The sequence below is a fragment of the Pyrus communis genome, chromosome 10, assembly GCF_963583255.1.
Source record: "Pyrus communis chromosome 10, drPyrComm1.1, whole genome shotgun sequence".
NCBI classification, from domain to species: Eukaryota; Viridiplantae; Streptophyta; class Magnoliopsida; order Rosales; family Rosaceae; genus Pyrus; species Pyrus communis.
This window is the reverse complement of record NC_084812.1, coordinates 12612083-12673030: the sequence shown is the minus strand read 5'-3', so window position 1 is coordinate 12673030 and position 60948 is coordinate 12612083. Positions and strand designations below refer to the sequence as shown.

The following is a 60948-nucleotide window of genomic DNA, read 5'->3' as shown; positions in this document are numbered from 1 at the left end:
AACATCCCCAAACGGAGAACTCCGTGGGATTGCAATCGAAATTTCAAACTTAGGTGAGATTTCAAAGAAAATCTCGGCCACAAACTCCATCGACGATGACTGCAGGTCATCGGAGTTAGTCTGGGCTACACCAAATTGGTGGCCGAGGCGGTGGTTCACGGGTCCGAATCGAAGGACAGGGACAACGCCATGTGGCGTCGCGTTTCTGGGTTCAACGGAGGGCTGCAGGCCCTCTTGACTCACGGCTCACGGCTCGGCATAGGGGAGCCCAGCGGCTTGGTGCCGCGGGTCGGTGAATTTCCACCCAAACCCTAGCATATATTTTTTTCAATTCTAGTAAATTTATGCATATTTACTACAATTCATAGCAATATCAATTCACATAATTCAATGGGATTATGATTATAATGCATATACAATTCATGTAGAATCTAAAATTTGAAAAACGTAAAGTTGGATCATGCATTATGGTGTGATCATAATGATCAACTGGTTTGATGCAGAAAATTATTTCTTCAATTTTGGCTTTCCATCTTCAAAGCTTGTATCATGTTCAACATAAAACAAAAAAATTTAATCAATAAAAGTATATGAATTCAAGAAAACCAAAATTTAATCAATTAAAAATAATTGAAACGTAATACTCCATGATTGAAGACGAATAAATGCTCTTTAAATTCTCTTTAAATTCTTCTTAGCATAGCATGAAGAGTGTGCTGATAACGTGTTGTGGCCTATATTTAGTAGAGAGATCTGGCAAAGGGAAGAGAGAGAGATTGGTGAATAGACTTGAGGAATTGTGTGTTAATTCTCCAGTCATTGTGCTTTTATTTATAGTAATAAGGATGAGAGAAACTTGTTCTCCAAGTGATACAAAGTATATTAGGAAAGATCTTCTAGATCCCTAAGCATTCCTATTTTATCTCTACTTAGGATTTATACAATTACATATTGATAAGAATATATGTCACAACACTTCAAAGATTCTTTAGCGTAGCTAATTGAAGTGCGAATAACAGTTTCATATGTCATGTCCGATGAGGCCTTCGTAAACAAATACCATATCTCAAATTCATTGATCAAAATCCGAATAGGTCTGAAACTACAAGTAATTAACCCATCGGACCCTAAGAATTAGACTTGATGGTCATACGGACATATATAAGGGAAAAGATAACCAAGTGGACGGCACCCTTCTTGGTGTCCAACCTCATAAGGACTCAAACAACTAATGCAGTAAGCACCACTATAGAACAAATTTCCAAAATTTCCAAACCGATGAGGCCTTGTTCCATAATCGAATTCTACTCGGTTACGGTCATATGTTGTGACCGGATTCTTATTCGTACCCATCGGCACAGCCCTCTTTACCTCCACGAATTTATCATTCAATTCATGATATTTGTTCTGCAAGGCATCATCCGCGGCGTCCTCTGATTCAAAAGTGATGAAGCCAAAGCCCCTGGACTTGCCACTTTCCTTGCAACATACTATAACTGCATCCGTAACTGTGTCGAACTTCTCAAAGTAGTTCTTGAATTCCCCTTGCGTTAGATTGTGTGGTAAACCTCCAACAAAAATCCTTCTGGCGTTATAAGATGGTTCGGATTGAGCATGTTGGTCCTCTTGGTTTTGGTTTTTCACAGTAATCTTTGGTAAAGCTGTCTTCACATCTACCTACATCATATAATTTGGAAAAGGAAAGACAAGAAAGACAAGAGGTCACTATCTAATACACCAAAAGTTAAACTGTAAAAATAACACACAGATTCACAAAATTCGAACAAAAGTTAGATATGCTAGAAAATAAATGGCAGCAAGATGCACTAGACATGGGCTTTCGAACTATATATTGTGCTTGAACTACATGCAAGAGGGGCAGTGGAGGTTATAAATTCAACTGAGGCTTGCATGTTTAGGTGGCACAGGATGCCTGATTGATGATGCTTCCCTGGTTTTTGTTGTGTGGCAGCGGCGTGATGGTAACAAAGTGGCACATGAGTTAGCATAGTTTGCTCTTCGAACGGAAGGTTTTTCGTTTGCTCTTTGAACGGAAGGTTTTCCTTCATGGATTGAGGATGCAGCGCCATGGTTGAACGTAAATCATAACACCTGTGTTGGTACAAATTTAGAAAACATAGATAGAAACATACCTTTCTACCGAGGATGATGTGCCCTTCTCCCATGACTTGTTCAGCCACCGATGGGTGAGTGAAGGAAATAAAGCCGAATCCTCTAGGTTTACGAGTAACTTTGTCTACAATAATCACACAGTCCTTTACTTCACCATACTTGCTGAAGTATTCTTTCATGGTAGTTTCAGTAAACTCGTTCGGTAAGTTAGCCACGTACAACCTTCCGGGCTGAGGTTCCATGGCAACCAAAACCTAGAAAACACACTTGCAGGTTCTCAAAAAATATTACAAGTGATCCGAACGAGGAACAGGAGAGTTTACCTTAAGTACCTAGAGAGTACTCCTTCTCCTTCAGGTATTAGAAATCATAATGTAAATAAATTAACTAACAAACAGAGTTTTGATAGGATTAGGTTTCTTACCCGTCCGTACACACACAAGATTCACCGTTCAAAATATCGGACGGCTCCAGATCCCTAATGAGGCAATTTTTTATTTTTGTTTCCCTTTCTGCTCGACTCCACCAATCTTCCTGCCCTTTTCTTCCATCTTTGCGCTCACCATTTGATCTTTTTTCTCTCGTATTAAAGATTAATTTTGTTTATAAGCAAAAAAGATTAATTTTATTTTGTTATTGGTAGTTAGTATTAGAGTCTAAAGGTAATTTTCTACATTTATAAGTAAATAATCTTAAGCTCGATTATCTTCAAATACCCATTCGAACTAAATTATTATGAATATTGAATAGACTATTGTGTAAAAAAATAAAAAAATAAACCAATAAATGGGGTACTTTGATCAAAGTCCAAAAGTTTGAGTTGTTGTACAAATTTTAAAATCACTTCTAGACATGTGTCCCGGGAGTGGTTTTATGTTTTCTCGAATGGGCTTCTAGTCATGTTTAACTTTCTTCGTAGAAACACATAAAAGCACTTCCGAACATTAGAAGCACTTTCTATGTGCGCGCTTGTGTGTTTTTCATAAGATTTTTAAATAAACTCCTACGTGTTGAGAATTATTCTCTATTTAAGCAGTTCCATACAAACCTTAAATGTTCAATCTTATTGCCAACATACATACAGTGATACACCATTAAACCTCATAATTCACTACCCCATTCATAGTAATTTTTTTTTCCCCATAAAGTATATATTAAGTGTCTCAAAATATATTTATTTTTGGCTAATAAATATAAATTTAACAAAGCCAAATAAATAGATGAACAAGAAATCATATCAAAATGCATAAAAAAGAAGAAAAATGTGACCCGTTTTTAATTTTGTATGTACGAAGATCAAGGTGAAAAATTGCTTTTGTGAAGGGGGGAAAAGTAGCGTGCTGCTTGACACGAATGTTTTGGCAAGACAATGTAGCACATGGCCACTTTTTATTGAACTAAGCAAATACGGGCCTTACATACTACAACGAACTCCATTCTGTATGGCAATCTATATACTACAGCCAGATAAATGCAATCTATCAGCATACATTTTAATTTTAACTATACAAACGTTAAGACAGACACAGTCGAACAGGCGGAGTGTCCGATGGTCTGATTACTCTGCTACATGAAATATGAATGTCTCTGCATTTCGTATGGAGACTCCACTGGATCTATGAGACGGGAACTTTGCGGCAAACATCGAAGATATCATCTAAAGGGGCATGATCACCAGTCCCTTCGTCTTTCCGACCATACAACAATTGCTTACCTTTGAAGACAAACATCCCTCCCTGATTTATATTGAAAATAAGAAAAGTAAAACATCTGTTAAAAAAAATTAAGGGTGGGTTGAATCAACGACCACGTCGACCAGGTTATCTGCTTAATATAACTCCTAATAAGATATTATAGAGAATTGATCAAAAGCTTAAACCTGTTGTAACACACTACTTCTGTCCTCTGGAGTGGCTTCAATGGTATAATTCTTCAAAGCTTTCTGAAAAGCCTCAAATCTTGAAAATACCTTTGCCTGCCGTATCATAGTTTTCCAAAAATACACAAATATCATAAAAATTACTAGCCGGATTGAAGATAACAAGCAGAAAGCAGGAAACGAACATACACTAGCTGGATTGAAGAAGGTTCGTCCAAGTCCATAGTATAATCCCAAAACATCGTATGCCTATAACCAAAGTGTTGAGTCAGAGACATTCACCAGAATAAGAGATTCACCAGTTAAACATACATAATTTATCACATTATAAAATGAATTACCTTGCGATCAGGACAAAGTACATATAGAATTTGTTACCTTGAGAAGACAAAAAAAATTACAAAATTTATTACCTTGCGATCAGGATCAGCATAAAGGCTATCCATTGGAAATGGTAACTGAAGATAGGACATCATGGGGGAAAGAATCAGCCCAGAGATCAAGATATAAAGTCCATGGCATCAGCATGCACATATTAAATTAAGAAATCGCAATAATTGGTTTAAACATTTAAGGAGAATACAGGATTTATGTTGTGTAAACTTATTCAAATGCTATGATGCCTTGAACATAATTTGAGAAGAGATGATTACACGTTCCTCTATAATCTGAGTCCAAGTCTCTCTAAACATGTGATGTAGAAAACGTCAGACCTACTACTTATGCCAAAGTCCAGTATCCTGCTATGGCAGACCTATTACTGATGCCAAAGTCCGGCATCCTCGACACGAACCTAAGCAAACTAAGTAATGACATTAAGGTCAAAGTAGGTGTAAATAGCTTTCTCCAAATGGAAAGCATATAAACAAGTATGATCAACCACTATCATGTCACGTGACATGCTTATTTAAACAAACTAGGTTCCGTTCTATGATAGCATGATTGAATGAGACTTCACCGAATGATGTTTGTTTCATTTTGTCAAAAGGTTCCTAAAATTTTGGAACATTTTGAGCATATGAAGAAATCAAGTGGTCAAATTAATCAATCATGTCAATGTTTCATCAACTGAACTGTTTCTTAAATAAACATGACAGATGACATGATAGTAGCTAGCCATATGTGATTGCATGCTTCTGATCAAGAAAGTCAAGGAAACAGGTACAAGAAGGGTCTCAATTCTACACATCTTAATACAGCTTACGAGTCATTGAAGGCTCATAGGCTTTCTTACTTTTTCTACTTTTCTGAACCGGTTAATATAATAAAAGGGCCCTATTCAGAAGCCATAAAACCACATACTTTTAAACACACCTTCAACCTCCAGATGAGGAACTTTAGATCCTTCCACATTTAAGAGTTGAAGATGCATATCACACACATTGTACACACACAAGCCAACATTAACTACACTGTACGAATTATGTTTGTGTACGCACCAACATTAACTGCACAGTGTACAAATAATGTTTCCTGTCATCACCCTACATATAAAACTCCGTCTCCCTTATTCTTATTTCCCTCCAACCATTATCTCACTAACTTCTCTCTTCACCCTTCACCCACTTATTCAAAATCACATAACAAAAGGGACTAGTTTGAGTTTCTTAAGGGCAATAAGTGTCAAAGGACTGTTGCAATGGGTGAATAAACGCTCAACAAAGACATCTGCTTGATAAACAGATAAACTAGTTCTTCTGATGAGTACTACGAAGAGATGTTACAGGAACCTCGCACAGGTAAATACTGTTCCCAGAAAATATTATGTACCCTTCAACTGTTAGATAAATGGTAATGTCCAATACACTTAAAACTGTTAGATACACATGACGGTTACAAATGTTAAAAAATAAGTGCCTGTATCTGTGACCCATGAACAAGACCCCGAACAGATATTCATGTCAAGTGGCTTTCTTTTGATGATCAGAAAACTAACATGCTTAACGTAACATTAGGTTCACCACTCATATAGATGTTATGTATCAGATATAAGGATCGCAACCATTTGCTAAAAAACTTAGCATCTCATTCCTTGATCCAGCATGTATATGGGATGTATGTGGATCCATACCTGACACATATCAAATAAAACCATATTGCTGTTTCACGCATACCCATTCTTGTCATGCCATATCCGATTGTGATACTCATTAAATGCAGATATAACCGTAAAAAATTACAGCATCAAACACAGCTTTAAAAAAAGCAGCTGAAGAAACGCTGTGGTGACACAAGGAGGAAATTAAAGATACCCGTTCAGCAAGGATACGAGCTTTATCGGGAGTACCAACACCGACTGCAATTAGTTTCACACCAGCTGAGTCGAATCTAGCTTTATTTTCTTTCAAAGATGCAGCAAGTTCCCAACTTCAAAAAAACAAGCACATATAAAGGTAACAAATCTAGAGAACATCCAGCAACTTAAAAAAAAAAAAGCCCCAAATTACAAATATGGTTAAGAAGACTAATTACCAGCAAACGCATCCGAAGTGCCTCAATAGTGCAACAACAGCCACCCCCTGAAACAAAATAAATAAGCAACAATTTCAAAAATAATAAACCAGATCAAATCAAGAAAAAATCCAAAATTTTCATAATTTCTGCACATTATTATAGCAAGTATCTTTATAATTTCATTGCTAAACGCATGTAAAAACATTTTCCAATCAAATTAACAGAAAAAGGATACTCCAGAAGAAATTAAAATCACAAAAACAAATCCAATCAATAATTTAAGAAAAATTAGAGAGATTTGAGAGGGTAAAAGTAGAAAAGTGACCTCGTTCGGAACCAAGAGGTCTTTGAACTGGACGGAATCACCAGCGGCGGTGAAAATGCTAACGTCGCCGAGGATCTCACCGATACTGGGGTTGAAATCCACGGCGGTGCTCTCGTTTGAGGAGGCTCTAGGAACGACAAGTCGTCTAGCGCTAAACTGTGTCGTTGATTTCGGGGAGTAGAAGAGGGAGAGAGAGTGAGGATTGCTAGGTGGTGATTGGGAAATAGCGAAGTGAGATGGATGAGAAGGATGAGAGAGGGTTGGAGAAGTGGATCTTAGGGTTAGGGTTTGCGAGGAGGAGATTAGGGCCATGTCTGGCTCTGAGAAACCCTAGGGAGCTGAGCGGAGAAGCAGTTGAGTAGGGATTTGGAGAGAAATGGTGGTGGTTAGGATGGGAGGCAAACGACTTTTCCTTTTCTTTTTCTGTGGCGGGAAATGTCATTGGATAGAACCACCTAATCATGATTTGGTCCAGCCCATTCATGATCAGCCCGGCCCAAAATTTCAGTTTTTCCTTGTAAACGCTAGTATATGATATGTTTAGTACTAGTTTGGTATTGATGTACTTTTATTAAAAATGGGTATTAAAAAAGGCTAAGCTCAAAAAGATGTTTGGTAAATACTTAAAAACAGTTTATTTTCATAGTTTTGGGCCAAAAAAATTGAAAACGTGTAGCAACAAAAATAAGCTTATTCTCACAGCACAGTAGAAGTAGTTTTTTTTTTTTCAAAGCACAGCAATACCAAACCAGAATGTATAAAATTTTGGCTTTTTTACCAAAATGGTTCCTAATATTGGCATAACTCTTCACTTTGGTCCTTAATTTAAAATTGATGGAAGTGGTCCCGAGTTTGTCTATCATCAATCATTTTGGTATATCCATGAAAACTCCTTAAAATAAGGAGAAAATGACAAAATTACCATCAATTGATTGTCAAATCATTTATTAAATTGATGTTATAAACTTCTTATTTAAGTGTCATTGAGTAAATCTTATATTAGAATTGATTCTAATTATTCTTTCCTATTGGGACTTGTATTTCTTGGAGGAAAAAGATTTTTTTTCCCTCCCTTATTACTATAAATAAAGGCACTGCGTAGGAAGAATAACACATTCTCTACACAACCTTACAAATATATCTCTCTCATTTTCTCTCTGTGTCGTTGGCCCTCTTTCTTCCTGTTAGATAAAATAGATCACAACAAGTTATCAATTCTTTCCTACCACTGTGCTTAGGAATCTAACGTGGAAGTTTTTCTGCATCAAACCAGTTCATCAATATCATCACGTAATTAGGTTCTTTCAAAACAACGTTTTTATCTCGATATTTTTGCAGCCCTAATAGAATGAACATTCACTATAATGCATGATCCAACTTTACCTTTTTTAGAATTTTAGATTCTACATAGATTGTGTATGCATTATATTCATAATTATTGAATTATGTGAATTGATATTGCTATGAATTGCATCATATATCTGCTCATGCATTGAATTAAATGTTAAATATGCACATTAACTTTATAATCTGGAATTGAAAAAAATTACAAAGTATTTTTTTAGGGTTTCGTTGAAACCCAACCATGTCACATAGGTCATATTTCTTTTCCCAAGCTGAGAAACTCGAACCTGGAGCCACTGCTCTAGGCCCAAACCTTAAACACGACCCCTAAATGGCGTATTCTCCCTTGAACCTTCGAGTAGCATGGCTTACAGCCATGCCTAGCCACCACAATTACCTCCTCGACGACCTGAAGTCATCACCGACAAGTCCTTGCTTGAAATTCGATGTTTTTCTTTGAAATTCAAATAAAAAATTTCTGAAGTTATACAACTTCGAGAATTTTTCACTCTCTGTTCAAACTTATGGGTTGTTGTCGAACCCACAACCTTCGCCTTGATTTTTGCACCACGACACGATCGCTTGAAGCGGTGGCACCGATCTTCTTTTCTGGTGAGTTCACCCAGCTCGCGATAGGGTGTTTAGATCAAAAACCCAAGCCTACTTGGGCTTGGCTTGTCTCTCGGCAAAGCTCTAGCCCTTTGGGCTATGGCGCTCATCTCGGCCCAACACCAACCTGTTGGCCACGGTGTTCCCACCGCACTGGATCTCAGCTACTGCTGTTGCTGGTAAATTCGTGTATATGTTGCACAAGATTGGCGCCCTCATTATGGGCCATGCCATCTGGGCCTATAACTGTAACCCACTTTTGTGCATATGGGTTTTTTGCTCAAAACCCGGCCCGTGAATAACACCAGCCTAATTGGGCTTTGGTGTTTCCCCATGTCCGCATTGCACAGGATCCCAGCCTGTTTTGGGCTTGAACTCGCAGCCCACTTATTTGTGACGCTTAGGCTTGCTTTCATGCAAGGTCTGTGTCTACCCCAACCTAGTTTTTGGAACAGGACCACGGCACCCATGTTTTTAGCCCGCCCATGGGCTTTGGTCCATTATTTTTGGCCCTGAGTTGAAATGCCTATTTTCTAGGCCTTATGGGTTTTATAATTTTTTTCACCCACACTTTGAATTTGCCCCGAAGTCCAAATAATTAATTCAATTATAATTCTAGACCAGAAGTTCTATTTGCATATTCTCTTGTTGCATAATACTGTGTATATATATGTGTTTGTTTGCATGAACATATGAATCTGAAGTTCATAATTATTTTTCGAAACCTGAAGTTTCTAGAAACATGCCTTATTTGAAAACTTGAAGTTTTCCTTAAAAACATCATCCATGAAAACCCTAAGTTTTTTTCATGTAAATTTAAACCAATACATGTCTATTGGAACATGAATGTTCTACTCTTATGTGAATGGATTGATTTTTTTTTATTGTACTAACTGTAAACACCAAAAATTCCTGCAACAAGAAACAAGAATACCGTGTACAAAATATATTTTGTATTAATGATTTTGGGGTTACAATCTCTTTGTAATTTGATCCTCTGATTCTATCTTCGTAGGGTGTAGGTTTGTGGACGAGCTGTTGATCCAAAAGGCCGTCGGGGCTTGATCTAAGGATGAACAGTTGATGAATGGATCTTCAAGGGGCGTTGGGCTTGATCTTGAAGAATGGGTGTATGAGTTTGTTGAGGTTGTTGATCCAAAGGGCCGTTGGGGCTTGATCTTAGGATGAACGATGAACACTTTCTTCAAGGGCCGTTGGGGCTTGATCTTGAATAATGGTTGTGTGGATTTCTTCAAGGGCTTTTGGGCTTGATCTTGAATGAACGGATGATGAACGGATCTTCAAGGCTTTTGGGCTTAATCTTGAAGAACGATTGGATGTGTGAATTTGTTGAGGTTGTTGATCCAAAGGGCCGTTGGGGCTTGATCTTAGGATGAACGGTTGATGAACGGATCTTCAAGGGGCGTTGGGCTTGATCTTGAAGACTGATGGATGAGCGGATCTTCAAGGGCTTTTGGGCTTAATCTTGAAGAACGATTGGATGTGTGGATTTGTTGAGGTTGTTGATCCAAAGGGTCGTTGGGGCTTGATCTTAGGATGAACGGATGATGAATGATGAACACTTCTCTTCAGATTTGACGAAGAACGAAGATAGCTTTCTTGGTCCTTCGAGATTTGCTTGAGAGCTTTAGAGTTTCAAAGCTTCAAAGTTTTGGTGTAATGTAAATTTCCTTCTTTCTTTCTTCCCTTCTTTTTCTTCTTTCAAAATGAATGCCTTGGCTTCCTATTTATAGAATTCCAAAACTTGATTTTTGGATTTAAATAATCAGATGAAATAAATCATTTCTGCCAGGTACTGACACGTGTCCTATTTGATGACTTTTCCAATTTATTTTGATTCTTCGTTGAGTCACACGCTACATGTAAAATTTATGTGACATGTGAGCGTTGAAATTTTAATTATTGGTCAACATTCATTTCACCGAAATTTTGATGTCTACAAATGCCCCCACTTCAAGGCGCGTCGTAGACATGTGCTTGTCACGTGTAGAAGATGCGTTTTGAAGTCCCTTAATGTAGATGTCAACCCAAGGACCGTCGAGGCTTGATCTTGAATTGGGCTGGAAATTTCTTCAAGGGTCATCGAGGCTTGATCTTGAGTTCGACTGGAAGATTTTCTGGTTTCCTCCAATCATTGATTTTCCACAAGCTTAATCTTGAACTGGGCTGGAAGATTCTTTTGGTCTTCTCCGAAGGTCTGAACTTACTCCTTTTATCTGGAGTTGAATTTGATTCAAGGGTGGTGAACACTTGATTTTGAATCGGACTTGTGATTTCTTCAAGGGCCATTGAGGCTTGATCTTGAGTTCGACTGGAAGATTTTCTAGTTTCCTCCAATCGTTGATTTTCCTTTGTGCTACTCTTGAACTGGACTGGAGGATTCTTTTGGTTTCCTCCAATCGTTGATTTTCCTTTGTGCTACTCTTGAACTGGGCAGCAGGATTCTTTTGGTCTCCCCCGAAGGTCTGAGCTTACTCATTTTATCTGTTTCTTTGTTCAATCTCTCCAATTCGTATTGAAGAGGGTTAGAGGATAGCTCAGCATATGCAGTTGTTGCTTGTCTCCACATGCTTCAACGTATCATTTTCACTTGCCTTACTTGCTCCCCTTTGCAGAAGTGGTCCCTTCTCTGGAAGTGTATCAACCGTTGAAGATGACTACTCGAGAGCAACGCTAGGTAAGCAACCAGGGAATAGCTTCCAGGCAGTCGGCTCCAGATCGAAAGACTGACTCCAAGTGCTGGCTGATTGCTTCTTTCACTTTGCCATGCGAGTAAGAACAAGGACAAAGAAAAGGACAGGGAAAGAGCATGATATGAGATACTTTTGCTTTTGACCTTGATGATATGAGATACCTTTGCTTTTGAAGAAGCGGTGAATGAATCAGCACATGCTTCAATCTATCGTTTCCTCCTGGGTCATCTATACTCCAGGCATCTAGTATCATCTTTGGGGAAGAAGAAAAAATTGAGTATTTCGAAAGGCTTTGCTGGGAGTACGCCATCAGAGGTGAGGAAAAGTTGGGCATTTTCTTCAGGTCTGCCTTGCCATAAGAGATGAAGGTCGACGTATATAGGGATTTCTTAATATCAAGTGATGGTACTGTTCTTTTACCCTTGTCGACAAACGTCTCTTCGATATCTGAACGACGCCTCTTTAATTTCTGAACGACGCCTCTTCGATTTCTGAACGAGCGCCACTTTTGACAAAGTTGCACGCGTTTTCTGAAAAGCATAGAAAGCGTCGCCGAACTTTGCGCCTGTCGGCTAAAGACGTGTAGTTGCGATGATGGCCTCCACGTGTTTTCGACTTTGTCAGATATCTTTTGACAAAGTTGAACGCGTTTTCTGAAAAGCCGCGAACGCGTCGCCGAACTTCACGCAGGAAAATCCAGATTTTTGAATCGGTGGTCGTGTCGCTTGGCTTTTTATAGAGGTATCGATCACCTCCAACATGCACACTTTGAAGACTGCCCATTTGTGAAAATCGTTTCTGGCCCTTTGAAATTTAACTCCATCCACCCCTTCTCTTTGAACACTTTTGAAAAATGGCAAACTCATCGAACCTTAGCTTAGAATTGAGTCTCAGCAGTGATACGGGCGCGCCGCGTCAAGGTAACGTATGGCGCCCTTCTTTCTTATCTTCTAACGGTCCTCTTACAGGTGAAGATTCCGTGATGCAGGACGCCACAACAGCTACAATAGTAGCTAGGAACCTCCTCACTCCAAAATATAGTAGGCTGCTGTCAGGACGGTCCGATGAGTTGGCCGTTCAAGAGTCCCTCGCTCTTAGTGTTCAGTGTGCGAGCTCTGTGTCCAACATGGGCCAACGCCTGCTTGCTCGGTCCCGTCAAGTGGAATCATTGATGGCAGAGGTGGAAAATCTTAAGCAGGAGATCAAACAGCTTAAGTACGAGAATAGAAGTTTGCACGTGCTTGCAAATAACTATTCGTCTGGCATGAAGAGGAAGCTTGATGAGCTGCAAGAATCTGAAGGTCGAATTCAAAGTGACCGTCAAAAGCTTGCGGCTTATCTCCAGAGGCACCTTTTTCCTGGGTCATCTAGCGTTCCACCCAGTATTGAGGCCTGGAATGATCTAGCTTCAATGCCTCCCGCTCCGATGCCTTCTGCTCCGATGCCTTCCGCTTCTAGAGTTCTGCCAAGTAATGGGGCTTCACGTGAACATCCTTTGTGAAAGCTCCATCTTTTTTTCTTTTTTTTTTTTTTTTTTTGTACGCACTTGTAATTTCTTGGAAATTAATGGACATGCTTTATTTTATTCAGTATATTGTGCTAAATACAGATAAAACATATACATCACCGTCCATCATCATTCCTTTTTATTTTATTTTATTATTTATTTATTTATTTTTTTTTAGTTTTCTTTGCTTTCGGTGGCATTGATCCACCATTCATTTATATATATATATATATATATATATATATATATATATTTCAGATGGTGCCAGAAGCACCACCATTGTTTTTTTCTTTATTATATATATTTTTTTTCTTTTTGCACATGGTTCCAGAAGCACCATCATTGTTTTTATTATATATATATATATATATATATATTTTTTTTTTTTTTTTTTTTTTGTGCATGGTGCTGTCCACCCAGATTCCATCATTTTTTTTTTCTTTTATATGGTGATCTGCAAGGCTAAGTTTGTGGGTGAAAACCCAGGCCGAGTCCGAGAGAAGACGGAGGAGATCTTTGGATGTGAGTTGACAAACTTTGATTTTGTCAATCACATTCAAAGGCAGCAGCAGAGGCAAGCAGACGGATGAGATTTTTGGGTGTGAGTTGACAAACTTTGATTTTGTTGATCACATTCAAAGGCAGCAGCCATGGCGGAGGTGCAGAAGCAGCCAGAGCTTGAGGTAGTTAGTGGATGTTGTTGCTGGCATGTGCATTGAAGCCACCGAGAGCTCCAGTCATTGCGGACCCAGTAAGGTTCTTGAGCATGTTAAGTTCACAGAGGGACGCCACGTTGGTTTTCAACACCTTCTGCACCACATCGCCCTTGATCATAGCCTCGCAGACCACTGACTTGCCGCAGCCTTCTATCCAGCTCACTGCAGCGGGCTTCTTGTCTGAGCAGTAGTTGCTCGAAATTCCAATCACATCCATGTCAGGGAAGTCGTTCTGGAGGATATCCAACACGTTTTGCACACCTTTGGAGACCATGTTCATTCCCGTAACATCACCAGTGCTGCAGGTGAATCTCATGTACAAGTTCTTCCCAGCAATGGCACACTTAATTGTCTGAAACCTCCTACAGGTCTCAGTGAACATCTGCCAAGGAACATCGCCAACAAGCATCCAGTCATCATCCTTGTCCTCGAAAGTCAGAACAAATTCAGAACCATTGAGAAGATCCATCAATCGACTCGCACTCAGACCATCTCGCTCGGGAAGTCCATTAGAACTGCACTGCCCAATGGTGAAGCAGCTAAACATCTTCTCCAGAGCCATGGAAAGTTTAGTGTAGTTGTTGTAAGTTTTAAGGTCAACTTTTCGCAGGTATGGAGCGCCGTCCATGCTAACCTTCACATAAAGGCACCCGGACCCTTGTTTACCCGCAGCGTCATCGTTGTTTTTCGCCAGACTAGAGGCCATGGAATTCTTCCGAAATGATCGACTTGGGGGCCATCCTACCACCTGTGCCTTGCAAGAAGGAGAAGCAGCAGCATGCTCAGAGGCCAGAGTGTTCTTCTTCTCCAACTGAGCTGCTGGCTTTGGCGACAGAGGAACGGAAGAAACCTCCTTCTTGGCTAATGGAGAACCCAAGACTCCTGCTTTACCCACATCAACCTCAGATCCATTACTCATGGTAAAAACCTATTTCTCAGAACACCCATCAATGGCGTCAGAGAATCCCCTTTTTGCCCCTGACACAGGGTTCTTTGGAGGGTTTGGAGAAAACGCAGTTGGCTTGTTATTCTCCTCCGAATCTTTCCCAAAAAATGAGACCCCAAGTCCAAGCCCTGATGGTTTTTTTCTGTCAGGAGAGTGGGACCCAGGCAGGCCAAGCCTGAGCTCAGTCTCCTTGAGGTTGATGGCGGAGAAGAGGAGGAGGGGGAAGACGAGCTGGAGTGCGAGAGGAGAAGGTGACTTGAGAAGCGAAAGGTGACGGGGATTTAGACGGAGACGATGAGAACGACGACGGCGACGACGGAAAAATGGACGGCGGTGATGAAGGCATCGTCGGATCACACGGCTCGCGTAGCTTTCTCTTGTTCATTCCTCCACCGCTCTCTTCCACTCCGATATCCCTCGCCGTCGTCATGTAATCCTTCAGCCTCTTGACGTCAGCTAACTTCACTGGTTTAACTATGAAGTCCTCCGCACCTTCTTCCAAACACCGGTCTATGCGCGCCAAAACGTTCTCGGATGACATAATCACGACGGGAGTTGCTTTGAATGTGGAAGATTATTTTATTTTCTTGAGCAATTCGTAGCCGGTCATCCCAGGCATACAGTAATCCGTGATGATCAGGTCCACCTTCAAGCCGTCGAATCCGGCGGTGGAGCTCTTCTCCTCATCCAGGCCGAGGAACTGCAGAGCTCTTCTTCCGCTGTCAACAGTCGTCACTTTGCAGGAGGAAATTTTGAGCAATCGCTCGATGACCTTGCGATCGACGAGGCTGTCGTCGACGGCGAGAACGTGAGCTTCCTCCGAAACCAACGGCGGCGAGAGATCCAATTTCTCCGACTTCCTCCGCCACGAAGCGACACCGTTCCTCGCCATCTTCCGGATTGAAATCGGAGAAGTTAAAAAAACAAGGGTTGCTCTGCTTTCTGTGGCTAAAGTTTTATACAGTGGACAAATAGTGGAGAGAAATGGCGAGGTGAAAGTTGTCTGTCTGCGTCCGCAGCTCTCGGAAAGGCGCCATTGGTGGTGGCCATGGAATTGGGTGGATCGAGACGATCGAAAACTTGAGAATTTTGGGGATTTTTTTGAAGGGCTTTTGGTATGGGTCTTAAGTGTAGGCAAACCCACTTTAACATTTTTTTTTTTTTTTATTATTATTATTTTTTATTTTTTTTTTTTAAAACTGTAACAATTTTATAAAAAGTAATATCTTCCCCTGTAATAAAATTGACTTTTATTAGTCAAGCATTTAATGAAACCTTTAATTTTTATTTTGATATGACTGGACTCGAAAATTGAATGTTTGAGTTGCCTACGTACCCCTCCAAAGAAAAGATCAAGTCATAATGTAGTTCAAATACATATATATTTTTTTTTTTTTTTGTTGGTGCCGTACACAGTTTATGCTCTTGCGGGCTAGGAGCATTTTGTTGTCACCTTTTACGCTCGTGCGGACAGTGAGCTTTTGGTGCCATTTGCAGTTTCAACTCATGCAAGCAAGGAGCATCTTGGTGCCGTTTACATTTTCAGCTCATGCAGGCAAGGAGCGTTTGTTGTCGCCTTTTATGCTCGTGAGGACAAGGAGCTTTGGTTGTCACCTTTTAGGCTCGTGCGAACGATGAGCGTTTTGAATTTGTCAAACGATCTTAGAGAGGCATTCCTTGCAATCTTCATAGCAAGGAGTCTTGACTGAGTGATTGAAGAAGTCTTTGGGGAAGAAATCGCGCATCGTGATGGCAACGGACGATCTTTATGTCATAACTTCATCATCCTCGACACTTTCATGTAGCTTTGAAGGTTGACGGTAGCTGCTTTGCCCCCTTTCCGATTGGTGAACTTGTGGAGGAGACCTATGTTTCTTATGCATTTTCTTTGGAGTGACATAAGTCCATCCTTCAACTTCACTTGACTTGACTGACATGGTTTTAGAGCATGCCCCCAACGGTTGAGGTGAAGATTTTGAGTTCAAAGAGCCAGAAGTGACGGTGGTATAGTTTGACTTCACCACATCATTAAGATCTAGCTCGATGATCCCTTTTTGAGCCAACTTCATGATGAGATCTTTTAGCACAAAGCACTTTTCCGTCAGATGACTAATGAAGCGGTGGAATTTACAGTACCTTGGACTGTCAGTACGGTTCATATCTTCTGGCCGTTTGCACTCAGGTAGGTCGATCACCTTTTTGTCAAGCAAGTCTTTCAACATGGCAACCACGTCGGAGTCGGGGAATGGATAAGTCTTCTCCTCAAGCTCCTTCAAAGTGCGTTTACGTATCTCTTGATCACGAAAAGCTTCGGTTCGAATCGCCTTGCTTCGTGTATGGATTTTGATTGGAGTTGTGCTGACCGTCATTGTTTCCTTGGTGGGTTTCCACGTAGCCTTATCCACCTTTGGCCCCAAAACTTTGTCATTCTTGTAGTCGGCGATCTGTTCTTTCTTCCCATGACGGGTGATGCTTAACTCCATATCATGGGCGCGGGTGGCTAACTCCTCAAATGTTCGTGGTTTGATGCCTTGAAGGATGTAGTGTAGTCCCCACTGCATGCCTTGAACGCACATCTCAATGGCAGAGGTTTCAGAAAGCCGATCTTTGCAATCCAGACTTAAAGAACGCCATCTATTTATGTAGTCGACGACAGGTTCATCTCTCCACTGTTTCGTACTGGTCAGCTCTAGCATGCTTACAGTACGACGAGTGCTGTAGAAACGGTTGAGGAATTCCCTTTCTAGTTGATCCCAACTGTTCATAGACTCGGGTTCGAGGTCGGTGTACCAGTCAAAGGCGTTACCTTTCAGAGAGCGCACGAACTGTTTGACGAGGTAGTCTCCATCCGTCCCAGCATTGTTGCAAGTTTCAATGAAATGGGCGACATGTTGCTTTGGGTTGCCTTTTCGGTCGAACTGCATGAATTTTGGGGGCTGATAACCCCTTGGCATCTTCAAAGCATCAATCTTCTTGGAGTAAGGCTTTGAGTACAATACGGAGTCATGCGAGCTTCCTTCGTACTGTGTCTTGATAGTGTTTGCGATCATCTCCTGTAGCTGCTGGATAGAGAGAGATCCCATGAATGCCGTTGCTTGGTCTAGCTTCGGCTTCTCTTCAACTTTTTCCGCTGGTGGCTCCTCTTCTTCGTCGCCTTCTTTCTTTAATAGACCAATATTTGGGTCGACTTTCACGTCGGGCAGCGCATCTAGTTGGTTGACAAGTGCGGCAATCTGCAAGTCCTTCTCTTCCACAGTCCGTGTGAGCTTTGCGATTGCTTCATTCATCTGAGCTAACTGCTCCTCGATTGAAGTTGCTCCAGTGGTCATGACTTGCATGGTTGTACTGCCGCTCGAATCAGCGTCGGAGAGTAGGGACTCTGAGTATTTCCTCGGGCTTTCGTCTTCTTTACCTTCTTGAACCGTGATGTAGAAAACATCTTGGATCTCCTCTTCAGTGCCGTTCTCTTGAGTTTGTTGGCATGAAGATTTGCCAGTGTGGACGATGATGCGCCTCCTTACCTTCAGTGGTCCTTTTGTGTCGACCTCTAGGATTGCTTGGCGCTTCATTCTTGAAGGAATCAAGCTTCAAGCGTCGTCTTTTTCTCCTAACCCATCGAGCTTTTCTTCCTTTGGTGTTGTCTTCCTCTTTCCAAAAGGCTTACCATTATCTTCAAATCTTTCTGAAGCTGATCGTCGCAGAGGAGAGATAGCTGTGTTGCTTTGTTTCTTAGGCTTTAACAACCTTTCAAAAACAGAGCTTTGGGATGTCGGCGCGTTAAGCCTCTTGAAGACAGAGGTTCGGTCTTGACCACCAATGCGATTAAGCACTGAAGTTCTGGAGCTTGAATGGCTCATCCTATTGAAGACCGACGTCCGAGGGGAGGGTTTAGGCTCTTCTTGGTCTTGTTCAATGCTCACGCTGATGTGTTGAGCGCTAGCTTTCTTCGCTTTGCTTGAAATCTTCACGGGTGCATTTGGTGTGAAGCCAAGTCCAGCTTTGTTGTTGTCAACTCCATAATCATGCTCCTTCAACTTCTTTTGAGTCTCGATGAGGTCGCGATCTTTGTCGTTGACGGTGTTCGAAACCTTCTTTCCAAGATTTGAAGAGGAAGCAAAGTCATGCCTAGCCTTTGACATGAGTTCGTAGGCATTTGGGTTGAAGCCTTCTTCGGTTCTCTTAGTTGGAAGAGAGCTTGGTTTCACTATGACACCATGTTGCGCCTCCAGACGGTTGATGAGTTCGGCGGTTTGCAAGTTTTTCTCCTCTGCAGTCTTTATCAGCCTTGCAATTGTTTCCTTCATCTGAACCAGCTGTTTTTCAATGGAGGTAGTGCCGATAGTCATGACTTGTTCTTTGTTTGAAGCCATGGACTGTGCTTGAATATCTTGAACGGAGACAAAGATGAGAGGTAGAGATTGTCCCACTGGGCGTGCCAAGTTTGTAAACACAAAAAATTCCTGCAACAAGAAACAAGAATGCCGTGTACAAAATATATTTTGTATTAATGATTTTGGGGTTACAATCTCTTTGTAATTTGATCCTCTGATTCTATCTTCGTAGGGTGTAGGTTTGTGGACGAGCTGTAGATCCAAAAGGCCGTCGGGGCTTGATCTAAGGATGAACAGTTGATGAATGGATCTTCAAGGGGCGTTGGGCTTGATCTTGAAGAATGGGTGTATGAGTTTGTTGAGGTTGTTGATCCAAAGGGCCGTTGGGGCTTGATCTTAGGATGAACGATGAACACTTTCTTCAAGGGCCGTTGGGGCTTGATCTTGAATAATGGTTGTGTGGATTTCTTCAAGGGCTTTTGGGCTTGATCTTGAATGAACGGATGATGAACGGATCTTCAAGGCTTTTGGGCTTAATCTTGAAGAACGATTGGATGTGTGAATTTGTTGAGGTTGTTGATCCAAAGGGCCGTTGGGGCTTGATCTTAGGATGAACGGTTGATGAACGGATCTTCAAGGGGCGTTGGGCTTGATCTTGAAGACTGATGGATGAGCGGATCTTCAAGGGCTTTTGGGCTTAATCTTGAAGAACGATTGGATGTGTGGATTTGTTGAGGTTGTTGATCCAAAGGGTCGTTGGGGCTTGATCTTAGGATGAACGGATGATGAATGATGAACACTTCTCTTCAGATTTGACGAAGAACGAAGATAGCTTTCTTGGTCCTTCGAGATTTGCTTGAGAGCTTTAGAGTTTCAAAGCTTCAAAGTTTTGGTGTAATGTAAATTTCCTTCTTTCTTTCTTCCCTTCTTTTTCTTCTTTCAAAATGAATGCCTTGGCTTCCTATTTATAGAATTCCAAAACTTGATTTTTGGATTTAAATAATCAGATGAAATAAATCATTTCTGCCAGGTACTGACACGTGTCCTATTTGATGACTTTTCCAATTTATTTTGATTCTTCGTTGAGTCACACGCTACATGTAAAATTTATGTGACATGTGAGCGTTGAAATTTTAATTATTGGTCAACATTCATTTCACTGAAATTTTGATGTCTACACTAACCACATTCTTGTCCATTTATTTTTTGATAGGGACAGGTCGAGTTCGAACAAACTCGACTTCACCGCTTTAGAGGTCTTTGGAAGGAACTACCTCAAGTGGGTCCAAGATGTGAAGCTCCACCTAACTGCAAAGAATTTATGTCCCGCCATTGAAGATGAGACAGACAACCAGGTTAGCGAAGCTGAGAAAACCATTGCCATGATCTTCATCCGAAGACATATTCATGACGCACTGCAAACCGAGTACCTTGCTGAGGAATATTCACGAGCACTTTGGGTCGCTTTGGTTGATTGTTTTGATCACCAAAATGACATCTTCTTGCTTGAAGTAAGACATGACTGGCAGAATTTGCACGTCCAAGACTTTAAGTCTGTGAATAAATATAATTCTGAAGTTTGTCAAATCCGATCACTTTTCAAGTTTTGTAACGAGAACTTGGCCTAAGAGGATCTCCTAAAGAAGACCTATTCAACCTTCTTTGCCACTAGTATTATCCTGCAGCAATAATATAAGGCTCAGAAGTTCACCAAGTTTTTGGATTTGATCTCTAGTTTACTTCTCACTAAAAAACAGAATCAACTGTTAATGAAAAACCATAAAGCTTGACCTACTGGGACGACTGATGTGCCTGAAGCACACTATAGCATGAATCAATGCCTAAAATTCCAACATACGCATGGTAGGGGCGACCAGAAGCCACCCCATCAAGGTCAACAGAGCCAAGGCCCACCTAAGGGGGGAAACTTAGCCCAAAAGCTCCCTAACCCCGCTCCTAAGGCCCTAAACTTCAAGAATAAGGGCGAAGCACTTGAAACCATGGTTGCGGATATATGTTACTGCTGTGGTTAATGGACCATTGGTCCCATGTTTGCCGTGCTCCTTAGAAGGTTGTAACTGAATATCATTCTTGTCGTAAGAAGTTTAAATCAAACTTTGTGCAAGTGAATGAACCGAAGAGTACCAAGATTGAGGTTTCTAACTTTCAGGAGGATATTGCCCTTATGGAATATTAGAATCTTAAACATGAACTATTTTTAGTTGTTATTTGGAACAATGGGGCCGAATTCCACCTAGTGGCTGACCCCTCCTTGTTTTTTTGGTTTAATTTTTTAGCAATTTCCTTTATGTTTGGATTATTTGTGGGTGATTTGTTTTTGGATATTAAGTTTTTTTAATTAACATCCTTGAATACTTAAATTATTTTGAATGGATATTTGTTTTTAGAACTTTTATGCATGTGACCAATTCAAACTAATTTTTATTTCTAGGTATGATTAGTAGGAAATTTAGTTGTCTGGTAGATAGTGCAACCATGCACACCATTTTGCGTGAACACATTTATTTCGCTAACTTCATACCTAAAAATACACCTTTGACAACCCTCTCAGGACCATCCAACCTAATCGAAGGATATGGTACGGCACGTATAATGTTGTCCAATAGTACAATTTTAATCATTGATGAGACATGATAGGAGCATATTCATGCGACTTAAATGGCTTGTTCTCGTGCATTTACGTTATGTTTCTTTAGTTATTTTAGTCCTTTATGCTTCTTTTGTGTGTTTTCAGGTTCTAAGGGCAAAGTATGCAAAAGGATGCCTTTTGGAGCCTTTTGGAGCAAATTAGAGATTGGAATGGATATCATATGCTTGGAGCCAAGAGGATGGACGAAATTGAAGGATTCCTAATCCATTGCAGCCACATGCACATTCAATCATTCACACCAAAACCTTGCACATGCTTTCCCATTTCATTATTCATTCACTTTGCAGCCACCATTCACTCTTTAATCCACATGCATTCATCATCATTCACCCTAGCTTTAATTCACATGCAAACACATTCATTTTCAGCACCAAACACCATCATTGACATGCACTCCCCATTTTCTCCCAAAACATTGCACATGCATTCATAATCATTCATCCATTGCAGCCACATGCATTCCCCCTTTAATCCACATGCTCTCCCATTTCAGATTGCATTCCCACTCACCACAAATCAGCCACATGCATTTTGCCTTTCATCATTGCATCACAAATCAGCCACATGCACATTTCCTTTCATCATTGCACCACAAATCAGCCACATGCACATTCACCCCTTTCTTCACCTATAAATAAGCACCCATTGCAGCCACAAAACTCATTCCCATATTCAGAAATTCATTCATTCTTCCATTCCAGAAATTCGTCAAAACCTCTCCACACCCTTGCAGCAGCCACCAAAACACTTTTCTCCTCCATTGCAGCCACTCCAACCACTCCCCAAACCACTCACACCATCAAACTATCCTTAGACCTTGTGCTACAACGAAGAGGAAGATAAGAGGGCCTAAACGTTCATACAATTCAAGTTTGAGTTGTTGGAATGTTTAGGTGTTTCTTTGATTTCAATGTTTAATTTCAATACTCTTTGTTTTGTACGAATGAGGAATGGAAGAGAAGAGGGCCTAAACGTTCATACAATTCAAGTTTGAGTTGTTGGAATGTTTAGGTGTTTCTTTGATTTCAAAGTTATGAAGAACTAAACCCCCCTTGGCTAGGGGGGGATTCGAAATATATGTTTATGCTAACATTTTGATTTGATTACTTCTAATTGCGTTTCATAAGTTGTGGATTCAATTCGTTTAACTGTTTGATTGATAACTTATTTATGTATGTTTATTGAGAGTGCACACTTAATTTTCATGCATGAATATGACGCTAGAATATAAGTGAGTTTCACCTAATAGTTACGAACTTATATTCACAAGTAGTGGAGGTTGCTTATAAACAATCGCGTTAAACGAATTCTTGGCATAAGTTTCATGCGTATTCCATAGTAACGAATGCCTCGTCAACACTTATAATTTTTATAGAGCGTAATGATTCTTGCTTGTATCTCTATTATGCAATCATGTAGGGGACTTGTGGGGAATGTTTTGGGTTGTCGTATGCAATCATCCAATTCAATAACGTTAGGAAGATTTGAAAGTTAATTTAAGCGGACCTAATTAACTTGGAGCGTTGAGAATTCATGGTTTATTGAAATGCAATTGGAAATCATTTTATTATGCAAGTGTAACATGTGTGGAGATGAACCCCTTAGCTATTCTATCATCCATTCATTCCATTTTATCACATTCATCTTTACTATCTGTTTTTACTTACAATCTGTTCTTTTAATTTAAATTCGTCAAAACCAAAATCCCCCTTTACTTTCTTGTCGAATTAGTTAGAAATCAATTTAGTTTGTGTTTATAAGTGTTGTGATTAAATTTGTTACATAAATTCGTCCAAATTCACCAAAGTGCTCAAAACTGCCCAGAAAGTGATTTTAAGGCAGTTTTGAGTGTTTTGGGTGATGTTTGAGTCTTTTCGTTTGTTTTAGTGTTTTAAAGTTTAGTTTTGCATTCTTTGAGTCTAGTATAGTGTTTCATATTGTTATTTTACGTTTTTGAGTCAAATCCAAGTGGTTAACAATCCCTCCTAATCCCCGGTCTAGAACGATCCCTACTTATACATATACTACAATTTGACGAAAAGAGGGTTTAATTTGTGTGCGTATAAATCTCGCATCAAGACACTCTATTCTCCACATTCCGGAAGAACGTTGTTGAGTTTCAAGGGCATTAGAGACAATAATTACAACAATGAAACCTATGTAGAAAATGAAGTTTAATTCATGTGCATCACTTCCTACGAATATGGTTAAAATCGTATTATAGAGAAGATGAAGCATATCCCGAGTGGTCTATATACTATGACTATACGCCCTATAGAGAGCTACTATGTGGCCGGCCCTACCTCAGGGACCGCACATGAAATTACACTTTGGCATGATCGTTTGGGACATCCTAGACGAACAACAATGCGTTGTATCCTCAAATCATCACACGCGCATCCATTAACCCATAATTTAGGTTTGATTCCAGGAATTGCATGTCAAACCTACTTAATGGGAAAACTTATTATTAAGTCTTCTTTTAACAAGATTCACTCGAATCCTCTTATTTTTCTACAAAGAATTCAGGGGGACGTTTGTGGACCGATTAACCATCATTGCGGACCATTTAGAAATTTTATGGTTTTGGTTGACGCTTCCTCACGTTGGTTACACGTGTGCTTATTATCCACAAGGAACGCTACATTATCCAAACTGTTGGCTCAGGTTATCAAGCTCAAGGTTCACCACCCTGATTATCCGATCAAATCTATTCAATTGGATAATGCTGGAGAATTCACATCTAAAACTTTTGATGACTATTGCATGTTGTTTGGGGTTGAAGTTGAACATCCAGTACCCCATGTTCACACCCAGAATGGCCTGGAAGAGGCATTCATTAAGCACTTACAAATGATTACTCAATCGTTGATCACACGTACCAAGCTCCCGATCGCTGCTTAGGGCTATGCAATATTGCACGAAGCCATGTTGGTCCACCTGAGGTTTGCTGCGACCCAACCATATAGGGCCCTTCAGTTGGTTACTAGATATGAACCCGACATATCGCATCTGCATGTTTTTGGTTGTGTTGTCTATGTGCCGATTTTGCTGCCCTTACGTACAAAAATGGGGCCTCAGTTAATGATGGGAATCTATGTAGGATCTAATTCTCTTTCGATCATTCGTTACTTAGAACCTTTGACAGGCGATTTGTTTACTGCTCATTTCACGAATTGTCACTTCTATAATACAATCTTCATGTTGTTAAGGGAAGATAAGAACATCACTGTTCCTGAAGAACGACGCGAATTATCGTGGACGACTCCTACTTTGTCTTATTTAGATCCCCACACCGCTCAGTTTGAAACTGAAGTGCAGCGTATATTAAATTTTCAGAGCGTAGCTCAGAGCATGCCAGAAGCTTTCACAGATCTAGAGCGAGTAAAAAGATCACATATTCCAGCTACGAATGTGCCTGCAAAGATGAATGTACCAAATGTACGACAAACTTCCTCCTGGAGGCTCGGGACCTTACTTTGGCCGATCCACTTACATTAGTGGCTAGCCAACCCTCTGTCCCTACACATAACCATGGCAGACTACTTGGTTCAAATGATTCATACCCCCGAAAGAGGAAACCTATGGCACAGGCCCCTTGAAGAGTCTACCGTGAATCCGACTGTCGCTTATTTGTTCTATCCAATTCATGAGGAAATTCTAGACTACAAAAGCATCATTCAAGAGACGAATCTACCCAAGAATCATGAGATTTTGGTCCATTATGCTAGCTTGGATGATGTTTGGTGTAGAAATGAGATGATTGTCGATGATGCATTAACATATGCAATAGCTATTGAGATCATGTTGAACGATAACACTGAACCCCGTTCCATTGATGAATGTTGACGTATAACTATTTGGTCAAACTGGAAACAAGTAATCCAAGTCGAACTTGATTTGCTTGCGAAATGTAAGGTGTTTGGACATGTAGCTCTTACTCCTCCACATGTGAAGCTCGTTGGCTACAACTGAGTTTTGTTTGAAATCGTAATGAGAATAACGAAATTCTGTGTTACAAAGCTTGTCTTGTTGCGCAAGGCTTCTCACAACGCCCCAGTATTAACTATAATGAAACTTATTCACCCGTTATGGATGTGATTACTTTTCGCTACCTTATCAATTTGGTAGTTTCCGAAAAACTAAGTATGCAACTGATGGACGTAGTAACTGTGTATCTCTATGGGGATCTTGATACGGAAATTTATATGAAAGTTCCCAAAGAACTTACATTGATTGGATCAAATGTAATATCTCACATTGACCAACGGAGAGGAGGTGATGTGCTTTATATATACATGCCTACCTCTATATAGCAAGAGTTATTTTGGGGACTCATTGGCTTTGGGTTCCATCGGAACTTCGAAGTTAAGCAAGTTCGGGTGAAAGCATTCCCAAGATAGGTGACCCACTAGGAAGTTCTTGTATAAGTTCTTGGAAACAAAATTGTGAAGGCATGGTCGGGACCCAAAGCGGACAATATCGTGCTACGGCAGAACTGAGACTGGGACATGATAGAATAGTATCAGAGCCACTCTGCCACGTGGTACGAGTGTGCCGACGAGGACGTCGGGCCCCTAAAGGGGTGGATTGTAACATCCCACATCGACCAACAGAGAGGGGGTGATGTGCCTTTTATATACATGCCACATTCATATAGCACGAGGCTTTTTAGGGACTTATTAGCTTCGGGTTCCATCGGAACTTCGAAGTTAAGCGAGTTCGGGCGAAAGCATTCCTAAGATGGGTGACCCACTGGAAAGTTCTCGTGTGAGTTCCCGGAAATAAAACCGCGAGGGCATGGTCAAGGCTCAAAGTGGACAATATCGTGCTATGGCAAAGCCGAGACTAAGAACACACTCTCAATTTGGCTGAGGTGTTCACTCTACAGTTTGAAGTAATTCGGAAGAATATGGTATAACATTCTGAATGAGTATTTGACGAATTAGGGATATGTGAACAACTAACTATGCCCTTGTGTGTTCATTAAGAAGTCACATTTCGATTTTGCGATTGTTGCAGTATATATTGATGACATAAACCTTATCGGAATTCCTGAAAAGCTTTAGAGAACTGTCGTGCACTTGAAGTCGAAATTTAAGATGAAAGATCTAAGAAAGACTCGATACTGTATCAATTTCAAGATAGAGCACCATTCGGATAAAGTCTTAATACTTCAATCAAACTACACTCAAAATGTGTTGCACTGCTTTAACGAAGATAAAACGAAGCGTTCGCGTACTCATATGGTCGTTCGATCGCTAGATGCAATACGAGATCCCTTCTATCTGAAATAGGATAATGAAGAGATTTTGGAGCCTAAAGTTCCTTATCTAATTGCGATAAGCGTTTTATTGTACTTAGCTCAATGCACTAAACTCGACATCTCCTTCGTTGTTAATCTGTTGGCAAGATACAGTAATGCACCAATACGCAAACACTAAACTAGTGTCAAAGACATCTTCAGCTACCTTAAGGGTACCAGGGATCTGGGCTTGTCCTATCTCTACGAATCCTCGAGTGATGCCGGACCCTCTTACCTCGAGTCGATTCTCACCTTGTTAGTTATGCCGAGGCAAGATACTTATCTAATCTCAAACGGGTGATATCTTTACCGTTGGAGGCACCGCAATCTCTTGGAGGTAAACTAAACAGACCTTAGTTGCCACTTCATCTAACCATGCTAAAATTCTCACCTTGCATGAAGCAACTCGGGAATGCTTCTAGCTGAAAGCAGTTATGGGTCATATTCGAAGCTTCTGCGATCTTTACCTTGTCGTTGATGTCCTGATGACGATCTATAAAGACAACGCAGCATGCATTGAACAACTCAAGAATGGTTACATCAAAGGAGACAACATCAAGCACACAGCGTCAAAGTTTTTCTTCTCACATTAACGGTAAGAGCATCAGAAGATTGAAGTCACACAAATCCGTTTACAAGACAATTTGGCTTACCTCTTCACCATATCACTACTGAATGCGACGTTTCAGAAACTTGTTCAAGGAATTTGTATATGTAAACTTTTTGAGTTGTAATATTGTTAGTTCTCTTTGGATTTATGTCAAACTCAGGAGAAGTATGCTGAATTATACTTGCTTGATCTTAATGTATTATTTTTCTCTACGATTAAGAGCATTTTTCCCACTGGGTTTTTGCTACTTAACGAGGTTTTGACGAGGCACCCACCTTGGGTTGATCATATCCCTGATGACGTCTCGTAGACGTTTCATTTGACTTTGCATTTCTCACGCATTTTTCCTTAGACTATGAATTTTGTCCTTACTCGGGTTTTTTGTGAGACTTGCTTCCTTATGCAAGTTCCTACCTTATTTGAGACTAGCGTGTTCTCAAAATCAGTGCTGACGAGTCAACTTCCTCAACTCTACATGACACCGAATCTACTTGAGTAGTTATACACTCAATGGGGAGTGTTATAAACATGTTATTTAAGTGTGATTGTATAAATCCTAGATTATATTTGATTCTAATTATTCTTCCTTATTAGGACTTGTAGTACATGGAGGAGAAGGATTTATTCCCTCCCTTATTACTATAAATAAAGGCATTGCGTAGGAGGAATAACACATCCTCTACACAACCCTTCAAACATACCTCTCTCTATTCTCTCTTTGTGCCGCCGATCCTCTCTCTTCTTGTCAAATAAAATAGACCACAACAATTGAGAGTATTTTTGTCATTTTAGCTTTACGTAATAGTATTTTTTCACAGAATGATCAAAATAATTGATGATGTACAAATTCATGGACTACTTTTATTAATTTGCAAATCACTAGGCCTAAAATTTTTGTACATGACATCGAGTTCATATCGCATGTTAAAATTGTGTCAAGTTTGACGCAAAACACACGATGGGCCATGCCAACACCAGAGCATGCCTTTATTCCCATCTCAAAAGGATTGAGCTTATACGACGCATCCTCACTACTCTCAAACCTTTCGAGCTTGATACTTTTTTAATCAACCCCCATCGTAGGATCCCTGTGTGTACTTACATTAATTAAATTGTGTCGCGTGGTAGAACGAATAAACAGATGGTGCAATCTTCGAATGAAAAATGCGGTACGAGCAATGGGCTAGGTGGATACTACCTGATTAGAGAGTTTCATATACAATGATTCGAAAATAAGGTAGTTTGGAAATATTAATCTTATGATCTACCATTTACAAATAGAGATAAACAACACTAAATTATACCACTAAGTAGCGAGTTTCAACCTTATTTATCATCAATAAGTGAGGTCTTGTTTGACCCCCAAAAAAATGATGTCTTGACAAGCTTTTTATTTAACACATCATTGAACAAGAGTTGATGAGTAATTGGTGACTCTTGAAGAGAATACACATGTCTACAGTTCACATATTTTTACATATTTTTATGGTGCTTCAGAGTATTTAATACTAAGAGCATTTTAATGATGAGAATTTTGATCAAAAACATAAAAATTAAGATCTAAAAGTTAAAATACTTAAAATATATGGTACGTCGGAACACCATAAATGTTTTATGTGTTAATGTTCTAATTAGGGCGTAGCTAGAGTTTGTTTGAGTGGCCGAATCAATTATAGCATTAAATGTAAATGAGTCAATATTCTAGTAAAAGCCATAATTTAATGCAAACCTAATAGAGGAGAATAATAGCATTATAGGACCAAAGGTAGGAAAACATTTACGTAGGCCACATGCTTTGAATTATGATTCTTCAGCACCTAAATAAGGCTAATATCCAGATAGCAACTTTTTAAGACAAAGATCATGACCTTGGATAAAACAATAGCGTGTTATTTCATCTTTGCCAATGACTTTTTGGCAAGTCTATTTAACAACCCCACCCGCTTCTTTTGGTAAATTGAAACCAAAACACAGATGAAATCGGATAGTAAACCCCGACCGAATAGGTTCGAGCCCAAGACTTCTTACTACTCGCACCAATAGTAACACTGAGCGACCGCTTTACCTCCTGCTATTGACCGGTGGTTCGTCTTTTACACTCCCGACTAGCTATTTCTTTGTCTCTCTCACTACACGAGTCTCTCCCGCTTTCTTTGTCCCTTGGGGCCCGGGATCAAGCCCATTAAATTTTTTGAACCATGTACAGTATAGTGATGGACACAAATAAATGATGAGGAGTACTTTGTATCAGTACTAGCGTCTTACAAATCGTATGAAAAAACAAAAGTGTTCGTACTTTCACATACGTCCTCAACCTGTCTTGAAACAACCAATGCATATTTTGGTCTCATCCCCTATCTCTTAAAGCTTGCTTACTCCACTTTCCCCTCACTACCACTCGCCTAAATGGAATCAACACACCGTATGATACATGAATGAGATCAAAATCCCCATACCAAACCCCTTATTACTTACCCCGGTCCCTTTACTTAAGCCAAAATGGAGAGGTCAAAATTGTCCGAACCCTTCTTATTTTAGTTGGGGTTAAGTATGACGAGAGTAATATTCTACAGGGTTTTTGCGGTTTTGAAAGGGTTGTGGTTTGAAACCGAACCGAGAGCTAAAATGACGATTTGGTTTCAGTTCCTAATATTTGGTATTGAATCGAAACCAAACCTAACCGCATAATATAAAATATTATTTAATTTAGTTAGCAAATTAGGTGTTGGGGGTGTAACTGGTTATTTGGTGGAGTCCATACATGAATTTGGAGTGATTATTGGTTGCTGCGATTTGTTTTTTACTTTGGATTTTGAAACAAATCTAAAAGATATTTTCTTGAATTTTAGTACAATGGTTATCAACTTTGGTTTTACTTACTGTAAACTATTTTTCTTTCCCATTTGGGGGCCAAAACAAACTAAAAAAAACTATATAATTTATTTATTTTTATTTTTAATTGAGAATCCCAAATCGAAACAGGCCTATAAAGTATCTTAATTTTTAAGGGAGTTTTTATGAAACACTCCTGATATTGTTCATTTTAATGAAAAACCACATTTTTACCTTTTCCTGGTACTATTCAATACACCTTTATTTGTCAATTTTTATTAAAACTAAAGTTTTTTTAGATTTTTGGTTAGTTTTTCTATTTTTTAATTGGCCTATAAGTTAGGTCCAAATCGAAACCAAAACTTTTTGAAACTAAACCGAACCAAATCAAATGATTCGGTTTTACTTCAGTTCCCATTGTCAAGCTGAACCGAATCAAACTGTAATAAGTTTCAATTTTAATTTTAATTTTACCTCAAAACCGAACTACATCAAACCATACCTACCCCTAGCCTAACCTATTCCATGCTTAGCAACTCAGCTAATAAAATTACTACCCACGCATGCTGCCCATTGATTAGGAGGGATTTGGATCCTAACCGGATCCCCTTCCTAAGGATCATAGGGATCAACGAACATGGATCGTTGATAAAATCGTGCGGTCTTAATTAAATATTTTTTATATTTTTAAAAGTAAAGCATTATCGTTTTAAGTGAAAAATATAAAAAAGAAAAAAATTGTGACCGTACGATTTTTAACCAACGGTCCGTGTTCGTTGATCCTTAGGATCCTCAGGGAAGGGATCTGCCGAGGATCCAAATCCGATTAGGAGTGCGTCTTAACAGTGGCATTTATGGGGTAATCAACAGTTACACACTGCTCATTTCACCCCCGCATTATGTCATCACACTTAATACAAAAAATAAACCCATTACGTCCGTTATGCCACCAACCTATAAAAATATTATAAAAAGAAAAAAAGAAATTTTTTTAAATTTAAGCTGAAATCGACATATATTGTTGATATTTTTGACACAAATGTTAACTATAAAAAAAAAATCTTATATTTTGTCCAAACTAATGTTTGACATCCTAAAGTTTCATTTTAAATTTTCATTATTTCCATTGAAAGTAACTGATATCGATATCGATATTTAAATATCCGTCGGTATTTCTACAAATTCGCATATTGATATTTTCACTGATACTGATACTTTAAACACTGAGTGTTACTTAGTACTGTTTAATTGTATTTCTCTTGATAAGTAAGACCTTGCACGGTGGTCGAAAATTGAGTGTGATACAGTAATATAAAAATTAAACTCTTAAACCATAATCTCACTCACTTAAATCATTATGGTCTCCTAGTATTGGTTTTAATTTATAAATAAAAAAAATTATAAATTTAAATATCGTAAAAGATAAGTTCAAATATTAATTTATTCTCCGACTCGTTAGTCGTATAAAAACAACTTAAATGCATTTAAGGTGGTAAACAACAGTTTTGGTAACATTTGGTTGCATGGACACCAGCTGTCCATCAAAATAGAAAAACTAGCTTTTGGTTTCGGGATGCAGTTAAGAAGATTTGTCTTTGGTGATGAGCCGAACGTAATACATGGCTAAGACATGTCGAAACCACAGGACATGCAATTGTTTCAGTTTTATTGCGACTTTTGTCTTTTAAGTATGCGGATGCACAACACACGCTTGGCTTTCCAGAAATTTATCGAAGGATTTGGATGCTAGTTGTTTTGGATAAGATCAAAATTGGTCACTCGTTGGTTGAGCCTTTTAGTCATGTTATTTTTAGGTAGGTTTAAAAGTGCGAAATTACTACGATTCGTTGATTGTTAGCTAGCTCTTTAATCAACGACTCACTAATTGTTCAAGTGTGTTTTAGACGTTACTTCATAATTAGTATTTATTTAAAGGAAAGAGATAGTTTTGAGGCCAATCTTGAGGTATATTATATATAACAAGGAAGGTTCAAAAGCACATAATTGCTATGATACACTGATTGTTAGATAATGTAATTAACGGTTCAGAGTTGTTGACGCACAACTATTGTGATTAACCTCCCTCTAATAAAACAAGATGTTTAGAGGCCATGCTTGCATAATCTTGAATGTTTTTGGGGGCATATGAAGCAAACTCGGAACCCTATCAAATCATAAAAGAGAAGGGTGGCAAAAAGGAGGTTAGTGAAGAAGGGATGTGAGTGGTCTAGGTTAGAGGGTGTGGAGGGTCACGTCGCCAAACATGTTTTAACATGCAACCATACGAAACAGTCCGTGCCAATTGCCAATGGTGACGGATAAAACTCGAACATGAAACCCTAGCGGACTATTTTTGGGTAAAAGACAAGAATACCCCTATCTGATGTTGTTACGCAAAACGACAGAGGCTTGATAAATTTGTGAAGTGACATCAATGCCCTCACAGATTTTTGTCTTTTTACTTTTTAACTCACAAATTAATCATTAGATTTTGTGTGAAATGAATTTGAAGTGTTTAGAGTGAAGATGAAGATAGGAAAATAAATGAGGGAGGCTTCATTTATTTATTTAATGAGATTGTGGATGTTTTGAATTAAATAGATTTGGAGTAATGAATTAAAGTAAACAGGAAACTTTAACATACTAGTAATGGTTTTTTATTTTTTATTTTTTAAAGGGGAACAGCTGGTGGCTTTGTTGTCTAACCCTATGAAGACCGAGAAAACTCATTGAAATATTTCAACCTCCCCCTCTCCATCATCGTGTGATTGACTAGATTGTTTGGTTAGTACTTTTATGGTACAACAAGTTGTCTAAGGTAACATGTTAACACCTTTAGTTTGACGATAAAATTTAGGTGAGACCATCAAATATTCATTATGTACATTCATAATCTTGACCTAATTGTTTGGTTATGGAGATACGATTAATTAGCTGTTTAAGAATGGTATATATCTATTTTATAAATGTATAGTAACGCCTTAACAGTCTCAACCTTTACGGAAAAATTCATGTGAGGCTAATTAATTAACAAAAACACAAGGGTGGCAGATAAGGTTCTCTGAATCAAGGAAAAGTCTTATCTTTTGTTATTATTTCATCGAATTTATATAGAATTGTTTTCGAAACCATTTGTTCCCCATTGGTACTCCACAACTGTAAATGTAAGCTGATTACAAAACAAGTTCCATGCATGCATGAATGCCTATTCATTTCTGAACGTGCATAAATGAACTGCACACATATAACATTTGAATTTGCATCAAGTACTACTAGTGTGGATTCTTGTCATATATATATATATATATATATATATATGACAAATGATGACTAGTTATAAGGCCCATTTCACATCGAATCTTAACAATCTGAACTGTCTAATTTTTAAGTATCCATTCATAGATCACTCTTGCCAAAAAATCAAATCAATCCGAATTCATTTGATTGTCATGATGAAATTTCAATATTTTTTAGAATATAATGTTCGTCAGTGTCATTGAACTCAATTATATGTCTCAAACATTTCTATTTGATTAATATCTTGTAGAGATGATCTAGAAAGTGCAACTTGAAAAATAAATAGTTCGAGTTGAAATTCGATATGGAATGGTCCCCGCAACTAATCTCTATTTTTACCCAAAAAAAAAAACAAATTCTTTAAGATAAAATGCCCGTACATATATATATATATATATATATATATATATATATATTTACATATTCCAGTTCATTAATTTTCTTGAGGACTTTATTTTTAGCTAGTACTAGTACAGGTATCTCATTGACATATTTGATCTATTTATGTCAAAACAACAAAATACTAAAAGAGTATGTAGTTGATATTTCATATTTTAACAAAAAGATAAAAAGCAATTGAGGATTATAAATTCAGAATTTTCTTTAAATGGAAAATTAAGGATATTAGATATCATAACTGGTATTAAGACGGACAAATCATATCCTAATTAAATTGTAGTTAGTAGTCAAATCCTTTCTTTCCATCTCGGTAATCAAATTCCTTCAAATTTTGGAATTGATTTCCTATTTTCTTGTGGATCCCACCATGTTTTCATTTCAAAATGTTGAGTTAACAATGGAATAGTGGAATCCCTTCAATTGGGAATGGTTTCCTTTCATTTCATCCCAAACCCGATTGATAAACACGCTGCTGGTTCATTCTAAAATGAGAAGGATTAGGGAGATTTTAGCAAATTAATTATGTGTATCCACTTAGAATTTGGAAGTAAATATAAAATCTACTAATCTTAACATCGAGACAAAAAATTTTTTATATCATGCTTCATTGTATGACATGTATTGAAAAATAAGCGTTAACATCTTTTTTTTTTTTTTTTTTAATTTGTCAGAGAGTCCAAAATATCTAGAGGTTTAAAACATGATACAGATGATGTATTTGATTTTATTTTCATGTTAAAAAATAGTTGACAAAAAATTGGCAACATTTTCCCCTTTAAATAGTGATGGATAAGCTTGGGTAGCCTGTCTCAGAAGTGGGAGTGTGTATGCGTTTGTTCTCCCCTCCTCCCCTGTTTCATCTCTCTCTCTCTCTCTCTCTCTCTCTCCAATAATTTGTATTTTACTTGTCAAGACCACTCCTTTTAAAAACCAGCTCCTTCTCTCTCTCAACTCAAGCAGTAGAACAAACCCAACACAAGATGCGCCTCTCTTTCTCTCTCATCCAACTCTCTGAACCGCCTTCTTCTTCCTCCTCCTCTTCCTGCTCATGAACTCAACGCCTGCGGATTGGCGGAGGTGTCCGGAATGGATTTTGGGGTGATGGGTTTGGAGGGTTTGGTGGGTCCCGACGCCGGAGGAGGAGAGGCAGCGGAAAATGTTGGCGACGGATCTGGCTCCGCCTCCGCCAAGCAGCAAAGATCTTGGCCAGCGGAGGACGACTGGAGGGACTCAAAAATGCTGAAAAACGAAGACTTGAATTCCCCTAAGACAATGCCATTGCAGTACCAGGGGACTCCTCTGCTGAGATCTAATTCTCAACTGCTTCCTCCTCCAGCTGAGTCTCACAGGCAGGAGCAAATGCTGAGCTTTTCCAGCAACAAATCAGAAAGCTTTCTCAGCAAAGATGGAGACTTTGCCTACTACCAGAGGAATCCCACTCCCATTCCCTCTCCTTACCCAAGGAACGCAGGCTCACCAGGTATTTATTTTATTTTATTTTATTTTTTGGATGGTGGGTTGGTGGTCAATGTTGGACATGGATTTTATGACATGGGGTTTGGGGAAATGTGAATGTGAAAGCATAGATTTCGTTTCAGGTACATTTTTGTGCAATTGATAGATGGGTTGTCGCTATAATTGTTGCCAGGGGAGTCTTTTCATTATGGCATTTTGTAGAAATTTTAGTTTTCAGGTCTTGTCATAGAAACAGCTCATAGATTGATAGAAACCAAATGGGGAAAGAACAATAGGACTAGCAGAAGAGACTTGTTCGTACTCACTTTAATTTTTTTTTATTTTTAATTATAGTAAATCGGACAAATACTTGATGCAAATGATTTTTGTTTCAGGTTATGGAAGCTTGAATCTGAGCATGCATCGGACTTTTACTGGGGCTAGAGGACCCTTCACTCCTTCTCAGTGGATTGAGCTGGAGCACCAGGCCTTGATCTACAAGTACATGACTTCAAATGTGCCTGTCCCTTCCAATCTGCTCATACCTATCAAGAAATCCCTCTACCCTTATGGCTTGTCTGGTTCTTCTAATCCCACCTCAAGTAAGCTCTGTCTATTGTTGATCACGATATCTTGATTGGTCAAAACGTATCTGTATTGAAAACGATATCTTGATTAGTCAAAATCCATCCGTTTTGAAATTTAATTTGTGTGTTTTAAGTTCTTAAACTGCTGTTTGTTGGAAGCATGGAATTTCCAGTTTTTATGTAATGTTGTTAGAAGGTTTAGTCCAGGATAGTGTTTGCAATTAGAATGTAAATGCTGGGTTTGATTCAGAAATTGTGCTCTTCGTGTTTTACCCTTTTGTCTGATTTGTCTTTTGTTCTATGCATATGTATGTTTGGGGTTTTGATCTTGATATAGTAGCGTGGGGCACTTACCATCTGGGATTTTCTGGCAACAACGATCCTGAACCTGGGAGGTGTCGCCGAACAGATGGGAAGAAATGGCGTTGCTCGAGAGATGCTGTTGCAGATCAGAAGTATTGTGAAAGGCACATCAACAGGGGACGCCATCGTTCAAGAAAGCCTGTGGAAGGCCAGCCTGGCCAGGCCGTCTCTGGGACCAGTAATTCAAAGAGGGTACCTATGAATTCGTCAATGTCAACGTCAGTGATGCCAAGCAGTGGTGCATCCAGCAGCCTCACAACCGCGCAGCAGCAATTCAAAAGCTTGCAGCCTGCTGTTGCTGCCAATCCTTCTGCAGATGCCTTTGTCAACAGGTGAAAAATTAGAGCTTCCTTAACTGTTTTAGTTCTCATTAGGCCTTCTGGGCTTTATTATACGATTTCAATTTAAAACAACCTTTTTCCTTTACTTTATTTGTAGAACCCATCATTCCATCTCTACTTTGGTGAGAGTAACTACTCCGACTAGTTTGGATGCTTGAATTAGGACCTTTATCGTTGAAACTGTAATGTAAATATAATGGCTGTGCATATTTCTTAGAGTTGTTTCTGTTTCATTCTTGTACTTTACTTTATGCACTGTGTTGGGCGTATTCTAATCAATTAGATGGTGTGTTTTGCAGGATGCAGGGGCAACAGGGAGTTTCCGTGATGTCTGCCCCTACCCTTAAGCTGAAATCCAACAATTCTACTTATAACATTGGGAAACAAGAATTCCTAGTGGAAGAAGCCTCCCAAGCAGAGTTTGGACTTGTTTCTACTGATTCACTTCTCAACCCTTCACATAGGAACTCTTACATTTCTAAAGACTTTAGTGGTTCTTTCCTACACTTCGGTGATCAAGATACTCAAGACCATCATCCGCTTCGCCAGTTCATGGATGATTGGCCCAAAGACCAATCCTGTCACTCAGTCTCTACCTGGCCTGAAGAAGTAAAATCAGACTGGACTCAGCTATCAATGTCAATCCCTATGGCATCCTCAGAGTTCTCATCATCCTCTTCCTCGCCAAAGCATGAGAAACTTGCGCTCTCACCGCTGAGGCTATCCCGGGAGTTTGAGCCTGCCCAAATGAATTTGGGAATAAGCAAGGACATTAGCGAATCAAGCCAGAAGCAAACTAATTGGATACCTATCACTTGGGGAAATTCAATGGGGGGTCCCTTAGGAGAGGTCCTAACCAAAACCACCAGTGGTGGCGGCAAGATCTGCATTAATTCAAAATCCCCGCTTAGCCTCTTAAATGAAGGGTGGGATGGCAGCCCTCGGTTGGGATCTTCCCCAACTGGCGTGTTGCAGAAGTCAACTTTCTGTTCGCTTTCAAACAGCAGCTCAGGGAGCAGCCCGAGAGGAGGTGAGAACAAGAAGAGTAGTCTCGACGGGGCGAGCATTTATGATGATGTGCTAGGTTCAACCTTTGCAAGTTCCTCAGTTCCATCCCTGTAAAATTGTCAAAGCTACAAACTGAGGAGACAAGGCATGAACTTGGAGTAACCATTCGTGATCTTTTTAATTTCTCTCTTTTTCTTGTTCCTTATCCTTTTATTTGTTTTTTTTTTTATTGGGTTACAAACTAGAGACATGTTGATCCTAATTCGCATGGGTATTAGCCAGTTTGGCTAGTGTGGATTTGTTTGGTATCCATAATTTCTTCCTATATGAATGTTAAAGTAATTGATGCTTTGTTAGTATCTCACCTCATCTTATTGCTTTTTGGGTTCCATCTGTACCACGAAATATTTGAACACGGGACCTTAATAAATGCTCTTAACCACTTTAGCTACAGGCCCGATAATGCAATAGACAGATGATTGAAACCATTTAAGATTTGCATTATTGGTTAGGATTGGGGAGGGTATATCTTTTGCAGGATTGTGGAGTTGTACAATTCTAGTGAGGACGATCTCTGTCCAGAGACCCTAAAAACAGTGGGGACAACGGCAAGTCAGTGATGGTTGTGAAGCTTCCATCATGATATTATAGAGATACCTTCCAAAACACATTTGATGATTGATCATTGAAGGGGTACCCTATAAGAATAGGGCCTTTTTTTTTTTTTTTTTTTTTTTTTTTTTTACCCCTTTCTGGTGGCATTGCGCTTTCAACTTTCTTCTCCGTCTTGTTTGGTTGATTTTGCAGTTGCACTGTTGCAGTGAGTGATGTAATCAAATCAGAAAATGGGAAAATTAGGTTTGGGAGCTCCCTAGCTTTGAGACAAGGTGCACTCTTGTGGGCTGTCAACCCAACATGCAGTACCTATGTTTGGTTACTTGGATATGGGCCCGGGAATACAGAGTGTGGTGACCTACCACCACTGAGTCTGACCCTGATTTAGCACATGTTTGGCCCTAGCCTAGTCCGACCTGTTATGGAGGATAGGCTTAAAAGCCCGGATGCGGTCAAGGATTTCATGAAAATAATGTTGTGATGGGACCAGGGTAACTGCGGAGGACTGTTACGGGTTAAACTTGATTAATCCAAGTGGGTTTCTCTGATAGAGATGTGTTTGGACGAGATACTTGAAAGTATAAATAGTGAGCTCAAATTTTTTGTACTCAAAATTTTTATGGCGTCTATGTCTTATTTACTTGAGTAACATATGTATTTTTGACCTATTTTTTTTTATTTATAATGAAGATAAGTTTTAAATGAATGGCAAGATGTCAACGAATAATATATGTCACAGGAATGCCATATAGGGTTTTGGGTCCAGAAGATTTGATCTCATAAAAAGACTCCTTAATGTGAGTAGGTACAATGCATTACGACCGACTTGTTAGAAATGTACCACAATGCCTCATTTGTTAGATGATTGACTTGGGTTTGACTATTTCTTATCGGTGGGATATATTTACTTCATGAGTAATCTTTAACTTGGACAAAATGTAAAATTGGCCATCCATTTCTTCCTTCAAAATGCATTCAATATAGTGAATAATCTTAACTATGCTAATTTTATGTAACAAACCAGATCCAAAATATTTGATGAATGAAGTTGAAATGAGTAGATCCATTAGATTATGAGCGATTTGCAATTAAAAATAGTCATTTTATGAACCCATTGTTTATGTCTTTGTCAAAGTCATATAGTTCATTTAAGTCCCTCTAGTTTAATTTTAATTATTATTCTTAGAATTTCTACTAAACTAAATACACATTCTATGAAAGTGAGAGGACAACAAAATAATAAGAAGAGGAGAGTGGTGATATAGCTTTAATTCTTTTTTATTTAACGCAACGTTGGGAAAGTAGAATCAAATTCAGAATCTTGAGTCCAGCAAGCAAATACTCTTAATTGAAAAGAGGTTTAATGCTCTTGCTACTCTATTGATTTAAAGGTGAGCAAAACATAATAACTTAAAGTTAAAAGAATGATTGTAACACCAAAAGGAAGCCACATATATTTTTTTTTTCTCATGAAAAGAGGACAACTAATGGTGAATCAAAGTTATTCATTCTTTCTGAGTTCAAAGGAGGCTGGTTAGAAATTGCATCCTACTCGTGCTTACGATCAAACGAATTCACAACTTACAAATTATCAAACCCAAAACCTCTTGTTATTTTCTTTAAAAAGTTAGGTTTCGCACTTTTTTACTCAGCCATTTGTCGTAATTGGATTTACAACTTATGCAGTTGGTAATATCTCGAAATTGATGTTCACCTAGTATCTTTACTAGCTGTCATGACCATTTCTCTTTTTCTCCATGATTGATTCCCTATTGGTGCTAGTATATTTTCCAACATTGTGTTTTACTTATTTATTTTTCCCCTATAAAAAGTTCAGACCCTTTCACTATTTCACTTATGTAAAATGTTAAATTGCACTTTAGTTTGTTTGACTGCTGGACTTGCCCAATTGGTGCATCATCATCATCAATTATCAAAGTGACAGCTTGCAATGAAATTCCACTCTCTACTGGCTTCGGTGCAACCAAAACTGTACGAGACTGCATGTTATGCTTCTGGTTTTTCAGAGCTGCCACTTCTTTCCACCGTCTAAAAGTTACATCAATTCTAGGTTTCAATAATCTCTTTGTCCGAAAATTTTACTATGCTCGGATGATTTTTGACTGTTAGATATTAACGGCTTTTATAAAGGGTGTACTATCCACGCACATTTTTATCCGATCTGACGGTTAAAAATTAAAAAACTGTGAAAAAAGTAAAAAAAGGCTCGGATATCACACCCCTTCATAAAATGAGTAAACCACGTTTTGTGTTCATAAACTGTAATGTGGTACATATTAAAATTTTTTTATTATGTCAAATTGTAACATTTCTTTCGTTTTCCACTACCGAGACATCATTCAAAAGTAAAAGCGTCTCTATAATTATTTAAATTTTATCCATATAAAAATTCATTGAATTTGAAGATCATTTAATCGTTAATATGAAACAAAGAAATTGATAGTTTATCATGCGAATATTTCTTGTTACTATAAAAATTCCACCAATTCTACATTCTAAGATTTGTTCCCTTCCCAGATTAAAACGGAAAACACCAAAAGGATTAATAGATTAAAACACAAACACTAAACTGATCAAATTAAAAACCCTAATTCATACTACCAAGATAAGCAATAAAATTAAAAAGAAAATGAAAATAAAGGAAGGCTCAGACACGCACAAACACTGTCATCAAGCAGCGAAAGCATACGCACAAAAATACGTATGCTCTCAGCTAATGGTTGGTCCATGTATGCTAACATACACTCAGAATCGAGAAATGTTTTCTTCTTCATCGCCTTCCCATCACAAAACTAATTTAATAAAAAATAATCATGTAAGTTTTTCTTTTAAGACATAATTGGCTGGAAAAGATAAATAAAAAAACGAAACATAATCAAGAGAATTGAAAATTAAGTGGAAAAACTATGAATTAAGCGAAATAATTGGTGACGGCGCCGCGCTGCAGAGCGTCGGGAAACTATAGACGAGAGGCGGCGGGGCTGTGTGTTTCTGAATTCTGAATTCTGAATCCTGATTTTATGCGTGAAGTGAACAAGTGAAGCCCTAATATAGACAGTTTAAAATGACGGTACTATCCCTTGCTTTTACCATCTAACTGGGCTAAGGAGCCCGGTTTATCCATGCAGGCCTCGAGTCCTTATGTGTACCAAGCCGAATTTTCGAGTGGATTGGACTGGATCAGAAATTATTGGGAGTTTTGTATGGGTTCAACTATACCAAGACCAAATCTATCTTAGCGGCTTTTTTTTTTCTTTTTCTTTTTCATTTTTTGGGTAAAGAGAGGCTCTTTCTATATAACGCAAATTTTTTAAATACAACGAATAGAGTGAGAATGAATCGGTAGCAAACTCGTTATTTTCGAGATTCGAACTTAAGATATATCATTTACCAGTGAAGAGGAATACTACTAGACTGTAAATTCTTATTTTTCTTATGTGATGTATTTAAGGGAGATAAAAGTAGATATGTTGTAGTTGATCGATTTGGGGCAAATGGAGGATGAGACCAGATTTTCACAGGAAGTGGGAAAAAGGAGGAAACGGAAAATGGATGAGAGAAGAAAGAAAGACTGAGATGGTGTTCTTTACTGTTACGTTGAAATATTTCTAACATCAAGAGTAAAAAGAATGGAGTAGGATTCTTTTCCCTTCTATTTCCCTCCCCTCACACTTTCCATTTTGTCTTTCTCTATCTATAAAAAAACTAATGTAAGATGTTGACGTGACTGAATCATGACTGTTCAAATAGGAGGGGAGGGAGAAAAGAGGGGAGAAAATCCTAATCCAAAACGAAGGATAAAGAATCATATGCTAAAAAGAAGGGGCTCTTAATAGAAGCAGCCATGATTTGGTATTACCATGAGTTATAATACTGAAACTTAATTTTCTTCTCATAAAACTCAATATAAGTATTTTACTCGAATAAAATTCATTGGTTAGATTCTACATCAGCAAATTTATTAATATGTTTGACTTTACACATTTAAAAAATTTTTGGATGCCTAAAGTACCCCTATTTGAATGTTTGATGTACACAATTAATTCCATGCGGTTGTAAGTAGGGAAGGGCAAAATACCCACGAGTATGAGCAATCGCGGTTACCCGCCCATTTAAACTCCACTGTTACAGTTATGGGTAACCGTTTAAACATACAAACGATTATGGAAATAACTAGCTATGTGAAATCCCGTACTTGGATTTCATTGTTATAATCTAAATATTTGTACTTTTTGAATTTTATATTATTTTTCGGGAATTTGTATTAGTTTATTTGAATTTAGATTTTTATTAAACTAGTTACGAAGTTTGGAAATTAATTATTTAAAATTCGTAGGCTATTTTCAAATAGAGCTCGATCTCACGAACTTGTAGCGCAAACCATTCGTGAAATGGAGTTATAACGAAGAAGTTATTAACGTTTAAAGTCAAGGATATTTTTGTAATTTTGATCTCATCTAGAAGAAACCAAATTTTGTTGAACCATCAAATGGTGCCACATGTGTGGCTAGGATGGTGGGATGAGAAGGGAAATGAGAAAGATGAACATAGGAGAAGGAAAGAAAATGAGGGAAGGGGAGGGGGCTCAGGCAATTAGGAAGAGAGAGGAAAATGAGATAAACAATGAGGAACAAGAGAAAGGAGTGAAATAAGGGAAGGGGAAGGGCAACCAAACCCTCCCTCCCCCCCTCCCCCGCACCCAGACCCGTGTGACGAGTGACCCGGTTGTAGTCGGTGGGTTTCTCCATTGAAATTCATTATTTTTCTGACGAATTGGGCTGATCCACCACTCCCAATCATCATCTCGACCCTTCATTTACAATTTTCGCACCAAATTTGGGAAGATTGGGTTCGAAATTGTGGAGAATTGCACTAGTGGGTGCGACGAGATTCGGGGTAGCGATCTATCAAATTTGAAGGTAAATCTGTCAACCACCACCACCAATAGACTCCCTTCAACCTTAGGAACAAAGCCCATGCATTGGTAAAGGCGTCAAAGCTGTTTTGGAGTCGAATCAAGAACACTCAATTATAGGGTTCTAGCGGGTTTAAGTGAAATTAGGGCATTTCCCAGCCAAATTGGCCTTGGTCACAGGTATGAAACTTACTCTACTCATTGAAATCTACAATTATGTAAATTTTGGTAATTTTTGGAAATAGTTAAATTTTCTGGTGAGTCGGGCGGGCGACCACCACCTGCGGTGGCACGTGGCTAGTGGGCCATCGATGCTATTTTACTCTAAACTGATATCTTGATCTCATATTTGATGCCCGTAATATGTGATTTGATTATTGTGAATATAGTTGATTAAGGTACATCACTTGATTATTATTTGAATCGACGATCCGACCGTTAGATCGTCACCAAACTTTAATACGTTATAGTACGTAATATTTGAGGATAGTAGGAACTGATAGATTGGTTATCTATATATGGATCTTCCTGAATTGGATTTGTAAGTTCGTGAAATAAAACGTCGACCGCGCACTTGAATTTGTGATTGGTAGAGATCCGACCGTTGGATCGCCATGAGATTTTAGAAGGTTGTTCTAGAAGCATAATGTGGATTTTAGAAAGTTATGGATCCAAAATCTAATGTGCGGATCTTCCAGTTTAGATTTCTAGGGTTATGGACCCTATTCTCGACCTTGATCGACGGTTGGCTTTTTAGTCAACTAGCTCGAGTTCTTCTAGCATGACAGTTATCTTAGAGAGCAGTTGAGACTTCAAGGAGCTTAATGGGCTCATCATGATGACGTGTGACTCGATTCGCATACTAGTGGCATCGTATTATATTATACTTGTTTATCAAGTATGTTTTGATTTGTGCATTGAAAATGTTTGTGGAATGTGCTTTGATTTTCATAATTGACATGTTGTTATGAAATGTGAGGGCTAATAGTGGACCGTTAACCCATTGCCATGGGGTTTGTTGCTTCGAGACTTATTTCACATATCGTATCATTGTTTAATTTCTCGTTTCGTTGAGCCGTTCTAATTGTGTACCTTGTGCCTTGTTCCATTTCTTGTTTCGTTGAGCTTTTGTATTTTGAGTACTTGTTTCATGTCCTGTTCTTTGAGCGTTGCTATATTCCTTGGCCCTCCACTCGATTTTGTTAAATGATCGGAATTGGGTCTCCGCTGGGGTTCCGTTAAGTGGTTCGGTTCCTTGCTCCGTCTGGATTTCGTTGAGTAATCCGGAATCGTATCTTACCTTGGATTTCTTTGAGTGGTCTGATACCCATTGTACTCCGTGATTCCATTGAGTGGTCCGAAATTGTATCCTGGTTTGAATGCTATTGAGTCGTCCGGAATCCAGCTTGGTGTTATGGTTCCGTTGAGTGGTCCAAAACTCGATGTTGTTGGATTTTGTTGAGTGGTCCGAAATCCTATTTTTCAGAGGTGTAGGCTTCGGCTAAACTGTGTCGCTCTAACCCTGCATTTCGGTGCATTGTATGCATTATTGATTGATGTGATTGTGGAATGATGTTGGTTATGATTGTTGTAATTATGATTAGACTCGTTGACCATTGTGACTAGAGAATATTATTATGCTTTGGTGAATGTTCCTTGAGATGCTGCATGCCGAATTGTGGTATTATGTTGAGACATTGTCATTTATGTGATAAATGTTTGAGCGTAGTGAATAATGAACTACAAATGGCTTGATTCTTATTGAGGGTACATAGGCAGTAAGGCAATCTAACGAGAAGGTTAGATGCAACCATAAAGTTTACGAAAAATCGCTACGCAAATTGAGGCATGAGTTGTGCTTAGTACATATCCTGGAGGCGGGGTATGTTAGATATACGGGTTTTTGGTGACGTCACGTGTCGATCTTGGAAGTATGTCGGGATCGGAGCGTGACAAGCTACCCATGAAATATAATGGGTGATTATAGGTAGTACCCATGGTTACAAATGGGTACCCGTTTAACTATTTATTTTAATATTTGCAAAATAAAAAATAAAATAAAAACCCTAAAAACTATTCAACCTTTCCCAGACTCCCATCGCCCCCTCATCTCTCTCCCCTCACCGCGCTTTCTCTCTCATCTCCCCCAAAACAATCAGTTTGTTGCCCACTCTTAGTCGTCGATCACAAGGTTCTAAAAGACATTAGGCGCTAGTTGTGCACGGGTTCGGGCCTAGCGCCTAAGTAGCTAGGCGAGGCCTAGGTGGATTAGGCAGATTTAAGTAATTTATTATATATTGTATAAATAAGTGTATATTTATACTTAAAAAAAAAAAACACATAATTGTATTGGGATACACAACTTGCAAAATAAATGGAATATGGAGTATAATTAGAACATATTGAAAACTTAGGGAACAAGCATATAATGAATGTTCATCGATTTATTCAACGAGTCTCTTATATTTTATTGACAAAATAAAATGCAAAATGAAAGTTATCAATTTTCTAAGTGAATGTCGCGACCTAGGCCGGTTTAGGCAAGTGTATAAGCGGGTCTAAGCGCACTTTCTTAATTTTCAAACCCCCTAGGGACTAATCGGGCAGTGGCCCGCCGCCTAGTGCTTAAGCATGGCTTAGCCAGTGTTAGGTGGAGATTTTTAGAACAATGATCATTGATTGATGGCAGTTCTCACCAAAATCATTGACCTTCATTAGCTCAATAAGAATACGGGACACCTGAGACCTGCATCCACTACATAGTGATCGATCTTTAATTTGAAAACCGGATTGTTGTTCTGGAATGTTGCCCTTCAATTCTCTACTCACAACATGGGTTGTTTCTGCCTTCACAATGTACATGTCGATTTCGAGTTTTGCAATCGTTGCAGCTTCTGATATCTTGGTCATCATTCCATATGTTGTATCGTGGGCTGCTGCTGTTGTCTCAACTATTAACATGACAACCATGCATCATTTGGTATTAGCTGAAGCATTCTTTATTTTTGTTTTTTTTTATTTTAGAGTTATTGTTGATTAATTGAGATACTAATTCCCATTTCTTTTGTAGGCCTCCTTTGGTGACAACCAATCAATGAGACTTGTTCGTAGAATATTATTTTTTCATTGATAACAGTTAAAAATATTGTCCATAAACTATTATTTTTATTATGGTATGAGGATTTAAAAGATTGAAATACGGAATGAATGTTAAATGTTCCCATAACAGTGCTTAATTGTCAGAAATAGAAAATTATGACAAAATTCTTTTTCAATTTTCAGCTTGTTAAAAAACCGATAAATGGGTAAAAAAGGGCAAATGGATAAATGGGTATATGCAGTTACGGTTAAATATGTATACGGTTATGGGTACGGTTAACCGTTATAAACGGTTATGGTATGGGTATGTCCGTTTATGCAATTACCCAATGAGTAAACGATTATGCTAGTAAGGACTTAAACGGTTATGGATAAATAATTACGGTTACCTGCCCACCATAATCGTTGCCCATCTTTAGTTGTAAGAGTGAATTAATGGTTTTACAAAAAAGAAAAAAAAGAAAAACACTAATGTTATAAATTCATTGCCTAGTGTATAATAACAATAAAACATGCATAATATATGACATCACACACTGCTCAGGGGAGTGATCCTTATATGTATATTCTCATCCCTACCTAGCACGAGGCCTTTTGGGAGCTCACTGGCTTCGGGTTCCGTAGGAACTCCGAAGTTAAGCGAGAAGGAGGCTAGAGCAATCCCATGATGGGTGACCCACTGGGAAGTTGCTTGTGAGTTCCCAAAAACAAAACCGTGAGGGAATGGTAAGCCCAAAGCGGACAATATCGTGCTACGGTGGTGGAGCGGGCCCGGGAAGTGATCTGCCCCGGGCCGAGATGTGACATAATACATGTAATAATACATGCTTAATTAAATCACAAAATTATATTTTACATATAAATATAGGTAAATTATTTTACACACACACACACACACACACATATATATATATATAATTAAAAAAACCTAATATATGTAAAAATTCATGCATAATAATTTCAATCCTAATTCCTATAGAAAAGGTACAAAAGATGTTGTAAACAAATAACTCCAGATAGATCAACAAAAAAAACTTTTAACTCCAGGTAGATAACCAGAAAAAAATAGCAAAGAGATTAAGCGAAAACTTAACAACCTCAATTTCAGGTACACTAACAAAAGAAACTCTCAACTCCAGGTGCGCGAGAACCCCACCCAAAATTGAAAGCAACAAATCGTATGTAAGGCACATAACAATCAATAAAATTTCAATAGAATAATCAACCTGATTAGGAGGCATAAAAATTTGCAAAGCAAAAAAGTCTATGCGTAAGTGATATGGTTTGTAGAAATGTATAAATTTAGTTCCCGATTTCCTTTGCGCGGCTTCTACCCTTATTTATTGATCAAAAGTAGGCCTGGCAATTCCTGACACGACCCGATAACCCGACACGACACGACACGAAATTAACAGGTGTTCGGGTCGACACGATAACGAATCGGGTCGTTATCGGGTAACCCGATAAGCACCTGTTAAGATAACGGGTTGATTCGGATATACACGTGGGCAACACGATACACGATAAGCATAATATTATTTTTATAATTTTATAACCCTAAAAAAATATTGTAATAATTATATATATATATATTAATTTAATAATTTTACACCCCTAAAAACTATAATAAATATATATATATTAAATTTTGAATTAAATTTTTTAAAAACTATAATAATTATTAATTAATATGCATTCATTGATTTGATTCCATAATTGATAATTTCATTCTATTCCCTGCAGTGCCGCCCTTTTTGAGGAAAAAGGGAGGGAAAATGAAAGTGATAAAAAAAGTTGAAAAGGAAACAAAAAAGAGAGGTAATTAGGAAAAGATGGTAGACACCATAGGTTGTCACAAAGAAAAGTGAAAATTATAAGAAAAGTTGAAAATGAAACAAAAATGAGAGGAAAAAATGAAAATTAATAGAAGTGGTGAGATTTTTTTTTTTTTTTTTTTAAGTTATTAACTTTTTATTACATATATAACATATCTCACTATTTTTATAATGACTCACGTGATGTACTACTCCGTATACCAATCAATTATACGTACAAAATAAATAGATTTAAATCTACTTAATAAATATATATACACACACACACACCATTGAACTTGATGGGATACGAATTCTCCGAAACTAATTTCAACTATCCCAACCGTCAAACTTGTTTGTATATACTTTGAGATCACATCAGCAAAAAATCGCAAAAAACAAACATTCAGATATCAAGTAACGGAACAAAGCTTTTCGACGGTTATAAACGAAAAATCACGATTTAACGGTTATTTTAACTTCGATTTTGATGATTTTTTATAGCTACACTCCTTGACCCTATATGAATACAATGAATGAATTCGATCTTCAATTTAAAATATTTACACAAGTGGATACCACAAAATCTTATGTTATGTTTAATGAAAGTATAAATAAACTCTAAGTGTTACTGAATCTATTGTTTTGATAGGATATGCATTCTACGAAACTAGTTTCAACGATCCAACCGTCAAACATGTTTGTATATGCTTCGAGATCGCATACGCCAAAAATTTCAAAAAACAAACATTTAGAGATCAAGTAACGAGACAAAACTTTTCGACAGTTATCAATGAAAAATCACGATTTAACGGTTATTTTAACTCCGATTTTAATGATTTTTTACATCTACACTCCTTGATCCTATATAAATATCATGAATGAACTCGATCTTCAATTTAAAATATTTAAACTAGTGGATATCACAAAATCTTATGTTATACTTAATGAAAGTATGAATAAACTTTTAAGTGTTAGTGAATTTATCATTTTAATGGGATACGCATTCTACGAAACTAATTTCAACGATCCAACCATCAAACATGTTTGTATATATTTCGAGATCACATAAAACAAAAATTGCAAAAAACAAACATTCAGATATCAAGTAACGGGACAAGAGTTTTCGACGGTTATCATTGAAAAATCATGATTTAACGGATATTTTAACTCCGATTTTGATGATTTTTTACCACCACACTCCTTGACCCTATGTGAATACAATGAATGAATTCGATCTTCAATTTAAAATATTTACACTAGTGGATACTATAAAATCTTATGTTATACTTAATGAAAGTATAAATAAACTCTTAAGTATTAGTGAATCTATCATTTTGATGGGATACGCATTCTACAAAATTAATTTCAACGATCCAACCGTCAAAGTTGTTTGTATATGCTTCAAGATCGTATACGCCAAAAATCGCAAAAAAGAAACATTCAAAGATCAAGTAAAGGGACAAAACCTTTCGACGGTTATCAATGAAAAATCACGATTTAACGGTTATTTTAACTCCGATTTTGATGATTTTTTTACAGTTACACTCCTTGACCCTATATAAATACAATGACTAAACTCGATCTTCAATTTAAAATATTTACACAAGCGGATACCACAAAATCTTATGTTATGCTTAATGAAATTATGAATAAATTCTTAAGTGTTAGTGAATCTATTGTTTTGATGGGATACGCATTCTATGAAACTAATTTCAACGATCCAACCGTCAAACATGTTTGTATATACTTCGAGATCGTATACGCCAAAAATTTCAAAAAACCAACATTCAGAGATCAAGTAATGGGATAAAACTTTTCGACGGCTATCAACGAAAAATCACGATTTAACAGTTATTTTAACTCTGATTTTGATGATTTTTTACAGCTACAGTCCTTGACCCTATATGAATACAATGAATGAATTCGATCTTCAATTTAAAATATTTACCTTAGTAGATACCACAAAATCTTATGTTATACTTAATGAAAGTATAAATAAACTCCAAGTGTTAGTGAATCTATCGTTTTGATGGGATACGCATTTTACGAAAATAATTTCAATGATCCAACCGTCAAACTTATTTGTATATGTTTCAAGATCGCATACGGCAAAAATCGCAGAAACCAAACATTCAGAGATGAATTCGATCTTCAATTTAAAATATTTACACTATTGATACCACAAAATCTTATGTCATGATGATCGATGAAAATTGAGGATTTTGTAAAAGGAATAACATGCAAGCTCTGAGTTCCATTGGCAAGGTTTAAACTTTTGAGAAAGACTTCACAACCTTGAAAACAGAAACTTTTTCATTTTGCATATCCTTGCACATTTAATATTTTGTAATAGATTAGTAGTGTATGGATGTTTGTTTATTAGGCTTTTATTTTCAAGTGTAGATATAGTACTTAAACGACAAATGTATTTTAATGTTTCGAATAATGTTTCGAAGTAATATTTATGTGACAATATGTGGTATGTGCAAATTTAAGAAAAAAAAAACATTTTTCTTAACGGGTCATAGCGGGTCATAACGGGTCGGGTCACTTTACCTGTTGGGTAAAGTGACCCGACCTGTTAAGATAACGGGGTGACACGACACGACCCATTAAGATAACAGGTGTTATACGAAAACGACACGAACATGACAGACACGACCCGTTTGCCAGGCCTAATCAAAAGCCACATAATGGTATGTGTAGCAAATTTTGTGAATTATACGGACACAAAAATAACTGACGTGCTTGTGTGGTCTAGTTGTTTGAATTCAATTAGTAAATACTAGAAGATGAGCGCATACTTTGTGTGTGAACAATTTCATTTTCTTTTTTGTTTTTGATTAAGGAGTGATTAGTTTTTAAATTTTTTTAAAAGAATATGAGACAATGATGATGAGATCTCTTAATGAGAACATATTTTTCTTAATATTACATAATTACCATTTTACCCTCTTTATGTAAATTTTGTGTATAAAAATGAGGGTAAAATAGAAAAAATAGGGATATAATTATCATTTTGTCAAAAGGTACAAAATTACTGTTTTGCCCTCTTTTTTTTTTTTTTTTTAGGTCAAGAGTGTGTATCATAAGTGAGGACAAAATTAAAAAAAAAAGTGATAAAAAGTTGATAAGGATGGTTTTCTTAATATATAGTATAGATGTATATATTGGTACATTAGACTGTATTTAATAGAGACCCATAAACTTACGCTGTATTTAATAGAGACCCATAAACTTAGGCCTGTATCCAATTGGCCTTTTTTTATGGGAAAATTTGATGTGAGTCCAATTTTGTGAGCCTTTATGTGGTATAGTCCAATTTTGCTTGATTATTGACTTAGGTCCAATGACTCATTGTACACATCAGCTTATTTTTGTTCTCCTACCAAATTTATCCTTAAATTGACTAATTAAGTAATTAATATATTATTATTATTATTTTTATTTATGATGATTTTTAATCCTTATTCATAGGATTATCTTATGCTTAATGATCAGATTAAGTATAGGAATTTAAATCTCTTTAATATTCTTTCATCCTCCAAAATGTTTCCTATTCTTCCTTCTCTTTCTCCCTCACGATGTCTACTTCTCATCCCTCACGATATCTTCTTTTTATCCTCCTCCCTGCTCCCAAGCATAGATGATTAAAGATGTCCAACCTCAAATTTCTATTATTGGTTTGATTTGTAGAATTTAGCCAATCTTGTATGCTTTAATTCTTTTTTTTTTTTTTTTCATGTTTATCTGTTCTTTTTTTTTATTTATTCTAAAACTCATTCTTTCCTCTTCGTGTTTTACTCCCTCAGCATCATCTTTTTATTCATCATTTTCTATGGATCTGCTTGGTGTGTATATATATATATATATATATCACAGTTTTTTCTAATCTACCTCTGTGTGTTTTATTCTACCTGTATCATGGATAAATTGTATTATCTACCTATCACACATTATTGATAATCTATTTCAAGTTAATTGTGTTTATCTACTTGTATCATAGGTTATCTTGTTCTGTCTACCTTATACCATGGATTAATAGTCTTGATATTGTAATTCAAATTAAAAGTATTTATCTACCTATACCATAGGTTTTTGTTCATTGCTTATATTACAGGTTTTTGTTCATAGTCTACCTATATCACAGGTTTTTGTTCATAGGTTTTTTATACATCATTCATTTCAACTTAAGTCGTGGGTTTATAGCCATACACATGAACTTACTTAAATTTTTTTTTCCTTAAATAATGGCTAGACTGGGGAATTCGAAGATTTAAATTTTGATATTCAAATTTGAGTAAATAATGCATAAATTAGGAAATTTAAATATATATTTATTTTTACTATAAAGGGCAAAACGGGAATAAGATGAGATCAATTAAACCTAAACTGATAAAAACATCTAACTGGATTCAATCCAAAAGTAGCTGATTTTTTTGAACCTCGATCTAAATGCCCCTTTTTTTATTGATCAATTTGCTAATTTCTTTTCTTGTCAGTTGTGATTGCTCATCTATTTTGTCTTACATCTAAATCCCAAACCGGAAAATTCACTTGTTTTCAAATGTCTTCATTCGACAAGGACCCCTATGTGATACAATAATGATGTAAAATAGCAAATTTCTTATCAACGTCCCATTCCTTGAACTTCACTCCTAAAGGTCATTGGAATCATCAAATCCAGATTTTTTTTTTTTTTTAATTTCATATTAGGTAACGGGTTGTAGTCGTGCCTCCAACCCTGAATATTCTGCACGTAGAAAATTCTAATAAAAACTAAATCAAGATTTTAGTATAGAGATTATTACTGGAAAGTTTAGAATGATCCTTTGGAGGGTTCATAATTTTCTTGGTCTACTGGCTGCTGGTCTACGTGACAGAAGAAACAAAAGCTTGTAAAGCTGTTCCAACACGTACATTCTTTGAACTTTCTATACGGATATTAAGCCTTTATGCAAATGAATTCCTTTTTTTTTTTTTTCGAAAAATGGGGATTAGAACTTTAACGATCTGAATCATTTATTTTGTAAATCTCAATTCATAGATCATTCTTGAAAAAATTCAATTCAATCCAAAACCATTTGCCTATTTAATTATCAAGATAAAATTTCATTGTTTATTATATAATAAAGTAATCGTTAATTTTGTTTGAACTCAATTAGATGTCTTAAACATTTTCGATTTTGCTAATATTCTGCAAATATGATCTATGAGGTGCAACTTGAAAAGTAGAATGTTTGGATCGTTAAAGTTCTATGTAGTATGTACCTCACAACTAATTCCCATTTTTATAAAAAAAATGAAAATCCCTTCCTCTAAAGATTTCCATTAACCGTATGCTGAAAGACAAAACAAAAAGGAAATCATTTCTGTATGTTTATGTATTGGTTCTACTGATTCGCAGATGGTGAGAAAGAATTTGGAAATTTGTTATACTGTTATGAAGGGTCGGGTTCCATGAAAAAAGGATGAGTGTTAGTTACTAGGAGATTGAAACTTGTTTAAACCTCTTGCTGATGTAGAAGTCAGACTTGTGGTCAGGAAAAGACTGAAATGCTTATGTGAGTCTTCTTGACCTTTGAAAGAGGTGGATAACCGTAACTTACTATCGATTGTACCTCTTTTAAAAATAGAAAAAAAATACTTGTTTAATTATCTTGTTACTGTGTCACTATTTCACTATGTTGGTGTTGGATTTGAATTTCGACTGGGACTAGGTGGAAACTGAAAAGTTTTAATCATTTTCTACATTGTGGGTGCCTTACCAATCTGTTAGGCAATCCGAGTACGAAAAGTAAAAAGATTGAATATGTTTATTTTTAAATATGCAAGTTGACAGTGGGTGGTGGCTTATTACCAATTAACTAGGCCTGTAAATGGGCAGGGATTGAGCCTTGCATTTTAGCCCTCTCCGATATAATCCGATTTAGAAAGTGGTTATGTACCGGGCATATACTTCCGGCTAGAGCTGCTTAAAAAAAATCTTTAGGTTTTGTCATATTTTATCATCTCATAAACATAAGTCAGAGATATATGGCTATATCCATTTCATGTCAAAACTATAGTGGAAAGATATTGAGTCTTTGCATAACAACGTGGGTTCAAATCCTATCGGTGACTAATCTAACATCTAATCTAACAAAATATATATTTTGACAAAAAAAGAAGAAGATATAATCCGATGTAATTTAAATATTTTTAACTTTCATTAAAATGATTAACTTTTTTTTTATTACTTATATCATTTAACTGATTATATTAACTAAAAAAAAAAATACTTGAGTTCAAATGGAAATTGACAACTAATAAATGTAAAATGTCTTAGGTTCTACTTTCAACAATAATATTCTCATTTCCCTTTAAGAACACTGCTCTAATCAAGTGTATAAGCCAAGATGTGTTGTTGAAATAGATTTCAAGTTTCTATTCTTTTCGTTAATAAAAAAAAACCTTTTATTTCTCAGAGCTTTTTTTATACAATGGTATATTTCTCGTAGCTTCTAAATGAACGTAGTTACTTGATTATATTAATGTGAGAAGCTGTTTACAAACTTAATTATATTTGATTGTCAAATAATGATTTTATTAAATACATGTAAATATTATAGTCAATCCCGTTACTAACTTAAAGAAAAATTTGTATAAAAGGCTCAACGACCTTCCGAATTATGATGTGAGTTGAACATGTGTACTTCTCCATTTAAACAGAGACAACTATTGCTAAACCAAAGACTAGTTCATGTCTTCATACTAATCCATTGAGATTGGGTTAATCTTCCATGTTTTTTTTCACTCTGTATGTTTTCCTATTATCCGGGATATGTGTTGATTTCAACATGATTTTTTTCACTATATAATTTCCGTGGTATACTGGGAGTGCATTAATCTTACACGATATTTCTCAACATATCCTACAAGGTTTTGGATCCACTCCTACGCAAAGTTGTTAATAAATACCCCCCATCCCACTCCACCAACTCAGTAATTCCCTCATTGAATTCGTCAAACCCACTGCCACTGCCCTATTATTTTTTGTACCACACGCTCAAACTCTTAACTCCCGATTGACTCACAACAAACTTGTGTTTTTCCCTCTGCCACTGCATCCATAGTCTCCCTTAATAATAATTCACATCTTGAAATCTTTTGAATCATTCAAACCGAATCATCTTCCTCTTCACGTTATTCTTGATTTCCCTTTTAGGTGCATCTGCAGTTAAAGAGCACCCAGTGCATGAAACTGCACTTTAACCGTCACAAATCCACATTCTCTGGAGTAAAACAAACCAAACAGCAAACACCAGATCGAAAAAGATGAGTTACAGAAAGATTCATTCCCAAAGGAGCATACCCTTTTCATGGGAGGACAAGCCCGGTGTCTCCAAGGTCATCACAAACCAAGAAGACAACTGCCCTACAGAATTAGGGTTCCATGCCGTTGGTTTCTTCTCAGATCAAGGACAACACTCTGGAGATAGCCCAAAACCAAAAATGTTGGACCATCATGAGATAAAGATTCCTCCACCTCCATGCCCAATTTTGAGGGCTACAAGTAGAAGCAGTTCCACCAAGGGGCTTAGGTGGCATACGGAGGCGGACCCTTTTCTTTTGGCTTTCAAAGAGTGCACCAAAAGTACTTCTACTTTGAATTATGATTCAGGTAAGTTGGGTAGTGAGAATAGCAAGAAAGTTTTTGGGTTAATTAGGCCTAGAGTTAAGAAGAGCAGGTTCAGTATGTTTTCTTGCAAGAGTTCATGTGATGTTAGAGATGATAATCTTGTAAAGCTGTCTCAGCTTCCTCCCCTGCTTCCTCCTCTTCCTAGAGAGACAAGTCGCTCCTTTAGGTGAATTTCAACTAGGACTTTTTATGTTATTTCCACTTCCAGATTAGCTTACCATATATATAAATACGTATGCCGACACTCTCAAGATGATGTAATATATACGCTTAATAATTAGTGATGCTAATGCGATGTAGATTTCATAAACGCTTTTGGTATCTGCTGTATAAATTTCGGTTTAATGCATGTGCAGAAATGGATTGAATTGATTCTTTGTTCAATTTTTTGTTCTGATTGCTAGATTACAAAATTCAGATGACTTTGTTAGTGTTGATAGATCAAATCTTATAAAAATTATTCAAGTATGCAGGCCTTGCTTGGTTTTTTTAATGTATTAATTAGTTTCTCAATCTGAAACAGACGAATTAGTGTAAAACAATAAAATTTCAAATATATCCATGCGTTTGATTCCCAATTGGTCAAATTTTTAAGGTTTTTTTGGCACTCCCTATATTGTCAAATATACCTACATAAACATTTATTATTAAACTGGATAAAAAAAAATGGAACTTTAACGAAAAACTTCTGATACTGTTCACTTTAACAAAAAATCATATTTTTACACTAAAAAATCAATCATAGTACTATTCATTTTACCATTTATTTTGTCTTTATAGTTAAAACTCAAAGTTTTCAAGCACTTTTCATTAATTTTCCTTAAAAAATAAAGACGTCTACTATTAAAACAGTTTATATACCTCAATATAGAATAACTACTTAGGCCGCATAAGATTTTAAAAGGAAAATTAATTTCTTAATACAACCCAAATTATTTTTAACGTGTAAAAAAATGTTTTGCTTCAAGCTCGCAAAATATTTATCTCTATCCACATTCAGTAGTCAATGTAATTGCCAAATTTACTCTTTGGTTGTGGTGAAAGGATATGAAATGGTATGAAACTGGAGCTTGTGGACAAGTTAGGTTAATCATTATTCAGATGTGAATTTGTTAACAAATAATAACAGTATATAGTCTTAAATCAAATCTTAGTTCATTCCCTTCCAAAATTAAATCCAAGGCACTCAAAATTTTTCCAACAAGAATCCTTGCAATCACTAATGCAAAGACTTGCATTCAAAATTAATCATCGGAGACTGTTGAATTAGAGGTGTTTCGTCTAAAGGCAACATTTCTTATGTTTACCAAACTTGAGAAACTTGAAAAGTTGAGACTCAATAGTCTCCCTAATGTTTCTTGTGTAAACTTCCACTAGGGTAAGAGCCATCTGTATGTGAGGTCATCTCCAACCGAAGGGTCCAGAGGGCCAGAAGGTCGAAAATAGTCTGAAAACCGTCTCCAACTGAGGGCTAGGCCTGAGGGCTGTGGAATCTGAGAAGGCCCCACGGAATCGGAGAGGGCTGGAGGGCTGACTAGCCCGGGGCTGGCCAGAAAATTCAGTTTTCCTGTCGGATATAACCGATAGGAATGCTTAAGAAAAAGAATCAAATGCAACGGCTAGCTGACGTCAGTTAGCCGTTGCATTTGAATTATTATTATTATTTTTTTTATAGTTTTATTATTATTTTTTATTTACAAAATTTTTCCTATAATTTCTATTTTTAATATTTTTTTTTAAATTCTATTTTTTTTCCTATAACTTTTATTTTACAAAATTTGTTTCATTTTTTTTTTAAATTCCATTTTTTCCTATAACTTCTATTTCACAAAATTGCTTTATTTTATTTTAAATTCTATTTTTATCCTATAACTTCTATTTCACAAAATTGCTTTATTTTATTTTAAATTCTATTTTTATCCTATAACTTCTATTTCACAAAATTTGTTTCATATATATTTTTTAAATTATATTTTTTTTCCTATAACTTCCTAAGCCATTATACAACATTAAATTAAATTAAGTAACATGAAACAACATTAAACAATATGAAATAATATTAAATAACATTAACCAACATACAAATTATACAACATAAAAAAACATTTAACAACATAAAACTTAAACGCCTACTTCATGCTTCTTTTGGCTCAAAGATGTGCAACAAGATCATGTTGTAGGTACTTGTTTGTGGCATGAGAACGTATCATTCTATAGCGCCTCATGTACTCATTTATAGAGATACTACCAGTACTTGTTTGTGGCACGAGAACGTCACTTAGCCGTTGGATTTGAATTTAAGTTGTAGTTTTTAAATAATAAATTATGTTTGGCCCCTTGGCCCTCGGTTGGAGACGGTTTTTTGTGGTAGTGCTAAAACAAGTCTTTTGGCCCTCTAGCCCTCAGTTGGAGACGGAGGCAGGTATGGCCCTGTACTGTTCATTAAAATATTAATATCTTGGAGAATCTTGGAGGGCCAGAGGGCTAAAACGAGCCTTCTGGCCAACCCTCGGTTGGAGATGGCCTAAGGGATGTTTGATGGTGAGGCAGGGTTAGGCTGTTTCTTAGGAAAGTTTTTATGATTTGGGGTGCGTCATAGCATACCCCAACCACCCCAAGGTCCGAGCTTAAACTTGGCGGTATATATATCATCACGCCATACTTTCTTATCACAGGACTGCTCGAATAACTATCATAGCTTCTTGAGGATTTTTGCATTGTCATGAAGGTTAATCTCCAAAAACCTCTCACTTATTCTTTTCTTCATGTGGTAGGTTACCTTAGATAACCGATAAGATTCAAGCTAATGTTTACATAAAAAATGGAGTTCTATGAACTCCCAACTCATGTCCAAGTTTTAGAACTTAGTCATAAAAGTTTTAGAACTTAGATGGATTAGTCATAAAGAAAACTTACTGTTTCACTCTCCATAAAATAATATCTAGTGTGTTCCAATCTTAGATAATAAATGTAACTTTCAAGGGCTTCTTAGAAAAGCAATGCAAGTTTATGTTATGGCTTTAACCACCACAGCTAAATCCATATCAACATAAACAATGGACAAACACCCTTTCAACTACCTTTCCCAAACCAAAAATAGACAAGTGCAATCGTTATTTCACCCGTCAATAAACTCTTTGGTTGTTTTTTACTCCGTGTGAGAGACTTTCTCCCTTATTGAGAGTATTTCTCACATTTTTATGTGAGGCTTTCAATTTTGAGAACATCCGATAGTACCGATCCTAGCTTCGATCGGGGTCGATTGTCATTCCACTTTTCTTTCCTTATATTCTCTTTTCCTTGCCTCTATTGCTTTCTCGATCCCTTGCTTTTCATTCCGATCTGTTATGTTCTTTTTACCCCGCTGGTATTCTGATTTTCAGCCATGCATCATGTTTAGATAGTGTGTAGAGCTCCGGTGCTTCCACCAAATTTGGTGTTTCCAACAACACCACCTTCTCTACGTTGTCTGCCTTTATAGGCATTGTTACTTATGGGTTTCCACTTGCTTTGTCTTCATAGCTGCCTTCTTTCTTTTAGTTGCTAGCTATCCTTATTTTGTGGTTCTGCTTGGGATGCAAATCGGTGTTGGATGTTGCGATTGACGAGGCATTGCTCAACTGTGGGTGAGGATTGGACGAATCGAGAAACACTATGGTAGTGGCGATAGCACTAGATTTTTTTGGTTTCAGTAGCTTTGTTTTTGTCTTTGGGCCTCAATAGTTGGTTGGCCTCTTTTGTGGTTTGTTTGTTAGGCCCCCTTTTTGACTGTATGTGTTTAGCTTTGGGCGTTCAGTTTGTTTGTATGTGAGTTTTTGGTTTGTAATAAAAAGGAACTTTTTATAAATAAATAATAATAATAAAAAAATGGACAAGGCTATATTTCAAAAGATTCAGATTCCATTATCCTTTGCCTCCCGATCATCCATTTTCCTCCAATTTCATCATTAAATTTCCTAACCTTCCCACTTGGCTCCTTCATTCCTCGACACAATATCAATCCGGATCTGCAGCTGTTTATTTTCGAAGCAATTTTTTGCGATTCTCCCGATTGGTGCGTAGAATTTTGACTTGGATGTTTACAACACCACCCTCGTGTTTTTTTTCTTCACCACTAGTGATAAAAGGAAAGAAAAAAAAAAAACTTTATAATGAGATGTCAAATGATTCTTTTACGTACACAAAAATATTGTGTACGCTCAACACAGTGCATCATGCTCTCAGAAAAGACTAATGGGATATGATATGTTTTACACCTTAGAAATTAGAATTGTTTTGGTGCAATGGGGGGACGGAGGCCCAAAATCAAGAAGCCCATCTATGGAGGTGGACCTAGCAAATTTAAGGATATCCCCCAGGCCATTTGGTTCTCAAAACGGAACCTTTATTTTTTATTTTTCCTAATTCCTCACTTCCCTTGATGCTCGTACTCTTTTGCTTAATTTTAGGGTCCACACACCTTATTTTACTTTTCACATACTTCTTGATAATTTTTGTCTGTTGATTTTCTTCAATTCTTCCGATCTGATAGCCAAAAATTAAAAATGTGTGTGACAAGTAAAATGGGATGTGTGGATATCACACCTCTAATTTTATCTCTTGTTTAATTTATTCAATTTAGTCGCTATAAAAATATAAAATAAATAAAAATCAAAGTACAAAAGTTGAATATGGAAGTGAATGTTACTCCTACAAAGAGATCCCTTAAGGAGTCCTAAATTCTAAAAATCATACACTAATTTTTGAACTTTGGGTATGCCTGAAGCATCAGAATGCAAAACTTTAAATTTTCGGTGTTTGGAAATATGCTAAAAAATACTAATTAGAATTTTCTATAGGGGATGCACATACCCATCCTTTGCATATAATGTTCTTCATCATAAAAAAGCACCAAAGAATGTTTGTAATTTTAGTGCTTCATGATCATAATTTAGTGACAAGAAGAATATGCAAAAAATGATTATACTTGTCAAA

General features: G+C 37.3%; 3 protein-coding genes and 1 pseudogene across 4 annotated transcripts; 1 reads left to right on the top strand and 3 right to left on the bottom strand.

The window, feature by feature from the left end:
• Positions 1-1134: 1134 nt before the first annotated feature.
• On the bottom strand, positions 1135-2375 carry LOC137747874 (heterogeneous nuclear ribonucleoprotein 1-like). The gene is made up of 2 exons (XM_068488011.1): positions 2154-2375; positions 1135-1677 (listed from the first exon to the last, which is right to left on the bottom strand). Exons 1-2 carry the CDS (start codon positions 2373-2375, stop codon positions 1135-1137), a joined length of 765 nt encoding a protein of 254 aa, XP_068344112.1.
• A 1112-nt stretch (positions 2376-3487) lies between these two features.
• LOC137746786 (thioredoxin-like protein AAED1, chloroplastic) lies at positions 3488-7199 on the bottom strand. The gene is made up of 7 exons (XM_068486792.1): positions 6792-7199; positions 6485-6531; positions 6265-6379; positions 4426-4470; positions 4202-4261; positions 4013-4108; positions 3488-3869 (listed from the first exon to the last, which is right to left on the bottom strand). The coding sequence occupies exons 1-7, from the start codon at positions 7101-7103 to the stop codon at positions 3750-3752; spliced, it is 795 nt and encodes a 264-aa protein (XP_068342893.1). The 5' UTR covers positions 7104-7199; the 3' UTR covers positions 3488-3749.
• A 6453-nt stretch (positions 7200-13652) lies between these two features.
• Positions 13653-15519, bottom strand: LOC137747873 (uncharacterized; annotated as a pseudogene).
• Positions 15520-34909: 19390 nt separating this feature from the next.
• Positions 34910-38187, top strand: LOC137748791 (growth-regulating factor 1-like). Of its 2 annotated transcripts, none has more exons than XM_068488978.1 (4): positions 34910-35552; positions 35923-36129; positions 36455-36809; positions 37118-38187. In XM_068488978.1, exons 1-4 carry the CDS (start codon positions 35159-35161, stop codon positions 37938-37940), a joined length of 1779 nt encoding a protein of 592 aa, XP_068345079.1. In that variant the 5' UTR covers positions 34910-35158; the 3' UTR covers positions 37941-38187. The 2 variants fall into 2 exon arrangements, with proteins under 2 accessions (XP_068345079.1, XP_068345078.1); XM_068488977.1 differs by having other exon boundaries at positions 36452-36809.
• Positions 38188-60948: the final 22761 nt, after the last annotated feature.

Bases quoted from the DNA above. Each gene is read 5' to 3' on its own strand.
- LOC137746786 (XM_068486792.1), bottom strand. From the start codon at position 7,103: ATGGCCCTAATCTCCTCCTCGCAAACCCTAACCCTAAGATCCACTTCT. The intron at 6,380-6,484 runs GTAATTAGTCTT...GTTTTTTTGAAG, and splicing joins CACTTCGGATGCGTTTGCTG to TTGGGAACTTGCTGCATCTT. The intron at 4,109-4,201 runs GTATGTTCGTTT...ATGATACGGCAG, and splicing joins CCTTCTTCAATCCAGCTAGT to GCAAAGGTATTTTCAAGATT.
- LOC137748791 (XM_068488977.1), top strand. From the start codon at position 35,159: ATGGATTTTGGGGTGATGGGTTTGGAGGGTTTGGTGGGTCCCGACGCC. The intron at 35,553-35,922 runs GTATTTATTTTA...TTTTTGTTTCAG, and splicing joins AAGGAACGCAGGCTCACCAG to GTTATGGAAGCTTGAATCTG. The intron at 36,810-37,117 runs GTGAAAAATTAG...TGTGTTTTGCAG, and splicing joins GCAGATGCCTTTGTCAACAG to GATGCAGGGGCAACAGGGAG.
- LOC137747874 (XM_068488011.1), bottom strand. From the start codon at position 2,375: ATGGAACCTCAGCCCGGAAGGTTGTACGTGGCTAACTTACCGAACGAG. The intron at 1,678-2,153 runs GTATGTTTCTAT...TATATGATGTAG, and splicing joins ACATCATCCTCGGTAGAAAG to GTAGATGTGAAGACAGCTTT.